The sequence below is a fragment of the Zalophus californianus genome, chromosome 1 (genome assembly GCF_009762305.2).
Source record: "Zalophus californianus isolate mZalCal1 chromosome 1, mZalCal1.pri.v2, whole genome shotgun sequence".
Lineage (NCBI taxonomy): Eukaryota > Metazoa > Chordata > Mammalia > Carnivora > Otariidae > Zalophus > Zalophus californianus.
In genome coordinates, this window is record NC_045595.1 from 3,409,462 (window position 1) to 3,479,481 (window position 70,020).

A 70,020-nucleotide genomic window follows, 5' to 3' on the forward strand; every position below is an offset into this window, starting at 1 on the left:
CCTGTTGGCACCCCACTTCTATTTCCGGGCCTCATTGTCGGGTAGGAATGTGACTGACTGAAGTTAGGCCAATGGATGCTGTTTCATGATAATCTGAGTACTGACTGAGTGAGACAGGAGTAGAAGGTTCTGAGGAAGAGTTCCTGCTTTGAGACAAATGCAGGTTTCCAGCTGCCAAGACTCCTGGAGCAAGCCCAGTGCCCTTTGCCATCAGTTTCTGTCCTTCTGTGACTTGTGACCAGTCCCCTCCTCCAATTTATTTTACAGAGGTTTAAGTGAAAGACATCTTATTCTTAAGACTGGGATTTCAAACATTCATTGACTGAGCTTTGTACCCGTAGAACACATTGAGATTGACAACATCGTTCAGTTTGCAAGATGGATGACAAGGGACTGATTTCCTTCATATGTAAAGAGAGCCCACAAATCAATGAGGCCCATAGATCAAAAGAAAGGTGGGCCAATGATTACTAGTGAACAAGTGTCTTCAAACATGAAAATATTCCCACACCTAAAAGAAATGTGAGTTCAACTTACAGTGAGATGCCATATTTCACCCCTAAGATTGGCAAAGATAAAAATATTTGATAGCAGGTAGTATTGGTGAAGGAATGGAGAAACAGGCACACTTCACCCTTCTTGGAGCAGTTTACATGGAGGTGGTTCTCTTTGGAAGGCAATCTGGCAATACTCCGTGAAACTAAAAACGAGTATGCCTTTTGATAATTCTAGGAACTTACCCTATAAACTCAAACATATGCCCAAAATATGTGCAAGACTATTTGTTGCAGTATCACTTATACTGGCGGTTGGTCAATTACAGCCTGTGGGTTAAATCTGGCGGGCTGCTTGGTTTTGTAAATAAAGTTTTATTGGCACCCAGCCAAACACTCCTTTACATATCATCTATGGCTGCTTTTGAACTAGGAGGGCAGAGTGGAGTAGTTGCACCCAAGGCTGTCTGGCCCACAAGGCCTAAAATATTTACTCTCTGGCCTTTTACAGAGTAAGTCCACTGACCCCTGATTTATACTGATTTAAACAAAAAAGCCCAGAAAAACTGGTTATCCCTTGATAGGTGCCTGGCAAAATAAATTCTGGCACATTCAGAGGGAGCAATAGAATTCAGGTGCTAAAGATAGAGACTGGCCACAGAATGGGAGAAGATATTTGCAAATGACACTACAGATAAAGGGCTGGTATCCAAGATCTATAAAGAACTTCTCAAATTCAACACCCAAAAAAACCCAAATAATCAAGTCAAAAAATGGGCAGAAGATATGAAAAGACACTTCTCTGAAGCAGACATACAAATGGCTAACAGACACATGAAAAAATGTTCATCATCATTAGCCATCAGGGAAATTCAAATCAAAACCACATTGAGATACCACCTTACACCAGTTAAAATGGCAAAACTGGACAGGAAAAGAAACAACAAATGTTGGAGAGGTTATGGAGAAGGGGGAACCCTCTTACACTGTTGGTGGGAATGCAAGTCGGTACGGCCACTTTGGAAAACAGTGTGGAGGTTCCTCAAAAAATTAAAAATAGAGCTACCCTATGACCCAGCAATTGCACTCCTGGGTATTTACCCCAAAGACACAGATGTAGTGAAAAGAAGGGCCATATGCACCCAATGTACCTAGCAGCAATGTCCGCAATAGCCAAACTGTGGAAAGAGCCTAGATGCCCTTCAACAGACGAATGGATAAAGAAGATGCGGTCCATATATACAATGGAATATTACTCAGCCATCAGAAAGGATGAATACCCAACTTTTACATCAACATGGACGGGACTGGAGGAGATTATGCTAAGTGAAATAAGTCAAGCAGAGAAAGTCAATTATCATATGGTTTCACTTATTTGTGGAACATAAGGAATAGCAGGGAGGACATTAGGAGAAGGAAGGGAAAAATGAAGGGGGGGACATCAGAGGGGGAGATGAACCATGAGAGACTATGGACTCTGAGAAACAGGGTTTTAGAGAGGAGGGGGGAGGGGGGATGGGTTAGCCCGGTGATGGGTATTAAGGAGGGCACGTACTGCATGGAGCACTGGGTGTTGTTTTTTTTTTTTTAAAGATTTTATTTATTTATTTGAGAGAGAGAATGAGAGACAGAGAGCATGAGAGAGAGGAGGGTGAGAAGGAGAAGCAGACTCTCTGCCGAGCAGGGAGCCCGATGTGGGACTCGATCCCGGGACTCCAGGATCATGACCTGAGCCGAAGGCAGTCGCTTAACCAACTGAGCCACCCAGGCGCCTGGAGCACTGGGTGTTATACAAAAAGAATGGATCATGGATCACTATATCAAAAACTAATGATGTAGGGGGCGCCTGGGTGGCTCAGTCGTTAAGCATCTGCCTTCAGCTCAGGTCATGATCCCAGGGTCCTGGGATGGAACCCCACAGTGGGCTCCCTGCTCAGCGGGGAGACTGCTTCTCCCTCTCCTGCTCCGCCTGCTTGTGTTCCCTCTCTCGCTGTGTCTCTGTCAAATAAATAAATAAAATCTTAAAAAAAAAAAACTAACGATGTATTGTATAGTGACTAACATAACATAATAAAATTTAAAAAAAAGAGACTGGGAGGTGATCACCTCTCTGGAGGGAAGGCGTCTTTTCTCTTTGTATCCTTTTGCACTACCGTTTTACTTGTTAAGCCCTTAAAAATAAAAGTGGGACTTCCCCAAGTATGGGGAGGGTGAAGGTGCCAGGAGAGGCCATCCTGCTGTTAGGGACTTAAGTTACCAGAGAGCCATCTGCTCAGGCAGCCTCTGGTCTCCCTAGGTCTCGGCTGCTGGGACAACGGGAAAAGGGGAATGGCCTGCCCTCCTTTGATTCCTGAACCACGGAGTCAAGCCTCTGGCCAAGCACAGATACCAATAATAAGTGAAGGCATCCGGGGCAGAGTAACGGGCCAGAAGGACGTGCACCCTGGCAGCTACTGCTGCCCTGAGGAAGCCTGCGGGCGGACGGGGCCGTCCGGGACACCCTGGGCTGGGTCCCTGGGGTACAAACAGGGGCTGCATCAGGACCCCGGGGCGGTCCTCCCTGGGACCCGTCTGATGAGGAGCGGGGCACCGCCCAGCAGCACCCCCCCCCCCGCCCCCGTCGGAGGAGCCCCCAGCCCCGGCCCCAGGCTTGGAAGGAACCTCAGGCAGGCGGCTGCGCTTCCAATCTGGAATCGTTTACTGAGTCCACTTCTTACACACATAATTATAAAAGAATAAGAATCGACAAAAATATTTTCTTTCCATAATATGTAGAGGTGGTTCGTTTCTGGTGGGGTGTTTTTTGTTTGTTTTTGCTTCTTTTTTCTTCTTGCCCGCCCCTGGCAGAACACTTGGCAGGGAGGAAAAGGAAGAAGTAAGGATAACCCTGAGGCGGGGAAGGGTCCGCTCCCAAGGCTGGAGCCCCGGGTGTGCGCGGGCGGAGAGCGGGGCCGCGCGCTTGCTTCAGAGCCGGCCTGAGAGCTCCGGGGAGGGCGGGAGGCTCCCCGCCCGCTGCGCACCACCCCCGTGCCCGGGCTTGGAAGAAGCCCCGTCTACCCACCCCCGCGCGGGTGCTGACTGGGTAGAACTCCGCGGCCCGGCGGCGGACCCCATTCTAGGTTTAGGCACCCTTTGCTTTGTCTTTTAAATAATCATCAAAAACGGCCCCCCAAACAAAACACACTATGAAGTGGGCGGGTCTGGAAGGAAAGGCAAACGCATGCTTCTGTGCGGCCGGTGTGCGGCAGGGCGGGGAGGAGGCCGGGCCCCGCCCGGTTTGGGTTCCCGGTGGAGTTGAGGCTCCAGCTCCCGGGCAACGTTGAGGGGTGGGGATGGCTTGAGGAAGTGCTTCTTGGATGTGGGCCTCATCTCTCCGTCCTGGCAACCGAGAAGCAGCGGCAAAAAACCCAGGAGCATTACAAAAAGGAGAAAGTCGTGGGGGCAGCGAAGGCTGAGGCTCCAGGCGGAGGGGGGCTGTCCAGCGGGGGCGGTGGGAGGAGGCGCCGCGCGGGGTCTGCGGGGGCCACTCGGGCCCTCCCGCCTGCTCCCTCCAGTGGCGGCGGCGGCGGCGGCGGCGGTGAAGCCACTTGTGCTCTGAATGTGCAGGCCCCGGGCGGCGGGGGCTCAGAGGTATTCCTGTAGAAAGTGCAGCAGCGTGACTTCATAGTGCTCGCCGGACTCCGGGCAGCGGATACTGTGTCTCTCGTTAGGGTAGATCTGGGTGGACAGAGAAGACAGGGCTGGTGACACAGAGGGACCCTGCCCCAGGCGGTCGCCAGCCAGGCATCCTGTCCCCACCCCCACCCCCCGCCCCCCGCCCCCCAGCTCAGGGCGGCTCCTGGGTGGTGGACCTGGGTTCCAAATCCTCTCTGCCCCCGACTGGCTTGCTGTGCACTCTGGGCAAGTGACAACCTCCCTGACCGCAGCCACCCGCCTCCAAAACCGGAGGAAGAATCTGGACCTCTCCAGGCCTTTTCGAAGGTTGGCCAAGTTCGTCTCTCAAACACAGAGCACGTGCACATTCAGAATGGCACATTCGAGGGACTGCCTCTCTGCCCGCAAGCTAGGAGCTGTCCCTCACACCTGCAGAGGTGCAATGAACCCACGTCAGTGGAGGGGGCAGTGCATCAAACCTTTGGGACCTTTGGTACTGTTCACTGGAGCCACTTGCTTTCGACTAAAAGGCCACATGAGGACTGCACATGCCATGGCTCCCACGACAGGCCTCCCACCCTGGGTTCTGTCAAGTGTTTTCTGGGTTCTCTCCCACCACCTGAGGGGGGCATTATCCCCAGAGAGGAGCGGTGCCAAGGGCCAGTCCCTGAGACCTGGCTGAGCTGACGACCAGGCCCTTGGGTGACGGTGACAGCTTAGGTCTTCCCTCTGACCATGAAAGGAGGGCTCTGGCACCCTAGCAGGTCTCAGATAGACCCTGGGGGCTGGGGGGACAGGCTTGAAATCTGCTGCACACTCTCCCAAAGTACCCAACTCTGGTCTCAAGCTGGGTGGAGCTGGCTTGTACCAGGGCCAGGGGGCCCATTCCTCACCTCTCCCTGCCAGCAAGATGGGTTTGTGAACTAAACCATTCCTTCCTCTCCAGGCCCACAGCCACTGCCCCAGTTCACTACTCTGGAATACATCCAAGTGCCCACAGGTCTCTCCTCCTTCTCCCTTGCCTTCTTTAATCCATCCCTGGATGAAGCACAAGTCTAATCATACAGTCCCCAGTGCAGAACCCTGCAAGGACCTGCCAGTCTGGCATCAAGACCCTGTCTCCTGCTGCAGGACCTCACTTCTCCCCACTTTGGGCACCAGCACTGCCAGGGACAGACCTCTCACACCACCCTGGGTCTGGCTGCCTGGTTACTTCTTCCTCCTTTTGGCTGTGAGGGCAGGGAGAGAGTCTGTGAGGTTCCCTGCTGTGCTCTCAGCCCTCAGGCCAGGGCCTGGTCTACAAGGGTGCCATGTGAACAAGGAGGACCGGAGACCACCAGCCTCCCAGTCCATCTGCTCCAGGGGACCTGAAACAAAAGACGGGGTCCGCCCCCACCTTCCTCACACGCATTCCTGCTCCCACCCCCAACAGAGGATCTCACCTCGCCCACAACTTCTCATGGGGAGGCAGGGCCACAGGACGCCAGGCCCACCCTGTGTGCCAAACGCTCTCCCAAGACGAGCCATTTGGCCCTTGAAATCTCACTGGCAGGCAGGAGTTATCCTGCCCATGTCACAGACGAGGAGAGGAGGAAAGGCCCGGGGTTAATGGACCTACAGCCTATGGCCACCTGCGGAGCAGGATTTCGCACTCGTCAGGGCTGTGTGAGGTTCCATGCCGCCCTGCCTCACCCTGATCTGCAGCTGCCTCTGGCCTGTCTGTGAGGATCATGTCCTCCCTCCTGCCCTGTCCGGAAAGGCATGCTCAGCCACAGGTCCCTGAGGCCTGTCCCTCCTCCCCTGCGACCCTCAGTTTCTCGATCTGTCGAATGGCAACATGGCGCTCCCCTGAGGACCGAGCGTGTGGAGGCTTCTGGGAGGCAGAAACACCGGGGGTGGCAGCACGTGATTAAACCCGCCCCTCTTACCTCTCTCGCTTGGCCGGCCCCTTTCCTGCTAGGACGACTGACTATGGCTCACATCCCACTGGCTCCCGTGGGCCCCCGTAGGGAGGGGGTCCCAAGGGAGGCGGGCCCACGCACGTCACCCTTTGAAGGAAATCCAGCCGAGCCCCGCCCCTCACCCAAGCCCCGCCCCTGCCGCTGAAGCCCTGCCCTTCGCCACTAACGCCCCACCCCTCACCTCCAACCCCTGCCCTCTCAGAAGCCTGGCTCATCACCAAGGCCCCACTTCTCACTGACAAGACCCGCCCCCTTACATGGAAGCCACGCCCCTTGCCCAACACCCCACCCCTCGCCCGAGCTGGTGGCACCCTGCCCATCGCCCCGCCTTTGCCCCCAACTCCTCAACCGCTTACTCCAACCACCCTGGTCTCCAGGCCCAGGAGAGGCCCCAGACACTTCCCCGTGCCTGGTGTCTAACCCCGCATTCTCCCACACCTCCACTCTCCAGCATCCTTCAATGTCACCTCCTCCAGGGAACTCTTCTCTGAACCCAGTCACCCTGAGATGCTTTCAGCGTCCTGTACCTTCCTTCCAGGCAAATTTCTTGGTTTAAGGTAAAATGGCGTGGGCGCGATAAATTCCTTAACCCTGACCTGCCTCCACCAGGCAGAGCTGCGGGGGTGTGCTGGCCTGTCCCCTCAGGGTGCAGATCAGTCCATGACTGCTGACTGGATGTGGGGCCATGGGGGGCCCGGGGAGGGGTGGAGGCAGCTGGTGGGGGGAGCCCTGCCTTGGGGGCCAGCGCAGCAGCAAGTGACTCTGCCCTGCCCACCCTGCGGGCTCCTGGGGAGGCGCCACCCACCTGGAGCTGGTAAGGTTTTCCGGCTCGGATCAGCTGGGAGACGAGGAAGTTTGTGTGGAAAAAGTGCACGTTCTCATCCAGGAAGCCATGCAGGATGAGCAGGCGGTTGGGCCTGGAAGACAAGGTTGGGTGAGGGTCTGAGGAGGGACCCTCTGCTCCCGCCCAGCGCCAGCTCAGCAGCCCTCGGTGGCAGAACCGAAAGCCCGAAAGCCGGGGGTGCGACAAGCAGGTCTGGGGACTCCCCACTTCCAGGCAAGGAGGGGAGCGGCGGGTGGGCGCACTGTGTGTAGTATGCCCTGAACCACAGGGAAGCTTCTAGAGAGCAGTGCTGCCCCCCGGCACTGTGGGATGATGGAATGTTCTAGACCTGCCCCACCCAATGCAGTCATCACAATCATCACCACATGTGGCTACTGAGCACTTAAAATGTGGGAAGAGTGGCCGAGGAACTGTAGTTTTTAAAAATTAGATTTTTTTTTTTTTTTAAGAGAGAGTGCAATGCAGGCAAGGATGGGGAGGGCAGAGGGAGAGGGAGAGAGCCTTGAGTAGGCTCTATGCCCAGTGTGGAGCCCCACGCAGGGCTCGATCTCACGACCCCGAGGATCACGACTTGAGCCGAAATCAAGAGTCAGACACTTAACCGACCGAGCCACCCAGGCGCCCCTAAAAGTTTGATTTTTAAAAATAATTTATTGAGGTGAAATTCACATAACCTAAAAACCCCTCATTTCAAACTGAACGATTCAGGGGCATTTGGTGGATTCACAGTGTTGTGGACCACCGCGTCTATCCGGTTCCAGCAGAGCCCCCCGACATTAGCAGTCTCCTGCGGCCCCCTGACAACCACCACACAGTCTGTGTCTGTCTCGATGGAAATGTTCTGTCAGTGGCTGTGAACCAACATGAACTGAAATTCAGGGGCCACATAGGGCTCCTGGCTCCCGGACCGGACGGCACAGCCCAGAGCCCTGGGTTTCGAGTTTGGCTGTCCCCAGGGAGCCCGGCCCACACTCCAGACCACGGAGAGCAGCCTCAGCAGGAGAGGGGCCCAGGCGGGGTCAGCCTGCATCGGGAGCCTAGCACGAAAGGCGTGGGCCCTGGGAAGTCATTCAGCAGATGGAGCCACACCAGAGGGCGGCAACACCATTCCCCCCCACAGAGAAAAAGGCCGATACCGAAGCATGACACGGTATGCCTAAGCTGGTCCCACGGCCCCGGATGTTACAACCACGTGGACCTGTGTCCCGAACCACCGCATGTCAAATCCCACAAAACTGAGGCTGATCGGATTCAAGACCAACCGACAGCCCCACAGCTGGACACATGCTTGGGGAGTGAGGGAAGCCTGCATGTGCCAAGCAGTGTGACTCTAGAGCCTTCTTTCCATCATTCTGAGGGCAGGGCCGAGGCCTCCTCCCTCACAGGGCAGCCTGGTGTTGGCCTGCTTCTGTGAGGAGCAGTGAGAAGGGAAGGCCTCGGGGTGTGAGGCGGCCGCAGAGAGGGAGGTGCGGAGGCCACAGGAGTACAGCGCTGATGCGGGGGGCCGCCGCGGACGCCCAGCCTCGCCGACAGCCGGCGCCGGGGCGGGGCGGGGGGAGCATCCCGGACAGAAATGGCAGGGGCCCGGGAGGGGTGGCGGGAGAGAAATGGGGGCCGCGGTGACCCAGAAGGCTGGGGCGGGTGAGGGCCTTACTCATTGGGCAGCTTCTCCACGTGCAGAGCTACAGAACCCGCCTCGTAGCCAAGCTGGTTGTTCTCTGGGACATCCATGTAGCGCTCGGTGTACCCTGTGTCATAAGCCATCCAGACGGTGACCGGGGCGCCCGCGATGGCCACCTGAGGGCCACAGTGGACAGAGCGGGGTCAGGGAGACAGAGACAGAGAGAGAGAGAGAGAGAGAGAGAGAGAGAGAGGAGAGGAGAGAGAGACACACATACATGGGTCAGGTCTCAGGAGCCCTCGCTTGCCTGCCGGCTGTCCCGGGGCCTCCCCCGGAAGGATGTGAGGAGCGGGCATGCACACGGGGGGGCTGGCAGGGGAGGGGCCCTCAGACCGTGTGTCCCCCGTGGATCGTGCGTTGTCGAGGGAGGGCGGGTGAGCTGAACGAGGGCGTTCAGGCCGGGATCGGCCCCTCCCTGGCCCCACTGCCTTCCTGCCTCCTCCTCCTCATCGCCGCCCCGCGGTGCCCTGACAGTGCCGCCGGCCTGGGGGCCCCTCCCCCGACGCTCTTCACACCATGCCCCACCTCTGCCCATCCGAGGCCGGGGTCCCGGGCTCAGCCTCCCACAGAGAGCTGCTGGCGGGGTTTTGTGCAGCCGGATGCCATCCTGGGGTCAGCAGTGGCGGGCAATGAGGAGGGGGGCTCGGCCCCACGGGGCTGCTGCGGGGAGAAACAGCCACGTGGCAAGGCCCCTGCCGAGATGCCTCTCCAGGGGGGGCGGGCTCCGAGGGGCACAGGCGGGTGCCCGCAACCAGGAGGGGGGACGGGGCGGGACCCACCTTGAACACTTGGGGCTTATGGATCAGCCCCATGAGCGAGAGGAAGCCTCCGTACGACCACCCATGGATGGCAACTCGGCTCAGGTCGATGAAACTGTACTTCTCGGCCACAAACTGCAAGCCCTCCACCTGGTCCTCGATCTCCACCTGGCCCTGAGGGACGAGGCCGGGCACCTCTCAGAGTTTTCCTTCCATGTGCGTGCCCTGCTGTCCCACCTCTGTCCCTCGCGGACCAGAAGCAGCTCTCGGGAAGCTCCCCCTCTCTCCAGACCCTGTTCCAACCTGCTCCCGGGGGGCGGTGGCCAGACGAGCAGGGCACCGACCCCACCTGCCACCTCCTGGCTGACCCGGAGAAAGCCCCATCTCCCCTTCTGGGCCTCAGTTTCCTCATCCCTAAAACAGGACGTCCACTTGAACAGGGCCACTTTACAGTGGGCGAGGTGGCGACTGTCCCGCACTCAGAGGCTGGGCACAGGCTGAGGCTCGATGAACAGCAGGTGTCATTACCGTCTTCATCCTCACCGCCACCACCACCATCACCTCCATCTTCATCACCACCACCATGCCCACCACGAGCACCATCAGCTCCATCCTCATCACCTCTGCCACCATCACCACCACTGTCTCCATCCTCACCACCACCATCACCACCATTAGCACCACTTCTACAGCCACCAGTCCCTGTCTGTTCCAGCCATTGGGACTTCCTGCTGACAGGGCCCATACTGACACGTTTGGCTCATCTGGGCCTTAGGCACCAGGTGGGATGTGTGGATACCTGTCTCCCCATGGGGTGTGGCTCAGAGCACAGCATCAGAGTGGACATTCTCCTTGGCTCCAAAAGGCTACCCTACTTTTATGCCTGGCATCCTGGCCGGGACTGGCCCTGAGGAGGTGTTCCAGAGCTGCCCCCGAGCCCCAGGGCTGCCCTCACCACACAGGAAAGGCTCAGAGAAACTGTGGAGAGATGTTACCATTTGGTTTTTCAGGGCCCCTTCGAACCGAAGCCCTCGCTGACACGAGCCCCTGCCATCGATCACGACCACGGCGTAGCCCAGGGATGCCAGTGTGTTGAGCCGCAAATACTTGATTCCTTTGAAGGAGTTATTCACCAGCTGCACCTGTGACGGGAGAGCAAGGAGGGGACGTGGAGCTTTAGGACGAGTGGCAAGGAGTCCAGTGTGAGATACCAGGCAGGAGGGGCTGGATGGGCCAGGGGCCAGATGGATGGGGCCGGGGGTCTTACAGCCTCACCAAAGCTCCTGCACTTTACTGTGGAGGCTGCAGATGGCTCTGAAAGGGTTCTAGCCACGGGGAAGTAGAAGGTCAGGCAGGGGCCCACTCTGCACCAGGCTTGTGCTTAGGATGGGCTCCCTCCTCAGCCAGGGCCTCTGCCGAAGCCCTACCCTGGAATCACTCCCTGATATTTTCAGCCACATTCTGCCCCCTTTCTACCTGCAGTTTTCTCTAAAAACAGACAAAAACTGGTGGTGTTCTCGGAGTAACTTGACTCAACCCAGTTCCTCACTTTGGCTCTACTGACGTTTGCAGCTTTATCAGTCTCTGCCATGGGAGGGCCATGTCAGGTACTGCAGGGCGTTGACTGTCCCAGGCCCCCACCATAGCTGTGATGGCTACAAATGTCCCTGGACATGACCAAGTGTTCCCTGGGGGACAGAATACCCCCAGGTGAGAAACTGCCATCTTGGATGGACCCCAATGCCCATCTGCCTGCCTGGACCTGTCTTGTCCCCTTCTCAGAGAACTGGGCCCAGGGCCCATGGCTACCTCTGTCCCCAAGCAGGTGACTAGGGGTGACAGCGGGTCACTGCTGGGCAGGTGGACCAGACAGACACCTGGGGGTCAGGGGGGTTTCCCAGAGGGACAAGGGAGCATCAGCAGGGGAAGGGGGCAGGGAGTTGTATGAGAGGGTGGGGTGTACAGAGACCCAGAGGCAGGGGGGCAAGGGCCCCCAAGAACCCTGTGTGGTCAGTGGGGCTGCGGCCCCCTTGCATGAACCCTCCTTCTGGCCTAGCTGGCACCCAAATCCTGGTGTGAAGGAAGGGGGTGTGGGGAGCAGGGCTGACACCCACCTGGGGGCCTCCATACACAAAGAGGACAGTGGGGTGCTTCTTCCCTGGCTGCACAGCGTGGGGCTTGTAGATCATGCCGTAGAGCCGCACGTCTGACCGCGTGTGGAAATGGAAGATTTCCGGGGGCACGTAATCCGGGGGGCAGCCTGCAGAGACAGAGCAGCTGTGGCTTTTCGGGCCAGAGGGCGCCAGGGAAGCACATCTGGCTGAATGAAGCCCAGGCGCCACTGCCTGGCCCTCGGCTGTGGAGGGAGGGTGGGAGGCACCCTGTCTTCTGTGCTTCCTGATGGTTTACATCAGAATCCAAGGGCCACAAAGGACGCTTGGTCCCATGAGTGTGCGCGTGGCAGGCTGCGGTCCCCCAGAGCCCCCGACACTTGCTGATCTGATCTCCAACGGGGATGGCCATGCCTCTGCTATTGTCTGCCCCTGATTTTCACCTTTGCCAAGCACCACTGGTTTGCCAATCATGACAGTGAGGCAAACATCTTTCTTTATGATTACCTTGAAAGTTTTAGGTAAATAGAGGAAGTCAATTTAAAAAGGAAATAAGTCAATTGTCACGTAGGTTCTGTAAAGGGTCAGACGGTGAGTACTTCTGTCTCTGTGTCTTAACTACACGGCTTGGCTGTCTCGGCCCCGGTGTGGCCATGGACAGTCCCTAAATGACCGGGCGTGGCCGGGCTGGGTGCACAGACCGTGTTTGCCCGCTTCTCATGGAGGTGGGCTGCAAACATGGCAAGTCTGGGCATTTCTGGACGCGGTGCCTCAGTCCACCTGCCTGCAAGCCCAGGGCTGGGCACCAGGACCCAGGACTTCCCACTGCTGTCCCCCTTGCTGTGCTGGGTGTCTCGGTAGGACCCACCCTTCCCTTGGTTTCATCTGTAACACCAGGCCCAGGGTTCCTGCTCTATCAGGTCCTGCGGTGATGTGGGGAGAGTCATAGACTGAGTGAGCTACTGGCTGGAGACTTCTACTGGGTCTCAGAGGGTGACAATGTAACAAGATGCTTTCCAGCCCACAAGACACCCCACAAACGCCAGGCATTATTTCCTAGAGTGTTCTGGAAATTCAGCAAGTGGCAAATCTGGGGTCAGGGAAGGGCGTCCTTTTTAGTGTGTGATTCCCATGGGCTAGGCGCTGTCCAGAGTGTTCGGTTTCCATCCTATGGACTGCCTGCCATGAGACCGTTTCATAGAGGACACATTTGAGAGAGACTGACTGACTTGCCTATGGTTCTGCAGCCAGCAATGAATCTGGGGCCACCTGAGCAGAGTTCTGGCCACCCTTCAGGCTCTTGGGCAAACTGGAAAGTTGCCTCTGTTCCCCGAGGCTGCACTCCTGCCTGATGCCCCAGCTCCTTCCACAAACAAAGGCATCGGGATGTGTGCCCTGCGCAGATGCCCCTCGAGACAGCCACCCAAGGATGAGAACGCCCCCGCAGGGACTCCCCATGTCTGACAGCTGGTCGCTCTGTGCCGTGCTGTCCCTAACCACAGCGCAGAAATTAGAGACAGGCCCAGGGGGCAGGGCCCACAGGAGAGGTGGGGCCGCTGGTGATGCCCAGTGATGAGCTCTTCGGGCCCCCGGGGCCACTTGCTGCCTCGAAGCTGCCAGAACAGCCCCCTCTCGCCAGTGTTATTTAACAGGGCCGCATCTCATTTTACAGATAGGCAAGCCAAGGCTGCCGGGGATGCGGGGGGAGACTTGGTCAAGGTCCCCAGGGATGTGGGGCTACTCACTGGCCGCCTCCATCATGCTGGCCCAGAAGTGGGGCTGCTTGTGCAGAGGGTCATCATCGGGGCCGCTCAGCTTATAGACGTGCACGCAGGGTGGGGTGCCCACGCTGCTGTAGTGGCTGATGAACATGTCGAAGTTCTGTAGGCAGGATGGGGCGCTGAACACTGCATGATGTGTGTCCTTCCCGACCTCCCAGTCCGCTTTGGCTCCCTCTGCCCCCGTCACAACCCATCTACTGTCTCTGCCCTGTGTGCTCACTTGTTTAAACTTTAAAACTCTTCCACTCACATGAGGTGGGTGCTATTACCATCACCCCCATTTCACAGATAAGCAAACTGAAGCCAAGAGGAATCTGTCCCCTGGCCAGGGACCCCCCTACCCCCGCCACTTCCCCGGTGGTAACTGACCGACCTAGGGTCATACCCAGATCCTTCTGATGCTAGAGCCTGCTCACGTTGCTGGTTCTACAGCCCACGGACTGCTACCAAATGCTTGCCCTGGACTGGAAGTAGCCCTGGGCACATTCACTGCCTGACATTCTAGATCGTTCTGACAGGCTAAGGCTGGGTGCCCTAATGGTGCCATCCGGCACATCTAGGGAGTGCCCACCTGGCTCATGGAGCAGCTGTGGGAGAAGCCGGGTGTGGTAAGGCGCACGATCTCGCCCGCCGACTCATAGCTGACCACATAGAGGTGGTGCTCCAGGGGCGTGTCCTTTGTACCTTGGAAGTACACCAGCTTCGTCTCCTCGTTGACCCAGATCTGTGGGGGCACAGGGGCGCCTTGTGAAGCAGCCCCAGGCCGGGCCTTGGACTTCCCGTGCCTTTGCTCCCACGGTGGCTGAGGGAGGGGGCTGATGCGTAGCAGAGAGATCCAGGCCCTTCTCCCTGCCCCCACAGGGAGGGCCCAGAGTTATGTGCCCGGGATGTTTGTTCTCTCCCTAGCTGGCTTTAGCCCACCGGCCGGAAAAGAGCTAGCTGGGAGAGAAGTGCCTCGCAGACCTGGTGGGGCAGGAGAGGACAGCAATCTGAGCTCACTGCATGTCCTCTGGTAGGACTTGAAATCGGAACGCCAACCCCAGACGGCCCCTTCTGGGCATGCCCAGAGCTGCGAGTGCAGAGCTGAGGGCACAGTGCCCAGGACAGAGGCTGAGGGAGGGGCTGGCCTGTGCCCGAGGGCCCATCAGCCCCCAGCCCTGGTCCCCAAGAGGTCAGCCCACCCTTCTGACCCAGGTGCTCAAGGCTAAGAAGCGGCACCTGCTTCCTGGGTGAAGCCCCGTCAGACCCCAGTGTGATGTTTAGTGACGAGGCCTCAGGAAGAACAGGAAGGAACCCTGCTCTGGGGACTGACTGGAAGAGCCACTCTGCCTTTCCGGGGCCAACCTGGCAACATGGAGGTAAAACACTTAAAGAAGGAGTGTTCTCTGATGCAGCATTATGCTCCAGGGAACTGTTCCTGAGGGCTCTGCTCAAGGGGTGACTTTAAGTAGAAGGACAAACACGCTGTGTTCTCAATATTAAAAAAAGGCGATGACTTGAATGTCCAAAAAGACAAACTGGTTTCAAAATTATGGCACACTTCTCTGCAGCCACATAAAACCGTATTTTCTAAAAAAACCCAACCCCTTCAAATCCCCTAAAACAGTGTCCTGTGGAGAGGCGCCCAGCTGGCTCAGTCAGAGCATGCAACTCCTGATCTTGGGGTCATGGATTAGAGCTCAATGCTGGGCGCAAAGATGACTTAAGTAAATAAATCTTTGAAGAACAAAACAAAACCCCCCAATGTCCTGTGGAGATGTGTGCATACAAAAACGCTCTGCCGGGGTTTTCGCTGCGGTCGGCCACCTCCGAGGGGATGAGGCTTTGGGAGCCTGAGTGGGGTGAGGAGTGAGGGGGGATCCCCAGTGTAGGGTTACTTAGAACAGTTCAGTTTGTACAACAAACACTGATGTATCCTTTGCTGCCGTCCTTTTAAAATAAATGCAGGTTTCCTAGAAACAGAATGTCGCTGGAAAACCCCCACCACACGCAGTCACTTGCCAGCGTTGTCACCAGGACCACGTGAGAAGGTGCACACCCCGAAGGAGGCGCTCCCGGGGCACCTGGACCCCCCGCCCCGAGGCCCCCAAATAGTGCAGGCGGCTCAGAGCTGCACCCTGCCAGCACACACGGCCTCCGGAGGGGACGTGAGAAGCCAGTCTTTCCCTTTGTAACCTTTAACATGCTGCTGTGTTGTCAACGAGACTTCAGTTAAGGATAAAAATAAAAATTAAATTAAATGCTGCTGTGGCTTTTTAAATGTCTGGGTAAAAACCCAGGCGTGCAAGCGCCGCAAGGCCCACAGCGATGGAGAAGGGGGAGAACTTGGGCTGGCAGGTAGGCCAGACGCTATGCTGGGGGCTTTGGGTTCCTTTAAAGCAGGTCCTCATCAGGGCAGTCCCCCCCCCTCCTGCCGGGGACATTTAGCAACATCTGGGGACATCTGTGGTTGTCACACCTGGGATGGATGGGCTGGGGAGGTTGCTGATGTCCCATAGTGCCCTGGACGCCCTGATGTGGGCAGTGCTGAGGGGGAGAGACTCTGCCATAAAGATGAACAGATCAGAGCTCCCTGAGGGTCCCATCTTACAGATGGGGAACGGAGCATAAGCACCCAGCACTGAGGGGCAGGGCTAGGCTGGGAGCCCAGGGGTGCCTCTTAGCAAGAATCAACCACAGCAAAGGAGGAGGCAACCTTTAACCTTTTGGTACCCGACCCTCCGACTCGCCTTACAAATAGGCGGTGAAATGTGAAATCTTACACCTTGCTTCTGTTCCAACAATTTATAGGGACGTCTTTCCAAGTCAGTGACCGGCTATCCGTCAGTGTGGTTATGCTATCATCAACGCCCGTATCTGTGCCACCTGTACGTACCGGTATCACTCCTCTCGGGCTCACTCAAGTGTGTACTGACCACTACTTCCCACTGTGTGAACAGCTCTATAATGCACGCATGCGTGCTAACATCTCTAATGTCTGTCTTTGGTCCAGGAGGCATTTATGCTGGTGTGAGGTAGGGATCCAGGAAGTCTGATTAAGAGCTCTCTCCATAAAATTTGGAATTTTGTAGAACTGGACCCTGGTGAAGAAGCTTTGGTCAGAGGCAAGTCTTGCCACGTTTTTATGATGGTGCATCTGGGTGAGTGGAAGGTACACCACTTGTCTCTGCAGCTGCATCTTTGTCCCCAAACCTCCCGGGGACAGACGTTGGGGCAGGCCCCGGTTGGAAGCTGCAGGAAAATCCCACCGTAGGCAAAGTGTCCCGTAAACTGCTCTCCCAGGGAGAGGTGGTTTCATAAGCGGGAGAAGGCTAACAGAATGCAACAGGTGCACAGAGCAGCGCCCACATCCCGGACTGGGCTTGTCTCCAGCTGGCCAGAACCAGAGCCCTGTGGCCCTGGGCATGCTGGAGCAGTGGATGGAGCTGAGTGGAGCAGAGCAGGAGGCAGGCGCAGCCAGGAGGGAAGAGAGAAGCCACAGGCACATGGGGTCTGCAAAGAAGCTGGAGCGAGCGTACGCACGTGTCTGGGCACGTGTGTGCATACAGGCGTGCGTGCAGGGCGGGTGGGGAGGGTTGCAAAGAGATTCTGGTACCTTGGAGCCGTGCCTTGCCAAAACCTCCCATTCACCGCTAGTCAGCGCGATCTCCTCCTTGATGGGGCATTTAAATTCATCTGGAAGTAAGGAAAGGAAGAGGTGAAGGGGGCCCCAGGCAGCTGTGAAGGGGACTCAAAGGCCCTGAGGCCAAATTCCACCTGAGCGAACTTGTCACAGAGCCCTGCACGAGCAGGGCCAGGTGGGAGACGAGAGTGAGCTGGCTGAGCCTCAGACACGGGATGGAGTGGGGACCCCCCACACGGGCCACGGGGCCTGTGCACAGGTTCCGGCATCTCCCAGGGAGAACCAGACAGCTGCGTCTGTGTTGGACGCACTGATCTTAGAACCCTGCAGAGGCCAAACCATCAACTTCCGGGCTCGCGACCTGTGACCTCTTAGCACATGTTCGTATTCTGGAGAACCAGATCTGGGTTAAAACGCTTTGGCTGAGGCAAAGGCTCGGCTGAGTTTTTATGACAGATTTTTTGGATTTTGGGGGGCAGATCTCACTTTTGAATTTCCGCTAGGTAAATAACTACGGGATGCCCGCTGGCGTGTGTTACAAATTTATTGAGACAGTTTACGAGTGATGGCTGTTTTGTTCTGGGCACAGCTGAATCTGGGATCCTCCTGTGTCCCTCACTCACATGGAGGCAGAACACGGCCGATCGGTCGCTCATTTGGATCTTTTTTTTTTTTTTTTAACATGGAATGCCTCGTAAATTTGCATGTCGACACAGAGGCCCAGCTAATCTTCTCTGTATCCTTCCAGTTCTAATGTGTGTGCTGCTGAGGACAGCACTCATTCAAATCTTTATGGTGCCGTTCTCGGTCACGCCTACAGAAAGTGCTGGGTCGGGGGCACAACTGCACGTGGCCACCATTAACAGCCCTGCTTCTGCTCCATTCTCCTGCCCCTCCAGGAGGACCCGGTGCGCCCAGCGGCCGGCCGGCCATGCACTCCCCCCCTCCCTTGCAGCCACGTTCCCACAGCCTTCCTGGTGCAAGTCCGCACCTCTCATGGGAGGGGCTGCCAACCACACCCACTCGGCCCTCTCTGGAGCGGCCCTCCACTGTGAAGGACACCTCACGTGGCCTGGACACACTGCCCCTGCCAGTGCTGTCCCCACTTCTCGCTGGTCCTCCAGGCTCCTGACCCTCCTCCCTCTCCCCCAGGCCCGCTGATGGCGCCTTTAAAGAACTCATGCCTTTTGGTCCAAAGTGACCAAGGTCTCGCCTTCTCGGCCGTCCAACTGTCGCCTAGCAAGCCTGAGCCACATGACAGGAAGGGCAAGCTGGAGGGCAGGTGGGCCCACGCAGCGTGGATGGGAAACCTGGTGCACCCACCACGTAGGCTGGAGGGCCCCCGGGGCACCTGCCGTGAGCTCCACCCAGTGACCACCAGAGCCTGGAACGAAGATGTGCCAAGTGAGGTCTCCTGAGGTGAGATTAGGTGGTGGTGGCTAAGTCAGACAGACAGACAAACGGGAGAGCACAACACCAAGACAGCCACAGAAAACCCACCTCAGAGATGGCCTAGCCAGCCCATGCTGACTGCGTTACACCCCAGGTGACAGCGGTTGACAACACCCCGAGACAGCAATCGCTCCTCTGTCCCCATCTTACTTGACCCCCATCAGCTCGTGGCTTTGCCTGTTCCTGACCCCCGGCTTGGCTCCCCTGGACACTTTGCGCTCTCCGGTCTCCATGCCCTGTGTAGCACTGCCTCAGGCTTGTTTGTGGGCTGCCTCTGAACTGTGAGGCTCCCCTGGGGTGATCTGGCCCTGGGGGACACTGGGCGATGTCTGAGGACATCTAGGGCTGTCACGATCGCGGGTGCTCCTGGCACTGAGTGGGTGGGGGTCAGGGGCACACTGCTCAGCCCTGCAGAGCCCGGGACGCCCCCACTGAGGACAAGCCGGCTCGGGGTCCGCAGAGTTGCGGGGAGAGCCCGAGGGGCCCTGGGGTGGCTCTCAGCCCACACTGCTTCCCCGCCCAGACCCAGCCTGTGCTGCTCCCTCCTGTCCTGAGGCTGAGAGGCCATCTGTGAGGACACCCACACGCCCACTGCAGATGTGTTCTGCTCCCTGGCACTCTGGGCACGCAGACCTGCCCACACAGCACAGCCACTCAGGGGCACTGCAATGTGAATACATCCAAACCCCAAATGGACGTTTCTCTCCTAAAACTGCCCCTCCCAGAGTCTTTCTTTCTCACACTGACCATCCAAAAACCCTCCATGCACCTGTGCCTTTCCTCTTTCTCTCTCCGACCCTACGTCCAATCCACCAGGACACCATGGTGACTCGGATGTCAAAGTTCATCCAGAATCAAATCCACCTGCGTTAGCCCAGCCTACTGCCGTGACCCATCCCTGTCACCTCTCCTTGCCCCTCAGGTTGTACTCCACACAGCAACCCTAGGAATGGCTTTAAAATGATACAAGATCAATGGTAAAAGCCCAAGCCCTTCCTGAGGCCCCAACACCCCACACGACCTGCCTCATCCCCTCTGTCCACCCCTCCCCCATGTCTCCCCCTCACTCACTCTGCTCCAGCCACAAGGGCTTCCTCACTGCTCTTCCAACACACCAGGCAGCTACTGCCCCAAGACCTTTGCACAAGCTGTGCCCTCAACCTGGAATCTGTGGGGCTGCCTCTGCCACCTGTTCCAGATCTCTGCTTCATAACACGTTATCCAGAGATGATCCCTGACCTCCCATGCTAGAAAGAAGGCCCCTCACTCTCTAGCCTCTTATCCTGCTGCATCTGCCACCATGAACATTACTCTCGATTGTTTTTGTATTACTGTCCATCTCTTCCACTAGAGAGTTCCATAAGAGCAGGGATTTTCCTTTCTCTTTTTATAATTATACTCCTGGCACCTAGAGCAGGGGTTGGCCACTTTTTCTATAAAGGACCAGATAGCCAATATTCTCAGCTTTGCAAGATATATGTCACACCACCGTCACACTACTCAACTCTGTCATTGTGGCATGAAATCAGCCACAGACACTCCATAAATGAATGAGAGTGACCATGTGCCAATAAAACTTTATTTATAAAAACAGGTGGTGGGCCAGATTTGATCCGTGGCCGTGGTGTGCCAACCCCTGGGGTGAGACAGGCCTGGCGCATAGTAAGCGTTATACATAGATACCACTGACTGAATGAACAGTTGGCTCTAATAACCCCTGCCAGGCCATGAAGGATGTTCGGGAAAGGCTGGCTTTTTCTTGATCCTGCCCCTCCCTCATGGGACTGGTCACAGGGCGGGGCCGGTGAGTAAGTAACGCACTGAACCACAGATGGCTGACTGGGTGAGCAGTGGTGTTAGTCAGGCTTTGCTCACCTTCCCCAGGGCTGAGAGGCTCACTCCAGTCGTAGCCACTGGGCTTTAAGATGGCGGTGACTTTGTACAAGTGGCAGAAGCCAGTCTTGCACTCGTTGGCACGGATGAAGCAGAGCTCATCCTCTCCCTCTGACTGGGGGAACGGATAGAAGATATCATGAACCTGTCCGGGAAGAAGAGAGAAGAGGCGTCAGAAGGTGGGGCTCCGACAGTTGCCTGGACTCAAGTGGAGGACAAACCCAGCCCCCCGGGGCTTCCCGCCCTCCCTGGCCCCGCTCTGCTGGGGATCTGGGTACCCAGGCGGCGCACACCCGGCAGCTCCCCACTCTTACGTTGATCCACACATCGGTGACTTCCTCATACACGACATGTGGCTGGACATTCCTGGGCACTGCTCTGGCGAAGGCCATCCGCTCCTCCTCATTCTCGGTAGTGGGGATGAACAGGGCTGGGGGTAGCAGGACGAGCTGGAGCCGCTGCTGGGGCCGATCCAGAAACATAGCCCAGGCGCTGAGAAAGCAAGAGGAGAGAGAAGCTGAGGGCCTCAGGGCCCAGTGGGGGGAAGCTGGGTGACAACACGTCTCTTCCCAAACTTACGTGGGACCAGAACCATTCTTCCTTTGACAACATTGTCTACACTTGACCAAGTAAGCCCATAGCACACAAAGGTTTCCTGGCCAGCACATGCCCTCAGGAGAGCCCAGAGGGGTGACAGACATCTGTAACCCAACTATTTTGGAAACATCTTGTGTCATTAGACCTTAGAGCGGCATTTCAAAAACGTTTGCGATTTCTGCCACATACACGATTCTTCACTTCCTGTTTTGCTCTGTATGAACAATGTTCTTTCTTTATCTTTGGGGGAAATAAATTGTTTATTCTGTTGAACAACATGAGTCCTTAAGGATTTGGGATGGAAGCATAGAGCAACTTAAAAAAAAAAAAAAATCCTGTTGGTGGTGGAGGCGGGGTGCCCGGCAGGCTCAGTCGGGGAGAGTGCAACTCTTCATCTCAGGGTCACGAGTGTGAGACCCACACTAGTGTAGAGATTACTTAAAAAAAAAAAAAAAATCCTGTTTGGGCGCTCTTTTGTCATTATGTTCTGTCCTCAAAACAACTGCTTTGAAACAGAACTTTTAAAAACTGAAAAAAAACTGTCTGTAGCTTTTCTAACTGTAAACGGACAACGTGTTTGAGGCCTGTTAGGACTGTAGGTGGTTAAACCGGGTGTCCACATGGAGACCAAGCCAGGGAGTGACACCACAGGGACGTGCGCGTCCGCCGGAGCCTGTGACCCACCAAAGGCACGGTGCCTCCGTCCAGGTTCTGGGATGAGCGTGTGGAGCCGGAAGAGCAAACTCTGTGTAGCCAAGAGCCAGCAGGTAGACAGCTCCGCTTTGTGGGCCACACAGTTTCTCTGCGCTGGCCCTGCCGACCTAGCGTGAAAGCCGCTACAGACGATCCATACACGAAGAGTGTTACCATGTGCCCATAAAACCTGATTTATGGACACTGGAACGTGGCGTTCAGCTCACTTTCACGTGTGATGAAATACTCTCCCCCTTTAGAATTTTTTTTTTTTTTTTTTACCCCTGATCATTCAGAAGCATGAAAGCTGTTCTCGGCTCATGGGCTGAAAGAAAACAGGCGTCAGGCCAGATCTGGCTGTGGGCAGCAGACTGGGGCCCCGTTTAGAGAGGTTTGTCCTCACCGTGGCAGGAGGGTTACCACGTGAGTGACAAGGAGTGACAAGGAGAGCCCTCCGTGTCCTGCTGACACTCACTACTTGCCGTCCCGGGTCCACCCGGCCCTGGCGATGTACTCCACCTTGGGGAAGAGCGCGCTGAAGGGCTGCACCAGCTCCTTCTCTTGTGTCGCCACGATCTAAAGGGAAAGCAGACTCGGGTCACACTCTGGCCTGACCACATGCTGCCCAGGAGGAGACAGGCGCTTCTGCAGCGGACACAGTGTCCCCCGAACCCCTATGTCGGAGTCCTGACTCCTGGTGCCTCCAAATGGGGCCGGATTTGGGAACAGGGTGGTTGCCGGTGTCATCAGTTAAGGTGGTACTGGAATAGGGTGGTCCCAATCCAAAAAAAGGGGTGGTCGCCTTATGAAGCGTGGACTCCAGGGCCACAGGGGCAGAGATGCCTTGTGGCAAAGTGCAGGGAGAAGGCAGCCATCTACAAAGCAAGGAGAGGGGCCAGGAACAGATTCTCCTTCATTGGCCTCGGAAGAAGCCAGCCCTGCCCACACCTTCCTATCACGCTTCCAGCCTCCCGAGCTGGGAGACGATACACTTCTGTTGTTTAAGCCCCCAGGACGTGGTACTTGGTTACGACAGCTTGTGGGCTGGAACCCGAGGGCTCTGGTCTGGACTGTCACTGCAGAGCCGGGTGGCCCTGGGCAACACGACTTGTGGTCGCTGCAGCTTCCTGGGGGGCTCAGGGTGGCATGGCCTCCAGAGGGCCGACGGGAGAAAGGCAGGCAGGGCCTCAGCATGGCCCCCACCCCCACATTCCCCTGCTGCCTGGTCCCCAGCTGGCGCCACCCATGGCCACCTCAGGACCCTGCTTGTCTGACGGGCCAGGCACCACTTGAAACAGCTGGGAGGGGCTCAGCAAAGCCACCTCATGTCAGCTGTGTGTACAATCTGCCAGAACATTAGGGTAAAGAGTGGAGGAGGAGTTTAGTTAGGCCCTCATCATTCCAACACCAAGACCTAAGCCCTCAAATCCTGAAAATAAGGATATCTAATGCTTTTTGTTGAAACCTCACACAAAAAGTCATTCTGACAGAAATGTTCAAGAGCGTCCTCAGCTTTTCTGAGTGCTCTAACCTCTGGTGCGTGGGTGTTTCCCTTCTTGAGGCCCAGCACCTTTCTCGGTCATAGCCTCTTTTGCCCTCCTGGCTGTGGGGTCCTGAGCAAGCGCTCCCTGAGTGATGAGGACACTTGTCCTGACCCCAGGTGACACAGAGAAGTGTCTGGAGCACTGACCATTCCAATGAAGTTATATGTGAGGATCTGCCCAAATGCTGGGGAGGGGGAATGGCCAGGTCAGAGGTCGAATCCCCTGGACGACTACCCAATGGGGCTCTCTGTTCTGGAAACCCTTATGGGACCTTCTGCTCAAAGGTGCTCACCAGCATCGCCTCCTCATGCGGAGGCAGGGGAGGCTGGGCTCACCGCTCAGTTTTGAGATGGAGGCTGAGGGATGACAGTGCCTTTTCGGGTTCAGTTGGCCAAGGAGAGCACGTGCCCTTGGAAAGGGGGCAAGTGGCCTGCTGATGCTGCCCAACTGTCCACCTGTCTCCTGCACCTCCCCCAACCCCTCCTCTCCTCCATCCAGAAGCTTCTCCTGGGCACCCTGGCCATTCTCACCTTGCCCTGACTATCAGTCTGAAACTCGGCCAGCTTCAAGGCGATCTTGGGATTCTTGCTGCCTGCAGAAATGAGAGGGAGGTGAATCCAGCAGGCGTCGCCCACGAGGGATCAGAGCAGGTGTCTGGGATGGAGGTATGGGGCAATGCCCCAGCAAGGTGACAAAGCCAGTGTGGGAGGGAGGGGGAGGAAGGGACCGGATGTCCAAAGGTCTCTCCGTGGGTGCGCTGTCACCCCTCTGGTCCAGGCACAAAGTCCCTCAGGCAGGCCTTTCTGACTTTGGACCTGGACCTTGTTCCCGGCAGTGCTGTGACAACCCTCTTTACCATTTAAGAACATGACCCTGTGCCGGGGGGGGACGGTGGGTCGAGGAGGGACACAAACATTAAGGAACATGCCTCCTTGCCTCGGAGAGCTTGAAACAAGTTGGTGGCAAAAACGGGACACATCCACAATAGAACCATCAATGACGCAGAAAGGTGGCCACATGACTCAGCCTGGTCCTGAGCTGTCGGGAGGCAGGTGGCTGATTGGTTGGGATGACCAAATGGCACTTTCAAGAGGTGGGTTGGGGTCAAGGCTCCAGCTATTTCTGTGACCAATCCCAACTCTGGCCTGCATGGCTCTAGCACCTGGGCGGGTAGCATCTGAGTGTCAGCTCTCCCGCTGGTCCCATGGGGGGAGAGGGGCGGGGGGAAAGCAGACATTTCCCACTTACACCAGGGGCTGGAGACATCCCTGGAAAGCTCTATCAGGCGCAGACATAATAGGTGCTTACCACATGCTTCCAAGGAGGTCAAAAACAAGCTGAATGTGACCCGCATGTGTACTGTGTGCAAATCACTAAGTATTTTTAAGTAATTCAAAGAATGTTTAAGAAGTAGGCTGTTTCCTGAAGAAATTTGGATTTCTGGCCTCTTGAGAAATGGGGCAAACTTGAATCTGTATTTTCACAACATGACAAGTGTCTGACATGCCCTTGGATAGGGCCTGCACCCCCTCACCCCTGCCCGTCCCCCACCATTTCCTGTGCCCCAAGGCAGAGAGTGGGTACCATCCATCGTGGCCCCGGTCTTGCTATTGTTCTTGAGCCCAGCCTGCTTCTCTGGGTCCTGTGGGGAATCCTGGTTGGGACATGCCTCTTCTGTGAGGCCCAGACCGCTGCCCTGTGCCCTTACCTGTCCTGGGGTATCGATAGGAGTCTGTCTTCCTTTCTTCTAGTGCGGGAGAGGGCACATGGATGATTTCCACCTCGGATTCATCAACTTCCTCGTACAGGATCCGTAGTGTCTTGTAGCCTTCTGAACCTGGGAAGGGGCAGGGGAAGCTGCTGGGGGTGCTGTGCATCCCTGCTGCCACCCCACCCTTCTCCTGCACACTTGGGGCACTCAGCTCTACCACGACATGGCCCAGACGAGAGCATGAGCCTTAGGGCTAGAACCCCAGCTCCACTGCTTACTAGACCATAACCCTGTCACATCTCATCCTAGGGCCCGTTTCCTTACCCTGGCAATGGAAATGAGAACTGAGCTGGTCCCAGCACAGAATGGCATGGGAGGTGGCCCTACAGGGTGTTACGGGCTGAACTACATCCTCACTGAATTCCTGCGTTGGGAGCCCCCAGAACCTCAGAATGGGGCTGGAGTTGGGGAGAGGGCTTTAGAGAGACAACCAAGTTAAGATGAGGTCATTAGAGTGGCCCTGATCCAATGTGACTGGTGACCTTATAACAAGAGATGAAGACACAAATACGCAGGGGGACGACCACGTGAGGACGCGAGCAGAAGACAGCCGTGTGCCCGCCAAGGAGAGCGGCCTTGGGAGGAACCGGCCCTGCGGACACCGACCTCAGACTCCCTGCCTCCAGAACGGGGACAGAAAATGCCTGCTGTTGAGTCACCCCATCTGTGGGGCTTTGTTCTGGCGGCCCACACACAGGAAGACTTGGGACATGGCTCAAGAAGGCTGAGGATAAAAACCATTATGAAAAGTGCATGAATCACCGGGTGGTGACACTTTAGACTGGAATGCGGGGCTGGCGGGGCTGACATCATGGGGAGGGAGCCCATGGCCATTCCTTCCAAGGCTGCTGAAAAGAATCCCTGTCTCTGCAGTTTCCTGTACCCTCACCTATGACGCCCCACGGATGGACCAGGGATGCCTGCAGAACCAGCGGCCCGGCCCCACCCAGCAGAGCACTGGAGGGCCTAAGGGGCTGGCCTGAGGCCCCGCGGTTCGGGACTGGCTGCTCAAAACCAGTGCCTAGGACTTCTGTGTTCGTCCGCTCCACAGGGAGGGTTCCTGGGCCTCCACCTCTGACACTCCTGGGCTGCCGCGGTCTAAGAAAAGCGCTGTTCTTCCACGTAAGACAGCACAGGAGGCAAACGTGGCTGTGGGGTCTGGGAGAGGGCCACACTGCGGGCCTGATGGCTGTTAGCATTCGGGGGGCTTCCTCAAAGGGCTTTCTGAACCACACCAGCATAGCAGAGAAAGGACCTGTGAGACCATCTAGGCCAGTGGAGCTCAACCAGGGGCCATCCCGTGTGGTTGTCAGAACTTGAGTAACACCTCAAGTAGAGGTCAGGGACGCTGCTCACCAGCCCACAGTGCCCTGGATGGCCCCCAGCAGAGAAGGATCAGACCCTGATGCCCAGAGCGCCGAGGGAGAGACATCCTGCTCTTGGCCAATGACCTCGTTCTATTGACCAGGATAAAGTGGTCCCACGCTTCAGGCCCGCAGGGAGCCACGGGCTGAATGACCTGACCCAGGGCCCTCTTTCCAGAGGCATGGGCCACAGGGGCGCAGGCAGCACACTGAAGCCTCCGGAGCCAGGCAGAAGGACAGGGCACAGCGCCCAGCACCATTAGCGGCAAGCCCGCCCGGCTCCCAGCAGCATCCGCACGCCTCAGGGGCTGCTCTGATGCTAGCGACCCCTCCTTCTCGTGGGAACCGACTTCAGTTTGTGTGGCGCTGGCTGCGTTCCAGCACCGGATTTACTGTCTCGCTTCTACTGATGGTTAGGACCGTAAAGTCTTCCCTTTCAGTCAAGTTAAGAACGAGGTGAGCCAAACTCAAGGCAGCAGTGCGCAGCAGACAGGGCTCTGACACAGCCGTATGCCCCACTGAAGCTCCCCGAGGCTCCAAGGCCATGAAGAAATCAATGAGCAGCACATAGGCCAGAAACAGGTCCTCCACCCTTAGAAGACAGATCTGGCTTGACTGAATAGCAGCCCCACAGTATGTGGGCAGAGAAAGAGATACAAAAGGACCTGCGATCTGGCTTCCTCCATAAGCTGCTGGCAAAACCCATGGAGACTGAAGCTGTATGCAGCTTCGGCTCTACTCTCTTACACTAGAACTTTCTCAATGGCAGGATTTGTGATCCTTGGCACTGGGGACTGTTTGGGGCTAGACCATTCCCTGTGGGCAGGACCAACCTGGCCACTCCAGGATGCTGAGCAGCAGCCCCGGCTCCTCTCCACTCGATACATGTAGCCCCCAGTCGTGACAATGACAAATGTCCCCAGATGTCACCCAGCGTCTCCTGGGGACAGAACTGTCCCTGGTTAAGAACCACTGAGAACCTCCCAGAAAGTCAGGATATATATACAAAGATGTTCGTTGTGGCATTGTTTACGACACAAAGCAAAAACAAAACCAAAATCTGGAAACAACCAAGAACTAATTTAAACCAACTGTGGTCCCCAGGGACAGTTACTCTCATCCAAGTTCCCTGTGTGTGGACTGCAATGCACTGAAGTTTCCTGCCCCCCAAATTCAAAATGTCAAATCCTAGCCCAAGGTGATCAGCCACTCGGGGCTGTGGGGCCCTGTCACAGAAGCCTGAATGGCTTGGGACACTAACACTGATAAAAAGGTGGCTGAGGTTTGTTTTAGGTGAAAAGAGTAAAGAGCAGAAAAGCAAGCAGACTGTGGCTCTGGTAATAAAAGGGACACTTGGGGAAGCGCTTTTACAAATGCAAAGGTGCCTACCCTCCCAGGAGGCCGCGGGGCACCACCAGTAGCCAGTGAAGCGGTCGAACTCTTCCTGGATGACGAAGGTGGCCACGCCTGCAGACCTGGGGTCATCGAGGACACTGGGTGAACCTGGATGGGAAGGGAGACAGATGGGGTGAGGAACACAGTGCAGAACAGGCCTTTGCCCCCAAGCACTGCAGACATTCGAGGCCGGAGCATCCTACGGGTGAGGGCGTCAGGTGCACCCCCGCACCTGCCACCACACACCCCCCCGCCCACTTGATGCCAGAAGCGTCCTCAACCAGCATGACAGCCAACAATGTCTCTGGACACGGCCAGCGTCCAAGCTGCCTGGGCTGAGCAGCTTCAGTTTAGAGAGGGTGCTGGGGCTGTGGGGTGGTATGGCCAGGTGACTGGAGACCATGGCCAGTGCAGAGCTCCACACACATATGCCAGAGAATGAAGTCACTTCTGAGGAGCAGGGGGTGAGGGAAAACCCAGGGAGCACGTGAGGTCTGAGCCTGACCGGGCGGAGTCAAACAGGAGGGCAGAGGTGGAGGGCCCGCGAGAGCAGAGAGGCAGAACAAGCGTCTGGTAGGGGAGACAGGCCACCGTGGCCGACTCCTGTAGAGGAGGCCAAAAGCCAGGCAGCTGGGCCATGGTAGGACCACATGGGAGGGTCCAGGAAGCTGCTTGGGGCCTGGGAGTAATGGAGCGGGAACGGGGGCCTCTCCAGGAGTGGTGCCGGTGGCCACGATAACCATCCACACGAGTGCTGCAGGTCCCCATCCCCCCGGGGTCAGAAGCGCGCCCCCCTCCCACCGGCCTCACCTCTGTGGCAGAAGGTCAGCCGCCGCTCCTCGCCTGTCTCGATGTTGGCCACCCACAGGTCATTGCTGTTGATGAAGGAGAAGAAGGCGGGGTCGGCAGGGCAGATCTTGGGGTCCATCCGGGGCCCGGTGCACTGGGTCTTGATTTCCAGGGGCTTCATGGGAGACACCTGGAGACACAGAGGCCTGGCTCAGGGGGACAGGAGGCTGCCCAGCCCCCGACCCCACCCGCGGCCAGTGACCAGGGCTCACCATGAAGCCATTCTTGCCCCCGTCCCGACAGTGGAAAAGGCTATTGCTGGCCTGGAAGAGGAAGAGGCCGCTCTCACTGTGGAAGTCGTAGGAGGTGATGCCGAAGACCCCCAAGCGCTTCCGCTCCCGAAGGAGCTCCTCCTCCCGAGAGTAGACGCCATGGTGGGGAGTGGCCTGAGGACACATAGGGACGGTGCCATGTCAGCAGTGCATCCAGGGACCCCAGCACCGTGGCCGTGGATCCTCTGGTCTGAGCATTCCTGAGAGGCATCTGCCGATCTGCCCGCGGTCCAGGCCAGAGAGAACTCTCTGCCAAGCGGAGCTGTTCAGGGCAGCTCCCAGGGGGCCAGAGCGGGCCCGAGCCTGGAGGCTGCGATGGTCCTCAGCAGGCTTGGGGTAACGGGGCAGGCTGACCGGTTCTGGGCTCAATGGAGACTTTCTCCTCTCCTGGCCCATCTCTGGGCTTTCTCGACCCACGTTTGTCCACAGAGCCTCTTCAAGACAGACAGAGCTCTCCCCTACCCACCGGCATGGAGGGCCACCCAAGGGGTGCTGTCTCCTGGTCCCCAGCGCCAATCCCTCCTGCCTGGATCACCATCCCGTCCAGCCAGAACTTTCGGTGAAACCACCCACCGGCACCCATTCCCGCTCTCTGCATAGGGTTAACGGGGCAAATTCAGGACCACCTGACCACCCACACACCTAACCCTGGGGGGGTCTAAGCAGGTAGACTACCGTGGACACCACACAGCATCCCTAAGGAGAATTCTGAATAAGATGTGGAGATGCAAGGAATGTTAACAGCCAGAAACGCATTTTTGAAAAGCAGAACCCGAAGCACAACGAACCCCATGCTTGGTCGGCCTGGGGCGTACCGGGGACGGCAGAAGTGAGAGCTGTCCTATCAGCGCAGAGAAATCCAGAATGCGCCCCCACCCCGTGCTGTCACACTGCTTTTACAACCAGAAAGAAGTCAACCTCAGTGGACGCCAGGGCAGCCTCGCCCCTCCCCAGCCCTCTTCTCCAGAGGGGAGGGGAGCTGACTGTGGATGATGTTAATTATTAGCCCAGTCCCCATCAAAGGGCCTCAGCGGGATTGGTTCCAAGTCTTCGGTGAGGCAAGGAAAAGAAAGAGATGCTTCTGATAAGAGTTCTTATCAGAGCGCACACTCTGGGGCTTGAGGAGAGTGGGGAGGAGGGGAGGGAGGCCCACACGCCTCTCCACAGGCTCTGCACGAGCTGCCAGGCTGGGGCTGCTTGGGGGCTGAGGGCCTACGGAAATGCGTGGGGCCTCCCTTGCCCATGGGTGAGGCCCACGGCGGCTCCTGCCGGAGCCCTGCACCGTGCGGCTCACCTGGAAGTGATCCAGCATCTGCTTCCAGGACAGGAGCAGCAGGGCCTCCTTCCGGACCTTCCTGGGAATCTCCGAGTAGAGGAGGGAGTTCTCGCGGCTGCCATAGGGCATCCCTTGGGGACAAGAGAGAAAAACCAGAATGGGGGCCTTGCTCAGGATAGGGAGAGGGTCTTGGACCAGGACCCTGGGGCCCCAGCTGGTTCTCCTTCAACCTCCTCCTCCCAGTGTGTTCTGGCGGCACACCCCTCCCCACAGACGCTCCGACCCTGGGTGCAAGTACGTTAGCAACAGTAATGGGGTCTTCCACCTCTGAGACGTCTGCACGAGTACCTTGTCCAAAGTTACTGAAGGAGTAGCACGCAAGAGCACCAAAGGGGGGCCAGGGAAACCTGTCCCTCAACAGGCTATAGGCTCTGGTCTGTTAGAGGCTTTTGCTGGGGCCAAGAACTAACACAGGGTTAGAGTAAGAGCAAACGTACGTGAGGGAGCTGGGAAACATGCATCTGATCAGCACTCTCCCCTCGGCACTACGGACGTGGGGCTGGGGCGCTCTCTGGGGGGGAGGTTAATTGGCCCCTCCAGCCCCCTTGCACTCGATGTCACCCCAGTGGTGACAAACACAAATGTCCCCAGACATCACCAACTGACCTAACCTAACCTCGTATAGGAGGACAAGAGCGGCCTAGCGAGGATTCTGTGTGAATGCAGCAGCCGGAAACAGAATGCCCGTCACACGGTGCCTGGGATGTGTCACTCGGAGAGATGTGGGCCTATTTTGGCAGTAAGTCACCGTGTCTCACGTTCTTCCCTCTCTCAGGTGTGTCTTATTGTCAAAGGTGCTATCATATTCTTAGTGGCAAATAAAAAGACGTCTATTTCCCCACTGGTAGTATCTTTGACTCGACAGATGACGGCAGGGCTGTGGTTCACGGGCGAACAACGGACTGCAGGAAGCCCAAGCCCCCTCAGTCCTGAGTTTCTCCAGGAGGAAGACTCCATGTGATGCCGGCCTCTCTTCAGGCACGCCTCCCCCACGCTCTCGCGCTTACGAGGGGGATATGGGGAGGCCCCAAGCTTGGCACCTCCAGGGCTAGAGCCTGACAGCTAATGTCTGCTCCCTTTACAGTTAGCTCGACAGGCAGCTTCTCCACAAGGCAACTCACATGGTGTTTCCACTTATGATACAACTGGCATGTGAAGTATAATTAGTAAAAGAATGTATTTGAGGGAAAACATGAGGTCAATAAGATTTCCTTTGGAAACTGATTTAGGGAAAACGCAGAGGTCACATAGATGTGCGGGTGGGCAACGCTCACGATCCCACATCGAGGGACCCTGGATGCTGTGCAGTCTCACTCCCTCATCCCCAGCTAGAGGCACAGGCGCGTGATGCTACCCGCGCAGCCCGCCCACGGGGCATCCTTCCTTCTTGAGGTCACATGACTACTGGGGACAAGAATCATGCGGTGCATGATCCCATCTGCGTGCACTGTCCAGAACAGGCAACTCCAGGGAGACAGGATGTGGACTCATGATTGCCAGGAGCTGGGGGCGCGGGGAGGGGAGCAATGCCTAATGGGCCTCGAGTTTCTTTCGGGGCTGATGGAATGTTCTGGAATTAGATAGTGGTGATGGTACGAGAAGCCACTGAGTAGCGAGCTTCAGGCGCTGGGAATTAGACCTCGTGAAAGAGAATGGTCATGGAGCAGCGTGCAGGGCTGGGAGGCAGCAGCCGGCAGCCTGAAACCCAGCAGCTGGAGCTCTGGACGGCCCCTGTCCTTGGGGCTCTTGGGGAGAGCCAGAGCTTTCCAAACAGGAAGTCAACAGTGCGGCCTTGCCAAGGACATTGGAGCCACCTCCTCTGCCCAGCGGCTTAATAAGCGATGCCACCAAATGGCACAAGCCAGCACATTCCCTGTGTTGTCACGGTGACACTGGGTGTCCAGGCCTAGGGTCTGACTTCTGTTGCCTTCCCTGCCTAGCTCCACCCCAGCCCCCAACATCCACCAGGGTGGCAGGTGGCCCAGGTCTGCACAAGCACCATTTCCGTCACCGCGCACTGTGGCCTCGGCAGCCAGCCTGATGGACACATGACTCCCGCTGGGCCCAGGCTCTCCTCTAGGTAACAAGGACACAAGAGGTCTCTCTTCCTTCTCAGGGACTCCCCGAGTTGTCCCACAGTCTTCTGTCCTACACGAGACACCCATTTGCAGGGGGACCAGCTGACCCCGTGGAGCAGGGGAGCTGCCACCATCCCATCTTCCTGGCAACGGAAGTCCTTCGCTGTTCACCTGCCCTTTGCACTGGACTTCATCACGCACATCTGAAAGAGCCTTCCCTGAGCCTGGGGTGATTGGCTCCACATGCACAAAGTGGCAAGCCTGGTGCGCACCGAGAAGGCAGGGGCTCCCAGCGGAAGCAGAGGGGGCAGGCTGCATGCTGGGCCTGGCCCGTGGAGGCCCTTCCTGTTCCAACCATAAACACCTGCTGGCTGCTAGCATTCCCCTGGGGGCTGTGCCAGCGTAACGACCACCGTAGATACACGGGGGCTTCAGGGAGGCTGGCCCCAAGAACTCAGACGTGAGGTGGAGGCCAAGGGTACCCTGAAGGTACTGAGGGACACGGAAGGATCAGCTCAAGCGTGAGCAATGTCACCCCAAAAGAGGCAGGATGGCTCTGAGATGTCCTAGGAAGGTTCTGGGGTCTCTGCCAAGTCCACAGCCCTTGTCTAGAGCTGCCCCCTACCCACTGTGGTAGGAGTCCTGCAGCCCGCAGGGACCCACTCACCCCAACCCCAGACACGTGCACAGGCTGCAGACAGACATCTGATCTACACTGAACCTGTCTGGTTCCCTCTCCCAGAAGTTTGGAGATAGCTCATCCATTTCTGCTGGTGGCCAGAACCCGAGATGGGCAACCCTGGGAGTGTGGCAGCGGGAGGCAGGGGGGCAGTGAGGGGGGAATGTACGGAGAGGAGCACGTGCCGAGCAGACACCCGGGCCTCACGCAGCTCCTGGTTCTCAGGGCCATGACGTGAGGCCCGGGCTCGGGGGACTCCCTGACACAACTCTGTGTCCTTCCTGTAAGGTGCCCCTGGTGGCTCGAACTAGCTCAGAGGGTTTCTGTCCCTTTCAGCAGCTCTGTGGTTGGCTAAACAACGGCCCCCAAATGCTCAGGTCCTAATCTCAGAGCTTGTGACTACGATACCTTCTGCAGCAAGAGGGACTTTGCAGATGGGATGAAGTTCAGGATCCGGAGCTGGGGAGAGTAGCCTGGATTACCCAGGTGGGCCTAATGGAATCACGTGTCCCTCTAAGGGAGGTGGGAGAGTTTTCAGACACCCGGCGGCCAAGACGGCAGCAATAAGCCACAAGCCAAGGAGCACTGGGAGCCTCCGGAACTCAGAAGAGGCAAGGAACCAATTCTCCCCTAGAGCCTCTGCAGGGAGCACGGTGTGGCCTTGCTGACACCTTGACTTTGGCCCAGAGACATGGATTTTGGACTCCAGGTCTCCAGAACTGTGAGAGGCTACATTTCTGTTGTTTTAAGCCACCGAAGTCGGTGATGATTTGTGACAGCAGGAGCCCCAGGAAACTCTTCCAAGTACCCTGCCCGGGACGCCAGCCTGAGCTTGAGTTGGTGAGGGGTGGAAAACTGTGCTGGGGGGGGGGTCCCAGGATCGTGGGGAAGACAGAAGCAGCAGCCACCACAGCCCACGAGTCCCGGCCGCGTGTGACCCCGGGAGCCATGCCCCCTCAGGTGAATGACACGTGAAGCACCCCCCCCCCCCCGGCCAGAGTCAGCAAACCCTCTCCCAGAACGTGCATATTTTTGGCTTTGGGGGCCATATGGCCTCTGGTGCCACGGCGCCCGGAAGCAGCCCTAGATGGTACGATGGTGAGGAAATGAACGGGAGTGGCTGGGCGCCAGTGAAACTGCATGTACAAAGGAGACGGCCACCGCTCACTGAGCCCTGATGTAGACCCCTCCTCTTCTAACTCCGTGCCCACCAGACCACCTTGTGGCCTCCACGTGCCTCTCTACGAAGACAGGCTGTGTCAACTCCGGGAAGGGGAGAGCCATGCGGCACCCACGGCAGTCACTGCCGGCACCCTCGGCTGGGGTCAGCCCTGTGCAGAGGACAACCCGCATTCACGGGTGTTACCACCCGTCACCACCCCTCACCCCAACCCTGACAGAGGGCCCGGCCGGTGCTGGCATTGTCCCCGGAGCTGTGGGTCCACAGAGGCCGGTCGGGCCCTCGATGTCAAGTGGAGAGCCAAGGCTGCAAACCTGCCCCTGGTCACCAGTCGTGTGTCGTGCTGCTTCCAAAGGAACGTGCTCAGCACGGTTCCTGCGGGCCCTGGCAGACCTTCAGGCGAAGCAAGGCAACGTTCACTTGCTCCATAGATATTCGCTGTCCACCTACTGGGAGCAAGGCCTGCATGAGGCCTCACCGGTGCCATGAAGCTCTCACCTGGCCAGTGGGGAACATACACCTGCCAACGATTGCAGGTGGTATACAAAGTGCTGCTGACAGGGCACATGCCCAAGAAGGAAGTCACTAGCAATTCACGTGCTTATCCGGGTATTTAAGGCGGGGATGGCAAGCCCATGGCCAACCACCCTCTGTTGTAGCTCACAGCACACACGGTACGCAATCGTGGCACCTTCCTTTGAGCCTCGGGGTCCTTCTTGCGTGTTTGCCGGTGACTCCCACTGCTAGGAGTCATTCACTGGCACGGCCCAGGTGGCTGGGAAATGACTCAGGGGGGCAGGTCCAGCCACCCGGGACTGGAGACAACCTCAGGGGCTCAGAGCCACATTCAAGGCCCAACCACAGCACTGCTGCAGCAGTGGACCACCCTCTGTCCCGCTCACCTGCACACCTGACCCCGTGGGCACCTTGTGCCAGCCCTAAACAGATGTCACCGTGGGTGGCGTGGCCTCGTGGGACATTTTGCCCAGGGCCGGGCCCATCTTTTTGGACCTTCTAATAGGACCAGCTGGCCTTTGGAGACAAGAGAACTTAGTAACAGTGTACCAGAAACCCTGCCACGGTCAAGGGGGTCTGTGGGGTCTGAGGGCAGCTGGAGGGCTTACCTAGGTAGTAGAGGCGGTGGGAGTGGGGGCTCGACTCGTCCGTCTTCTGCACGAACTGGAAGTCGTGTGGAGCCTTGTTGACAATCAGGCCCGAGTTCTTGCGGCTGCCGTGGATGATGTTCCGGAGCCCGTCCCACGAGTGCTTCTGCACCTGGAAGCGGGATGCCGGGTCCTCCATCTCGACCGCGTCACCCCGGTCAGACACCGGTGCCCCGGTGGCCATCCTCTCTGTCCCCTCAGAATTCAGCGAGAAGCTATGAGCAGGAGGGGACACGGTGGGAAGACGATGATACCCAAGGTCCACTTACAAGTTGCCCCCTTGTCAGACACTCCCGACCCCCCTGACAAGCCCCAACCCCGTGCCATCTTCCCAGTCCCCCTAAATATGTCCCAAATTATTCTCTTTCCAACAACCACAAACAGTTCTGGATCCAAGCCGCTGCCACCTCTGATCGCAACAGACCCATCCATTGCAAATCTGTTCCCATTGCTTAAAGCTCTTTCTTGGTTTCCCACAGCCCCTGGGGTAAAAACCAGTCCTTGTCACAGCCTTCAAGGCTCTCTGTCCTCTGACCCCTGCCAGCCTCTCGAACCTCAACCCCACTTTATCAGTCCTCCAGCCAAAATGGCCTTCTCTCCACTCCCCAAACAGGCCAGACTCCTTTCTACCCCAGGGCCTTTGCATGTGCTTCTTCTGCCTGAAACTTTTCCCCTCTCTTTGCTTGGCTAACTTCATATCAGATCTCAGTGTAAGTATCTGTCGGGTCCTCAGAAACCTTCGATGACCATCTATACCAAAGCCCGTCTCTCCAATAGTCTTCTACACGCCCCCGCCCTTGCCCCTGCCCTCACAGCATTTGTCACAATGGTTGGTTGTTGATCTCCTATCCCCTTCACAGCAGTGTCTCCAAAACCTCATGAGGTCCCTGGCTCCCAGCAGGCATTCCACAGAGGGCCGTGGAATGATTATCTTGCATTAAGCCCGCTGGGAGACACTCACTCACGTGCAAAGAACTGAGCATAAAGAACCGGTAAAGCCCGTCACCCGTGCCATCCAGCTAGCTGAGGGTCTGGCATGGCAAACTCTCGTGCCTCATCAGAGGGGCTCAGAGAAACAGGCAGCTATGTGCAGGCAATGTGAGAACCCCAGATGAGGGGATGGATGCCCCTCAAGACAGCCCCTCTCCTCTCTCCTCTACTTCCCCGAGCAGCTGTGGCCAAGGCACCCTCCCTTCTCCCACCCTTGCTGTTGAGCACATTTCTTGACCGGACTGGACTGGCCAGGCAAATATTTGTCTTAGGGAAATCTAAACACAGCCACAGTGACCTGGTTCTGGAAGAGCTGGGGTCTCTAGTGAGGCCAGCCAAAGTGAGCAGGGCAGCCTCCCTTTCCTCCGTGGGCATCGAATGGACTAAGGCCTTGCTGGATGCTGGGACTCCTCGTGCTCCGGGATTAGCGGCTTTGCTCCGGGATTAGCAGCTTTGCTTTGCAGGAGGAGTTTGGGGTTCACTGGTTGGAAGTGGGAGTTGCTACTGCTAGACCCAGGGGGAACAGCACAGGCCAAGGGCTTTAGAGAAGCAGCAGGCAGAGCTGTGCCTGCCCTTCACACAGGTGCCCTCCAATTCCCAGAAGGCCTTGCCCCCTGCCAGTAAGAGAGTCTGCCCCCCGCCCCCCCCCCCCACCGGCCCAGAGTCTCCATCACAGGAGAAAGACACCTGCAGGCTGCTTTGAGAGGCAACGGGAGAGAAACACTTCTGAGCACGGCCTCTGTGGGCCGATTTTCAGAGTCCCCTTTCCAACACGACCCTGGATCAGACGAGAGGCAGAAATGCCTCCCTTGCTCAGTCCTACGTGACCCAGCCAGGGCTGGGGGGGGAGGTGGGGGGAGCACAGCAAGCCAGGGCTTCTTGCCCCCCAGCCACAAAAAGAACACTCAGTCCAGTACTTCCTACGGTGGCTTTGAAGAGGCAGATCACAGGCCAACAGAGCATTCAGGGCCCTAGGGTCAAATAAGCCGAGCCAGACAAGACAGGAGACAGCCCGAGGGTCACACGCAGTGCATCCTGGCCCGCGGCAGAGCTGTGGTTTACCTCAGGGCGGTGCAGGGAATAGGCAATGCTAGGCAGGGGCCGGGGCCGTGGCCAGGACGCGCTGAGTGCTCCAGAACCCACATGGTCCCGAGCACTACTGGCAACAAGCCCAGAAAACCAGGCCAGGGGACTCCTCTAACAGGCCCAGACCCCCCCCCCCACCCCCCGAAACTGCTGCCACAATTCAAGCCTTGCTCACAGCAGAAAAACAGATCACGACCTCCAGGGGTCCCAAAGGGGACCCCATAAGCTAAGAGCCTGGCAGAAGCACTCACAAAATCACGTGGTTAATTTCCAAAGCAAAGAACAATAAAAAAGATCTTGCCTCCGATCCCTGCAGAGAGCCCAAGGAGCAAAAATATGGTCCAGGAGATGAGAAATGAAATGAAACATCGGGAAAAACTTCTAGGAATCTTCTAGATGAGGCCAGGTGGCCTGAGCTCCCGGGCAGGCCAAGGCTTGGTGCTACGCCCTGGTCCTCCACTCACCTCTCTCCTCCCCAGAAGCGGAGAGAGACCTCAGAGGAGGTGGGGGATGAGAAAGAGGTTACGTAAATGCCGCCCTTCCCATCCTCTGCCAGCTGTGCTGGGCCTCTCCACTCAACAGTTTACACAGCTGGGGAAATGAAAGTGGATTCCAAGCCACGTAGGCCAGGTCCACCTCCAGTTTCCTTCTGCCAGTCAGCAGGACACCTCGCAGACCATGAGGCCACCAGCACACAGCTCAGGAGCTCCGGTGCAGTCACGGTCAAGGCCCCAGGCGAGTTCTGTGATCTGCACGCCGGTGCTCCAAGAGCCAGGACCGCTGCCCACGCAGCCCCCCCACCAACCCTCTGCCCCGGCCGGGCCATCCACCAGAGACCCAAGCAGGGCCTGTGATGAGGAAAGCAGACAGAAAGCAAGAAGGAACTGCAGATTCTTAGTGCTGGCTGCACGTCTCGGAGTGTTTGGCCAACCGCAGAGTGATGAGGCAGGAAGGAAGGCAGGCGCTAAGGAGGTGAGGGGCGGGGGCCTACCAAGCTCCAGGGAGGAAATGCGTGAGTAGCCCTGGGGACACACGCTGAGTCCCCACAGGTGGGGGTTCCCCGGAAACAGCAGGCCGTCCTCCGCCCTACAAGGGCTGCCCCTGGCACCACGTCGGCCTTCCGCAGTCACAACCAGCCTTACACAGACTCAGCATGCAGCCCAGCCTGTGCCCACCAGGGACCCGATGCACTTGAGAAGGGGGACTCGGGTCTCCATCACTGACCTCCTAACATGTCTACCCACCGAAAATGGAGCCTGAGTCTGGGCAATGATTCACTGTGCTCAGCATCACACCTGTCTTCCAGAACCTCCTGAATTCCCTTCCTGCCTGATGGCTTATACTTGCTAAAAGCAAATGAACCCAGGAGGGGTAGAAACTGACAGTGAGGCAGGTCTGCTCAGCGGAGGACTTGCTATGGTCTTCATCTCATGCAAGGCCCCAGACATGGGATTCACTGAGTGCCCAGGCCTCATGTGTATAATTATGATTACGTTTCACTGCAACCTTAACCGCTGGACTCAGGGGTCAGCCGCATCTGGAAGGCTGGAAAGTAGGCTCAGGTCAAATGACCTACCCAACACCACCCCCACAAGGAAGCACAGGGGAGCCCACGTCTGTTGGACCCAAAACCCACATCCTCACCACCAGGCCAGTGGTTCTCAGCTGGGGTTCATCCTGCCCGAGGGGGCACCGGGCAATGTCTGGGGTGCTGCTAACATTGAGGGGTTGGGGGCCGGGGTGCCACTCAACCCCCTACAGAGCCCAGGAGGGCCCCCACAGAGAATGACTTGGCCCCATGTCAGTAGCGACCAGGCTGAGAAAGCCTGCACTAGCCCACACAGCCCCGTCATACAAAATAGCCAGAGTCTTGGGGAAGCGCAGAAAGGTAGTGGGTGGCAGGTGGTGGCAGGTATCTTCCCAGACCTATGACATCATCAGCAATTGGGGAACCTCTGCCCCGTCCCCACAGATCAGGGCTCCCGAGGCCACACCCCTTACCTTCTCCAGCCTTCTGTGTTCTCGTGGTCCAGGCGGAGCTTCTTAACCTTCCGCATTAACCACTCGGCTGACCTCAGGAGGGTGGGGGGGCCTGTGAGCAGAGAGGACCCAGGCTGCACCTCCCAGCAGTCTGGGGGCGCCCGCGCTCAGCCGTCCTCCAGGGACACCCAATGCCAACGGCGTTCCGATGAGGCCCTGCCCAGAAATTTGAGAGGGTGCCTGGCATTTGCCAGAAACCAGCATCTTTTTTGAGGTGCAGTCCTCCCAAGGCGAGAAGTCCCCGAGAAGAGAACAGTTTCAAATGATGCCAAGGACGCCATCCTTGGTGCTCACCAGAAACAGAATAATCCCTAGTTCCCCGCTATGGCCACTCTCTGATGGCCTTCCTGACCTCACCTTCTCCCCTTGCCCTTGACCATGATCTCCAGCCACGCTGGCCTTACTCTCCCCTGCAGACACTGACTCTTTCTCACCTCAGAGCCTTTGCTCTCGCCAGTGCTGCTGCCTAGGACGCCCTCCCCTGCTTTCCGTGTGACCCGCCCCCTCTCCTACTCCACCCTAGTCTCACCTCTTCAGAGGGCTTTCCTGGCACCCAATCCAAAGTCACCGCTCTGTCACCCCCACACAACACCTGGTCCTTCTGTAAAGCACTGAGTCTGGGATAGTGGTTCTCAAGGGGGATGACTCTGCCCTCCCACCCCGGCAATGTCTGGGGACATCTGTGGTTGTCTCAACTGCAGGTGCTCCTGGCCTTGAGGGTGCCGAGGAGGAGAAACTCTGCATTCTTTATTTGGGGGAAAAACTGAGGAAGATCCTTAGGCCGTCACTAGGCACTAGAATAAATCTCTGATGGGTCAGATGGTATAACCCCAGCATCTGTGAGTCACCTCCTCTCTCTCTCCCACTTAGGTCACATATTTAAATGGTGCAACATCCTAGGACCTCAGTAGGTCAAATGATTATGGAATACAGAGTCTATTGGGGGTCAACTGATTCCCCTAAACCAGTGGGTCTCAACGAGGGTCAATTCTGCTCCCAGGAGCCATTTCTGGCTGTCACGACTGAGAGGTACGGTACTGGCTTGCAGACCAGGGAGGGAGCTGCTAAGCATCCCACAGTGCACAGGATGCTCACCTCCACTCCCCACCGCAAAGAATGATCTGGGAGCTGAGGCTGAGCACCCCAGCTCCAGGTGAGCGAGCACTCTTCACTGGGATGTCAGCTCCAGGGGGGCAGGCCTACATCTGTTCTGTTCCTTCTGTACTTCCAGAGCCCAGAGACATGCCTGCCACACATGAAGCATTTTTGGTCAAATTAACGAGTCCCAATCCTCCCGTGAGTGCTGTCTAAAGTCAAAGGGAGCCCTGGTTTGGTCAGCAACCAAACCCCTTCTTGAGGAGGAACCAGGCCCCTGGTGGGCAGGTGCCCAGGTGTTTCAAGAAGAAGAAAGCAGCGCGTGGCCCTAGGACTGAGATTGTAGGAGAGAGATGAAGCCAAATGTCACCATAAGCAGCACTGGTCTCACTCTCAGTCCTGTGGTGAAAAGAGGGGTCGCCGTTGTCAGAGAGATATGGGTTCAAAGCCCAGCTCTACAACTTCCGGTCTCTGTGACCTTGAGAAACACTTAACCTCTCAGTTAAGTTAAATTAGGTTAAGTTTAACCTCTCGGTTAAATTGTGCCTTAGTTTCCCCAGCTACTTAAGACAGTACCTATATCAAGGGCTGCTGTCAGAATTAAGTGCTCAAGTAAAATCCTGCATGTGGCAGAACCTACATGACAGCTAATACTGTCAACTAAACAAGTCATTGAAAATCCCGCCACAGGGAGAATTAGACCAAAGCTCCTTTTAGAGCCAGGATCCCCACCAAATGCTGACTGAGCGCCAGGCACTGTGTTAGGTTGAAGGGGGGATGCAGCCACACCTCTGCCAGATCCGGCTACAGTCAGCGTTCCCCTCCACAATCTTCCAGGGGGTTCTTACTGGGGCTGCTGGAGGGCAATGCTGGATGGAAATAAAAGTCTCCAGCTAGGGCACACAAAGCCACAGCCACTGGCCTGGGTCCCAGCCAACCGCCCAGGGAGGGCAATGACCTCAGGGTTGTAGAAAACCACTTCCTGCAGACTTCTGAATCCTGGAGCATGCAAATGAATCCCACCAGCCCACACACCAGCCATCAGGGTCACCCCACCCTGGCACAACTGACCTTCTAGAGGGTCCAGAAAGCCTCCATTCCAGCTGCAGGCGGCGTAGGACACAGACCTGGACAAAACAAACATGTCATTAATGCAGCAGGTTAATGGAGAGACTGGCTAACAACTCGCTCTCCTTCCACGCGGGAGTCCTGACTGTCCAGCCTGATTCAGGTTCTAGAGATACCTCACAGCCCTCCAGGGCTGTCTGCATGCCCCGAGCTGCAGCCGGGAGAAAAGACCTCCCATGTGGCCCAATTCTCTCAGGAACCAGCCAGGGACTACACCACAGTGCACACCTCCAGGGCTTCGGTCCCAGCTCCTGGAAAGCACGTTGGTTCTTGCCACTGAGACAAGTGACTTCCTCGCGGTGGGGGGCGGGAGAACGGCCGTGGTTGGTGTAGGGAAAGGGAACGGGGCACTTCTGATGGCTCAGCTGCAGCATGGATGGGGAAGTGTCAAGGCTGGCCTAAAGCTGCGTGGGAAGGAGGTGGGCGGCTGGACCCGGCGGGGAGGGAGGCTGAGAGAAAGGGCTGGTCCCTGTGGGGGTGAGGGCTAGGAGAGGTCAAGCGCTGGGGCGGGGTTTGGAGGTAGGGGCAGGAAGCAGATCCAGGAGGTGGCCTCCGCTCTCATACAGGGAGCATGTGTTTGCATGGGAGGGGACCTCCAGAGCCTGCGGCGAAGGGGAGCGCCGTGGGTGCGGCCACTCCCGGAAGGGACCACAGCCAGGTGGCGTGGGCAGCGACGGGACGAGCGGGGAGGCTGGGCCGGGGAGACGGGAGGTGGCCCGCCACCGCAGGAGGCGGGAGAGAAGGAAGGGCTGACGAGGGCCCGGGGCTGAGGGGAAACCGAGCCAGGGGCTGTTGGAACCGGGAGTCCGGTCCGCGGCAGGGCCGGGGTGCGGAGAGGGTGGGGCGGAGGGCACCTGAGAGGCCGGTCAATGGCGGGTCCAGGGTCAGGGCTGAGGTGGGGCCGGTCAATGGCGGGTTCAGGGTCGCGGCCGAGGCGGGACGGGGCGCGCGGGCGCTGCTCACCGGGCTCGGGGCCGGCGCGGAGTGGCGGCCGGGCTGGGCAAGGCGTCCCGGGGCCGGAGGGGCCTCACACTAGAGGCTCCCTGCCCGGGACTGCGGCCCCGGAAGTGGCGGGCGCGGGGGACAGCAGCGGCGGCGGACACGGGAGAGCCGGCGGCTCCGTCCCCTTTGACCCGGAAGTTGAGCGGCCCAGGTAGCGGCCTACGATTGGCCACCGCCCGGGCGGTACCAAGGGGCCCGCGGCGCTTGGGGGGAAAGCCGCCGGTTCGGCTCTGGCAGCCAGAGGCTTGGAATTTCCCTGGGGCGGCATCTTCCGGTGCAGGGAAGAACGCGGGAGAGAGACACCCCTAAACAATTTGGTATCACCCAACCGGACTCACTCTACTTCTACTAATAGTGTCTAGAAAAAGCCGCTGTCAGCGGAGCGTTGGTGGTATAGTGGTTAGCATAGCTGCCTTCCAAGCAGTTGACCCGGGTTCGATTCCCGGCCAACGCAAGCAAAAGTACTCTTTTTGTACTTTCTTACCAGAGCCTATTTAAATTTTCCTACTAAGATCGCCCAACTGGAATTTGTTATTACCTTGAAATAACTTTTAAAAACGACAGGCGAAATCTAAAAGCCAAAACACAGGAATCAATATCGCATTTACTCTGGAGTAAGCTTTACAATGCTATGGCGAGGGAAAAACGCAAGCGTGTTTCCGCCCGGGATCGAACCGGGGACCTTTCGCGTGTGAGGCGAACGTGATAACCGCTACACTACGGAAACCGGTAGAGGGCGCGGCTCCGGGGGCCGCTATAGAGCGCGCGATTTCGGGGCTTCTTGCCCTTCCGGAGCCTGCGGCCCTCCTCTGGGGGCGGTGCGTGCTGGGGATCTCCTAGAAGCGGGGCACACACACGTCCTTATTACCCAACCGTCAACGCAGAGCTAGGTTGTCAGCATTTTAGATCAACTTTTTTTTTTTTAAGACCTAGGAGGACAGGAGGGTAATGGCAAGAATTTAGGGTCACATTGCTGTAAAATCTGCCCCCTCCCCTCCACCCCACAACCAGGATTAGAGTGAGGGGAGCGAGGCAGTGGCCTCAGCTTCAGACATTAAGGGGGTGGGCAAAAAACCGCAATAATCAAGGTAAATGATATTTTGAGGCACTATACCAAGAGACCCTATTAGTGGCAAAATAACTCCATAATGAACAATATATCAAAACTACAAATCGAGACGGGTTTTGGCAGTGCCTCGCCAAGTCGTAGTGGGGTCCGAGGCAAGAGCAAGAACGTGTGCCCCTCTATGCCTGTTTTAGTGTATTTTCGAAAGGCGATTGCCCCCCAGAGCATCTTCTAGAAAATACTGAAACTTAAAAATAGGCGTGTTATGATTCAAAACCTTAAGAACTTATCATAATGTCATTTTTCTGCGTTTACTGGAAACAAACACCATCAGTCACATTTTCAACATTTACTTCTGGGGAAAAATTAACCATTGGACATTGCGTAGAACCCCTGTTGAGAAGACACACATTTTTCCTCATGCCTCAGAGCCCAATAGGGCTCAGCCCAGCACTGTCACGGCCACAAAGCATGAAGACCCTTCTGTATTCGTTTCCTACTGCCCCTCTGACAGAGGACCACAGATAGTGGCTGTAAGAAACCACAAGCTTACTACTATACACAGTTCTGGAGACAGGAGTCTAAACATGGATCTGGAGTGGCTAAAACCCAGGTGTGGGCAGGGCTGGCTGCGGGAAGCTCCAGAGAGAATCACTTAGACTGCCTTTCCCAGCCTCTGGTTCTGTTGGTGCCTCTCCTTCTTTGATGTGGACATTCTTGCCTCTCTCTTGTATGTGACTACATGAAGCCCACCCAGATATGCAAAATAAGCTCCGCATATTGAGATCCGTATTGTGTTTGCAAGGTCTCTTTTGCCGTGTGGGGGAGCATATTCACAGGTTCTGGGGGTTAGGATGTGGACTTTGGAGGAGGGCAGTATTCCTCTCTCCTTATTGGACATCATTCCTTAACATCCTTTTTTGACAGCAGCCTAGTATTTCATTCATTCATTCATTCATTCATTCATTCATTGAACAATGATTTACTGACCACCTACTATTCGAAGGGGGCAGGGCAGCAGTCCCAGCTGTCCTGGGGGTGGTGATGAGTGGACTAATTTGAGGGAAACTTAGAACCTCCTCATGCTGCTCTGGCCACAGCTTCCAACTCACCTCTCCATACACCTCCTCTGCCACCCCTTCCCTCCCTCGTGGCCCAGGCTGGGCCCCTGGCCCTCTTTCCTCCACACCTGCACCCCTCCCAGGCGGCCTCCTCCTCTTTCTGAGTTCAAACCCCATCTACGCCTGGTGGACACCCACAGTCCTGACTCCACCCAGGCCTCCCCTGAGCTCTAGACTGGGGGTCCAGCTGACCCTCAGTGTCTCCACGCAGGGTGTGGATGGTGTCACGGGCATCCCAAACTTATCATGGTCCAAACTGAGCTCCCTACCTTTCCAGAACCTGCTTGCTATGGACTGAGCATTTGTGTGCCCCCCAAATCCATATGTTGAAACCTAACCCCCAAGGTGATGATATGGGGAGGTGGGGTCTTGGGGAAGGGCTTAGGTCATGAGGGTAGAGTCCCCATGAATGGGATGAGTGCCCTAATGAGAGAGGCCCCAGAGGGCTCCCTGCCCCTTCTGCTCTGTGAGCACGTGGGGAGAGGACAGTGGTCAGTGACCCAGGAAGAGGCCCTCGCCAGACACGGAACCTGCCAGCACCTTGGACTCCCAGCCTCCAGAACTGTGAGAAATAAATGTTTGCTGTTTATAAAAAACAGTCTGTGGCAGTTTGTAGTAGGAACCTAGCCAGACTAAGACATTGCTCCTTCCTCCATCCCCCCTGACTGAGCTGAGGATGGCTCCTTCCTTCCAGATGCTCCGCAGAATCGGGGAGCTGCCCTGGGCTCCTTGCTCCCCTACCCACATCCAATCACTCAACAAGTCCAATTAGCTCTGCTTTCAAAACACACCCAAAATCTGATCACTTCTTCCCCACTGGATGGCCATCTCCCTGGTCCACCCCATCACCACCACCATCCGGTGCCTGTCCCCTCTGCCCCCAGCCCTGGCTCATGCCCTCGCCCTCAGAGTCCAACCTCCACCAGAGGGCGCCTGTGAGCACCCGAGTCAGGTCCTGTCCTCCTCTGCCCACAGCCCTCAAGGGCTCCCACCTTCCTGGGGTAAAAGGCGAAGTCATCCCCGAGGCCCATACAACCCTGCACGAGGACCTCCGCTGGTCCCTCGCTGCCCTCACTTCTCTCCCCTTCACCCAGCCTGCTCCAGCCACACAGGCCTCCTCACTGTTCTCCAACTGCCAGGCAGAGCCCTGCCCCAGGACCTTTGCACGGGCTGTGCCCTCTGGCACAGGCATTTTCAGGGCTCATTACCTGTCCTCCTCCAACTCTTGATTTCAATGTTACCTTCCCAGAGGAAACTTCCCTGAGTTTCCCCCACCTTGGCATCCACAAATTCAGTGTCTATCACTTCACCATGTTCTTTCAGTGGCTTATTAGTCTCTGAAACAATCCCATTTGTAGATTTGTTTGCTTGTCCCTCTTCTGTCTCCTCCACTGGAGTAAGGACTCCACCAGTGCAGGGTTTGCTTGCTTGTTTGAATCTGTTTTGTTACCTATGTGTCACTATGGGGTCAGTAAACATTTCTTGAAATTATGAACAAATGAGAGTTGGCCAGAGTAGAAAAGGCCCGGGAGTGGGAATGGAGTAATACAGGTGGGCTTCCTGGTGGAGGGGAAGTAGCTCAGGAAATATGTCATCTCCCCTGTGAACCCCATCAAGGCCCGAGAGCTCATTCATCTGCCAAAACAATCAAAACACAAACAAAAACTCCTTTAAAATGATTTCTTGGGTCATTCAAGCCCACATGGGGCAGCCAGTGTCCTGGGTGACATCCCGTTGCTCCCCCTCTCAGCCTTGGTTTGCCAGCGAGGTCCTGCTGGTGATCTGGGGGAGCTGACCATCTCAGAGAGGTGCCCTGGCTGAAAAGGACGACACTTCCTTTTTTCCACCAGGTGTCAGCAGGAACATGACCGCCAGGCGTCATGCAGTGTCCCAGGCCTCCCAACACTGCCCCTCTGGCTGCCCTAATCACCCTCCCTTCCAGCCCCATTCTGAGCCCCAGACCTCAACATCTCAAAGTCAGATGCTCCACTCCCCCAACACACACCCCAGCATTTGCAGGAGTGTCCCTGTCCCCAAGCCGACCACCACGGCAGGCGGGATTGCTGGCCTGTCCTGCCAGACGTCTACCCATTCCAGGAGTTGGAGGGTGGGAGTGGAAAGAGAAAAGAAAGAAGGGAAGCAGAGAGGGATTCAGTATTTCCAGTCTGGGAAATGTCTGTTGCAAAGGCTGGCTGCCTCAGATCCTTTTGGACATCTGAGAATAACATGCACGAAATAATGGAAATATGTGCTGGGAAACATTCTAAGGAAATGTCACACTTTAAACTCATTTACTCTGCCCATCAACCCCATGATACGGGCACTGTCAGCAGCAGCATCCCCCTTTTAATGGTGAGGAAACAGAGACACAGAGAGGTTAAGTAACTTGCCCGAGGTCACACAGCTTATAATAATGACAGTCAAGATCCAAAGGCCATGGTGTGAGACTAGGCCACCTTCTACACAGATGAAGTTCAAGGTAATCAGATACCTGAAAAGAAAAGAAAAACCTGTTGAATCCGAACCAGCCATTAGAAGATCTGCCCTGAGCCTTATCAGGGTCATGAGTAAATTAAGACATAGTAGTCTGATGGGTTTCCAGGCAAAAGAACAGAGACAGCCCAAATGTGCCCCCACAGTTTGGGGGAGCCATGAAATGAATGAGGAGGCCCTCTGTCTTCGGAGCTGGAGCAATTTGGGTAGTTGTATGTCCTACCCTGGTGATTTATAGAGATCACCATCCAAAAAAGGAGAGATATAAATATGTCTGGGCATACGCACAGAATGTCCCTGGAAGGAATCGGTGAAATGGGTCACAAGAATGGCTGGCTATGGCCTTTGGATGAGCATGGGGGTGGGGGGTGGGGGGCGGGGGGGCAGGACCGACTTTCTACTCACACACTTCTATTCAAGTTGAGTTTCTATTCCAAATGTACAGAAAAGCACGTAGGGCAATAAAATAATGGCTTTCATACAATACCCTCTTTTTTTTCACAACACATTTAGATAAAGAATGCCCCCCCCCAATTTGGCAGCTCTAGGGAGAGATCCAGGGGCGTGTGTTCGTGGAAAGAGCCCCGCTCTGAGACATTACAGTTAAAAAGGGCTAACGACACATGGGTCTGGTTGTTCTCCCTTGCATGGGCAGACACGGGGAAGTACTCACTCTTAGAAAGGGGCTGGAATCCAATAGGAGACATCCCTGCGGTAGCTTCTGGTCATCCCTGGACCAGACTGCCTGGCACAGAAGTGAAGTTCAAGACAACTTAAAATAGAGGCCACTGGACCTTTCCAAAGGGGTGGGAGAAAAGCTTCTCTTGCACCCTTTTGTCCTGGCGAATTTCTGATGAACCAAGTGCTAATTTCATAATGAAAACCCATTAAAAATGCTAAGAATATAGAATATTTGCTTCAAGTTGTTTAAAAGACATATTTAGACATTTGTGATAGAATCAGTATCCTCTGTGAGCTGGCACTTTTTCGATGAAAGATTAGTAAAGAAATAATGATAGTTAACATATTAAATAGTGACGGTTAAGGGGCCGGGTCCCGAACTAGGTGTTTTAATCACTTCTTTATCATAGCTGACCGGATAGGAGTCGAGATTCTCATTATGACCATTTTATGGATGGGGAGAGTAAGGCTCAGAGGTCCAAGTGACTTAAGGAGCGGCTCATAAGCAGTCTCACTCGCTTCACTCCCACAGCCGACCCTATAACAGTGTTATTTCAATAAGAGGAATTTTTGCTATTGACAAACACTTTAAAATTAAATTATTTGTTTCTTCAGTGTCAGAAGGGCAATAATCCTGTTTATTCTCAACACTATGCCGGTACTACTTTGACTCCCCAAGGAGGTTTCAGTAGCTGAGAATTTCCACTCTACTTTACAGTTGCCATTTTCATTGATTTATGGAATGATGCCTTTTGTCTGCAACCCCTCACAATTCCTGCTGCCTGGAGGGGGGGGTCCTTTAATTCTGTCTCACACACCATCACAATAGGTAATAACCTACTGAAGACCCTCTGGGCACTGGGCACTCTTCCAGTGGTTATGGTCCCCACAACAGCGCTAGGAGATGGGATTACTGATCCCATTTTACAGGTGGAGAAACTGAGGCCCAAAAAGATGACTAACATGGTTGGCCAGCGGGGGAGTGGGGATTTTAACCCTGGCGTTCTGATTCCAGAACTCACATTTCTAAGCCTCTCCACAGGTAACCCAGTGCCCGTAAATATAGAAATCAGTCAAGAAATGACGAAGTCGGCCTGTTATTTTTGCCATGGGGATACAGGGATGGTAGGTCAAGAGGCAGAAGCTCTGCGTGGTGGGCAGAGGCTGCAGAAGGGAGAGACTGGCCGACTTGCGTGGATGAGACTTTCCTCCCTGCCTCCTTCCTTCCATCGCTGCCCCTCACCTCCGTGCCTCTCCAGGCCACTGCATTGTTCGGGGATATTAGCTCTGCACAATCAAACCAGAGCAGTCTGAAGGCTAAATGTAGGGAGAGATGATAAGTCAGAGCGGGAGTGATGGAGAGACTTGAGAGAGCTTCCCTTAGTCCCCACGTCTGTCTCTCCACATCCCCACCCCCGCAAATCTGCTGGAATTTCCCCAAGACTGGGTTTCTTGCGCATTCTCTCGTGGGGAGCCTGGTAAACTCAAACTCCCTGAGCCTCAACTTCCTCATCTGTGAAATGGGGATAATAGTGCTATCTCCTGGAGTGAAATGGGGGGCAGGGGGGTACATGACATAAACGAAGGGCAAACTGTGGGGCTTGGCACATAGTAGGTGCTCTGTCCAGAGCATCCGTGGCTATTTTTATGTGGCCCCAGGCCCCTCCAGGTGGATTCTGCCATTGATGGGAAGCGTCATCACGCAGACCCTTCTCAGTGCCTCAGAGGCAACATGAGGATTCTCCCCCGACACTCACCCTGGAGTCCACCATGAAGAAGAATCTGCTACCCCACCATCGACAGGGCCCAATCGTCAGGAGACAACTTCCACTATACATCTTCCACCAAATTATCCAGTTCCTCCACTGCATGCTCTCCATGCACCAGATCTACTCCTCGCCCGGCTCACTCCTGGAGGGTCCGTAACAAATAAAGAGCACTGACGTGCCAACAAGCAGAGCTCGTCTGCAGCCACCTGCGGTAATAGGCAAGACAGGTCCTGTCCTGACCTCTGTTGTCTCATCTGAATAACGGGGGTCACAGCAGCACCTGCCTCCTGGGCACTAATTGGGTAGTGATGCTGGGAAGGGCTTCCCGCGTCCGGCAGCTGGTACTGAGCAAGTCAGTGGGGCTGACGCCTTGCCCTTTCCCTGTTGTTCAGCCGGCCCCCTCCCCAACTGCCCCTTAGGCCATGTCCCCTCTCCCTGAAGGGGTCTTCTTGCCATTTCAGCGTTTCCCCAGCATGGCCGATGTATCTCACCTGTTGCTCTGTCCACAATGCACAGCCTGTGGTGTTCAGGAAAGACATTAATTCTATGAATGAACAGACTCCCTTCTAGAAATTTCTCTCCTTTGAGGAAGTAAGGCTGACTTGCCCAAGAGACCACTGCCTTCACTCCTCTCTGCTCCCTCCGCTCACCCCAATGACAACCCTCTTGTTGGTCCCTTGACCACCCCCCAAATGCACAGCTCTGTAAAACAAGGAGCCCTGTGTGTTATTCCCTTCGGGTCCCCCTTTCAGAGCAGGCCAGCTCTGTCAGCAGGACCCTGACCCACCTGGAACACACCCCCAAACCCCACGACAAAACTTGACCTTGAATTTGGGAAGGAGTAAAGAGACAGAGTGGGAGAGGAAAGCAGGGCTACCAGAGGGACCGGTTGGTGTCTTGGGGCACTGGGGAGGAGTCGGCTTGAGCAAGGGACACAGGCGGACGCCGGTTCCTGCAGTCCAATGCTATATAACATTTTCCTAGATGGCAAAACTGAGTGAGGTTCACCGGCCTTTCTGCTCTTTCGTGCCCTCTGCTGGCGGGGGGAAGGGAGGCCTCTGGAGCCGAGACAAGGGCTGGACAGAGGGAGAGGGTGGAAGCAGGGGTGGGGGCTGCTGAGACAAAGCAGGGTAGGAGTCTGTTTATCAGCTCTAGCCCCTATCTTCGGGTTGAATTAGACCAAATGACAGCAGCCCACCCTTAAGGACAGTAGGCTCTGGGCATTTTGTCTCCAGAGTGAGCTGGCAGCGGCAGGGAGGGGGCTGAGGGCTGGCGGGCCCTCTCGACAAAGGAGCCCCCCCAGCTAGCCAGGCAGGGAGACGGGGGAGCTGCGGGCCGGGCTGAGCACAGCTCCAGTGAATTCAGCTCCACAAAAGCCAATTAAAGCTGGCAGGGGGCCCAATGGGAGACCCAGAAGGAAGAGGGGGAGGAGACCCCCACTGATCCTGGTTGGGGGGCACATGGAGAGAGACCTGTGTGCAGAGACACACGATGGGGGCATCTGGACCCCCAAAACGCAGAAGGGGCAAAGTTCTGTCCTTCCCTCCCTCCTAGCTGCTCCCACCAACTCCTGATTGGGAAGACAGGGAAGCCAAGGAGACCCAGAAGGTGACCGGGCCCATTGGGGCTAAAAAGTATGAGGGACAGCCTGGCAAGCATCCCCTCACCCCATGCCCCTTGGCCACCCAGGAGAATGCTGAACAGGTGGCTGGATCTCCTTGATCAACAAGGGTCAGCTGGTCTGTCCCTTGGTCAGCCAGTCCTCATGGGGTCCACTCCTCCAGGCAGGCAGGGAGGTGGGGATTGGGAAGGACTCTCCCAGGGGAAAGCAGGCCATGCCTCCTGGAAGCCTTCCAGGAATGCTGCAGGCTTCGCTGGGGATTCCCCAATGCCCAAGTGTGATTCCCCTCCTTCTCCCCTCTCTGACTCCCCCAGCCCCTTTTGGAACTTCCTCCCCTCCCTGAGCCCCACCTCTGAGACCTCCTTTCCTTTGGCCTCTTCTCTGAGCCACACTCAGACTCCCCCTCTTTCTGAGCCCCTTCTCACCTGCTGAGTCCCCTCCCCTCCTCCTCCTCTTGAGACCTCTTAGTACCCCCTCCCTGGGGCTTAGGGCTGGAAGTCCTCAACGGGGCCTCCACGATTCTTACCCAGCCAGGTTTCTGGGATTTGGGGGTGGGGGGGAGGGCTCCCATCCATTCCCCCTTCTCAGCAGCAGAGTAGGGGTTTGGGGGTCTACAGTCAACATTTTGTGGGTGACATGGGAAGGAGGGCCACAATTTGGGACTACTCTGTGGCTGTCAGCTGTGGGTGAGTACACCTGGGAATTTGGTGCATGGAGAGGGGAGCACAGCTTGTGAATGAGTGTGTGTGAGCCTACTCACAGGAGCTGCTAGCTGAGTGCACGCGCGCGCACGCACACACACACACACACGTGCTTTTGCCCACAGCATTGGTGGCTAGGGGGACCCAGAGACTCAATGATAAGAGACAGACAGATTTGGGGAAAAGTTGGGAGCAGACACCTGTGTAACAAGAACATCCTGGAGGAGCGAGAAGCAGGTGCAAAGGCCCTGGAGCAGAAACAAGCTGGCTGGTGGGACATGAGCCAAGGGATGGGAATGCTGAGCGGGGAGGTTGGAGAGATGAGTAGCACCTGAGCCATGGGGTGCCCGCAGGGCTTAAGAGAGCACACTCTGGAGCCACACTACGGGGCTTCAAGGTCAGCTGGCTAAATTTGGCTTCAAGTGACTTTTATGCTCCACGCTTTATTTTCCCCACCTATAAAATGGGTATAAAAGTATCTGCTTTCAAAGATGTCAGGAGGTAAAAGGGGTCAATACAGACAAACCCCTTGGACCAGATCAGGTACCTGGCGTATACTGAGTGCTCACCGCACATGGGTCGCTGGCGCTGTCATCATTATTATTATAGGTTTGATTTTCACTGTGATGGGGCTCATGAAAAGATTTTAGGTGAGGGAGGACAGGACCAGATTTACTATTTGAAAGACTTCCTTGGAGCCCTCTGGGGAGCCCAGAATGTTCCATGCAAGCAGCTGGATTGTGTTATTACACCATCTACACATATGTATAAAACTCACTGAACTGAACACAGAAGACTAGTCTACTTCACCATGTGCAAACAATGTCTCAATCAAAAATAAAGAAACACCAGAAAAGCCCCCCTCTGGGGACTGAGTGAAAGAGGGCTGGGGTGGGGAATAGGGTCTTTGCTGATGTCATTAGTTAAGATGAGGTATTCCTCGATGTAGCGTCGTCGGTCCTAGATGGATCCCAAGCAGAGGACAAGGAAAGAGACACACAGAAGGGGAGGATAAGACAGAAGCAGGGCCTGGGGGATGCACCTACAAACCGAGGAACACACTGGATTTCAGGCAACCACAGGCAGCATGGAGAAAGGCCTGGGTCAATTTCTCCCCCAAGCTTCCAGAAAGAACCCACCCTGCCGACACCTTGATTTAGGATCTCTGGTCGCTAAGACTGTGAGAGTAGAAATTTCTATGACTTTAACCCCCAGAGTTTGGGGTACTTTGTTTCAGCGTACAGGAAACAAATGCACCCCATGTTATTGTAGCCCCAAAGTCGAGCTATCTGTAGACGCTTTCGAAGGTATAGAAAGCCATGCTTGTGCTGTGTTCCAGACTCGGTAAGACAAACCGCATATTGGCGCTGAGGACACAACAGCAGCTCAGCTGGTGAAGCAGCTGTACATCATCTGACTTCTTTTTTTTTTTTTAAAGATTTTATTTACTTATTTGTCAGAGAGAGTGCACAAGCAGGGCGGGGGGGGGGGGTGGCAGACAGAGGGAAAAGCAGGCTCCCCACTGAGCAACGAGCCCAACATGGGACTGGATCTCAGGACCCCGGGATCGTGACCCGAGCCAAAAGCAGATGCTTAACCGACTGAGCCATGCAGGCATCCTGTCATTTGACATCTTAAACATACATTTTAGCTATCATCATTATCATCAATAATCAGAAGAAAATAGCAGCCACTCATCATTCCACTCCCCACTGGTAACTTTTTGGGGAACATCCTTTTAGATTAAAAAAAGAAAAAAGAAAGAAAAGAAAAATGTATTCAGGCACCATGTTTGGGTTACTTGAACAAACCAGTTGTGTAAAGACATTGATGAGTCTTGAGGGGTTATTCATGCTATTAAGTGATTAATGCTAGTTATTTTTTTTAAGAGTAGTGATGATGTTGGCAGTATACTTTTTAAGAAGAGTCCTTATCTTTGGAGACTATTAAAATATTTGTGAATGAGATGCCATGTCTGGGACAGGCCACAAAACAGGGCCTTGGGGATGGGCAGATGGTGACTCACTGTTCTCCTTTTTTCCCTTTGTGTATGTTTGAAAGTTCCCATAATCCATTGGTTATAAAACCCTATGATCCAGCCATTCTGCTCCTAGGTACTTGCCTCAGAGAAAAGGGAATTTATATTCATGTAAAGGCTTGTTTTGCATGAATGTTCATAGCAGCTTTTTTTAAAAAAGATTTTATTTATTTATTTGACAGAGAGAGAGCACAAGCAGGGGGAGTGGCAGGCAGAGGGAGATGGAGAAGCAGGCTCCCCGCAGAGCAGGGAGCCCGAAGTGGGACTCGATCCTAGGACCCTGGGATCATGACCTGAAGCCAAAGGCAGACGCTTAACGACTAAGCCACCCAGGCACCCCCTTGCAGCTTTGTTTGGCATCAACTGCTATATAATAAAGAATGTATCTGGTCTTTGTCCCAGGTTCCTGAGACATAACCTCTAAATCCCTGATGTCTCCCCAAGGATAGGAGTGTTTGGTTTTCACCCCAGGGCTGGGCTCCACACACAAAGGAGACAACTCAGGTTGGGGGCTGTTCATGCAGGAAGCACCAACCATTTGGTTAGATGTCAGCCTGACCTGGAGAGGTTGGGGGTGCTGCAGACTGAGCTCAATCTCGTGGCCAACAACTGGATCAGTCAGACATATGACATGAAACACCAATAAAAACTCTGGATGCCGGGGTGCCTGAGTAGCTCAGTTGGTGAAGCATCTGCCTTCAGCTCAGGTCATGATCCCAGGATCCTGGGATCGAGCCCTATGTTGGGCTCTCTGCTCAACAGGGAGTCGGCTCCTCCCTCTCCCTCTGCCACCCCCCCCGCTCATTCTCTCTCTCTCAAATAAAATCTTTAAAAACCACAACAACAACAACAAACCACTGTATGCAAAAGCTCAGACGTGTCTGAATTGAGGACAGTCTAGTTGGAGACTGTGCCCTTTGCTTATGGGGTCTGCAATAATTCCAGGTGGTTAGTGTCAAAATTTGTAGTATATTACATTGTAGAATATCATGCACACGTGCGCGCACACACACACACACCCACACCCACACACACACACACAAACTGGAAATGACCCAGATGTCATTTCAGGCGATCGCATAAACTGTGGTATGTCCATACAATGGAATACTACTAACCAATAAAAAAGAACTGACTATGCATCCACACAACAGCATGGATGAATCTCACAGAGTTATGCTGAGCGATGTAAGACAGACCCAAAAAGTACATACAATAAAATTCCATTTATAGAAAATCCTGCATGACCCCACTCCCAGGAGGTCCCCAGAGAAGTCCTGTCCACACAGACAGAGAGGAGATGGTGGGAGCCAGGGCTGGGGGGGGGGGGGTGGGGAGTCTGTGCTTCATGGGGACAGAGTCTCTGTGTGGGGAGATGGAAAGTTCTGGAGATGGATGATAGGGGTGGTTGCACAACAGTGTGAGTGTGGTTGATGCCACTGAGCTGTGCACTTAAAAATGATTAAAATGGTTAATTTTATGCTATATGAATTTTGCCACAAGCTTTTAAAATGGAAAAGAAAAGCCAAAATTTTAAATAGATAGTCCAGAAAAACCCCCATGGCAAAGACTGGCTTGGCTGTATGGTGTCACCTGAAATATTGCACCCAAAGCAGTTGGCCTTTTTCTTCATGGTTGAGTTTCAGGTCCTGGATGGATGATAAAATGGCGTTTGTTGGTCTCATCTCAGCAAAACTCCTGACTCCCCTTAGAGGACCCTGAACTTGGGCAGTCACACTAGTGGCTGGTTTTAAATTCTGCCCAGAAACAGTTAGTTCTTAAAAGGTGTTCCCCAGGCCTGACATGCAACCTCCAGGGACTTGATTAGCGCTTGAGAGAGGCTTCAGAGTGGCCAAAGAGAACAGTGGCTGGGGGATTAGAAGGCCACTGTCCCCAGGACACAGATGTCCCCTTCCAGGAACACTGTATTAATCATGCCTTTTAACTTCTGATGCTCCAACATCTGGGGCCTTGCCGACCCTGGAGATCGGCCCCTCCCAGAGCCAGCTGGTTCCCAGAGATAGTAAACAACCTGCCCTGAGTAGACTTTTCAGACAAACCGGCCAATCCAGAGCCCATGCCCTCTCCTCGGGGCTCTCACACCCAGGGTTACTATCTCCTGCCCTGATCCCCTCAGACCAGCTGCTAGACAACTAGGAACAGCTCCTCAGTCCCAGAGCCCACTGAAGTAATTCCAACTGGTCCATCCTAAACCTGCTAACCCTGCCTTACCCTTTTCTTCCTGTGGAACCACAATCAAGCCTCTTGCCCAGTCTCACCCCCACGGCCTCCTGACTGCCCTGCTGCTTCCCTAAGTGGCCCTGCAGTGTGGCGAGCCCCTGCCTTTCGGAAACCTTAACAAACTCTCTTTTCAGGGGTAATCCTCTCCTAATCTGTTGGCCTCAAGATGCCTCAAATTTTCTTTTTTTTTTTAAGATTTTATTTATTTATTTATTTATTTATTTGACAGAGAGAGACACAGCGAGAGAGGGAACACAAGCAGAGGGAGCGGGAGAGGGAGAAGCAGGCTCCCCACTGAGCAGGGAGCCCGATGCGGGGTTTGATCCCAGGACCCCGGGATCATGACCTGAGCTGAAGGCAGACGCCTAACGACTGAGCCACTCAGGCGCCCCTCAAATTTTCTTTTAATACACTATATTTAAAAACCCATTTACTTTTTATAAAATTTTGGTAAAACACATGTAAAATTTATTTCTCGCCATAACCATTAAGTACATTTGTGCTGTTGGTAACCATACCCACCACCCATCGCCAGATCTTCCCAAACAGAAACTCTGTCCCCATGAAACATGAACTCTCCATTCCCACCCTCCCTCCAACCAATACAGCGTGCTTTAAAACACACACATTGCAGAATTCTCCCACACATGTATGCAGCTGTGGTACACAGGATGTTCTTATGGCATCATTGAAAAGCCACCAAAATGTTCCCTAATGGGGAATTGGCTAAATCAGTGATACATCTGTATTCTGGAATGCTGAAAAAAAAAAAGTAGAATCTGTGAAATAGGGAGCTGGAGGTTCTCATTGAATGGGTCTAGAAAAATCTCCAAGATGGATTGCTACGTAAAAAAAGAAAAAGAAAAAGAAAAAAGCAGGGGACCTAGGTGGCTCAGTTGGTTAGGCATCTGCCTTCTGCTCAGGTCATGATCCCAGGGTCTGGGATCAAGCCCCACGTCGGGCTCCCTGCTCAGTGGGGAGCTTGCTTCTCCCTCTCCCTCTGCCTGCAGCTCCCACTCGTGCCCTCTCTCTCTCTCTTTCTCTGTCAAATAAATAAACAAAATCTTAAAAAAGAAAAAAGCAGAGGGGCGCCTGGGTGGCTCAGTCGTTAAGTGTCTGCCTTCGGCTCATGTCATGATCCCAGAGTCCTGGGATCGAGCCCCACATGGGGCTCTCTGCTCCGCGGGAGGTCTGCCTCTCCCTCTCCCACTCTCCCTGCTTGTGTTCCCTCTCTCGCTGTGTCTCTCTCTGACAAATAAATAAATAAAATCTTAAAAAAGAAAAAGAAAAAAGCAGAGCACAGATCTCACAGAGGCATAGAGCAAGCACAGAGCATGTTACTTTTTCTGTAAAAGGATAGCAATACTGTATCATATGCTTGAAACTTGCTAAGAGAGTAGATCTTAAAAGTTCTCATCACGGGGGGGGAAACTTGGTAACTATGTGAGGTGAGGGGTGTTAGCTACAGTTACTGTGGTTATCATGTTGCAATATATACAAATATGGAATCCTTGGATTGTACACTTTATATTAATACAATGTTATATGTTAATTATATCTTAATAAAAGGGCGGAAGCAAAGGGTATTACACGTACACACACCCCAAAAAAAGATATGAGGAGTAAGAATATGTTTTCCTAGGGGTGCCTGGCTGGCTCTGTCAGCAGAGCATGTGACTCTTGGTCTTGGGGTGGTGAGTTCAAGTTCCATGTTGGACATAGAGCTTAGCAGAGTCTGCTTCTCTCCCTCTGTCCCTCCCCACGCTGTCTCTCTCTCTCTCTCTTTCAAATAAATGAATAAATCTTAAAAAAAATGTTTTTCTAAAAGAAAAAAAAGTGCTTGTCTGTGGACCTGGGCAAACAGGGGACGGAGCTGCAAGGCTTGTCACACATGGTACATCTCCTTACATTTTTCTATGTGTAGGTGAATTATCCATTTTATATAAAATTCTTTGTTACAGATTATATAATATATACATATTCTATATATATATTATATAATCTATATAAATAGTATAATGCGTAGTAAGTTGCATCTATATGTATCACATAATACACACACACACACACCAAAAGTATATATTTGCATATGTATATTTGCCCCAATAAGACTAAAATCTCAGAAGACAAAAGAAACCAGTAGCAGTGGCCACAGTGGGAGAGGCATCTGGGTGACCAGGGAGAGACTTTTCAACATAAACTCCTTTGTGCCTTTGGAATTTGGTTCCAAATGCATGGCGGACTTATGCAAAAATGATCCTATTTTTAAGAAGAAAGAGTGGTAGATTTATACACCCTGATTTGGAGTGATGTGGGAAATGGGTTCAATGAAAAATCAATGAAATGATTTTTAGAAAATCTTTGGAAGCTTAGTAAAGCAAATCTGGAAGAGGGAAGGGCGGGGAGGAGGGAGAGACAGAGAGGGAGATCCAGCCCGAGTTCTCAGAAAGTGTCCACCACATTGTTCACTGAGGCCAGGATGTCTAGAAAGTCACTGGTAGGGATGGAGGGGACTCTGGCTCCTTAATTCGTGTTTTAAACAAGTAAGAGAATATGATGACCTTATGGCTAATCTCTCCCCTGTGTGTTCCAAATATTTGTTAATGAACATGCATTGCTTCTGTAAACTATGTTTACAGGGCTTCTAGGGTCCCCTGCAAGTGTCCCCAGGTAACACGGATCATGCTGCCGTGAGCACGCGCGTGTGGGTTTCCATTCTTCTGAGTAGGTACCTACCATTTATTGGCAGTTTGTGCGTCTTCCTTGGAGATACGTCTATTCAAATCATTGGCTTTTTAAACTCTTTCTTCTTTTAATTGTTCCTTTGTTTCATTCTTTTAGAGTTCCCAATCACCCTGCCTGGCAAGGAACCCTTCTCCCCACTTTACAGATGAGGAAGCAGGCTCAGCATCTTGGCCAGAGTCACAGAACAAGAACAAGTCACAGCCAGGTAGGCATGACCCCGGTGATGGGACAGGGGTGGAGGGGCTCCTGGGTGGGTGCCCCAACCACGGAGGAGGGATGGAGGGGCTTCTATTCCAGCTCAGTGCAAAATGAAGCCCCCGGGGCCTTGGAGAGAAATGGAGAGGGAAATGGGGAACCCATCTCTCTGGGGAGGCAGAGGCTTGTCTGGAGCCAGACACGCTGACACGTGGGCAAGGGTATGCATGCAAATGCAGGCACACTCAGGCACCCACATGCACACGCAAACACACCCAGCCACACACAAGCATACCCACTCTGCTTCTGAGTCTTCTAAATCAGAGCTTCGGTCAGATCCCAGCTCAGGCAAGTGGGCTCCCTGCCTCCTCCTGGCTGGGCCTCCTGAGCACTAGTGTTGAGTGTGTGTGTGTGTGTGAGAGAGAGAGAGAGACAGACAGACAGAAACGTGGAGATGGTGTAAGACCACAGCAGAGGACAGAGAAATCCAGGGACAGAGACAGACAGCAGGTGAACAGGGGGAGATGGAGAGAACAGGAGGCCCTCCCTTTGTTCTCTGGCTGAGCTGGCCTCCTACTGCAGTCCTCAAAATAGGCCCTTGAGATGAGGACTGTTTTGACTGAATTTTCCAGAAGAGGAGGTGGAGGCTTGGAGAGGCCAAGCCCAACTATTAGTGGTGTGACTGGGGTCCCTTTGCAAATCAGAGGCTGGGGTCTAGACCATTAGCTCTTGCTGGGTTGGGCCACACACCTTCGTTTTGCTTTCTTTAAAGTGGTTTCACATAAAAATCCAAATCACTGTCTTCGCCAGAAAAAAATTGGCAGATCAGGCGAGGTTGGGCTTGCTTTCGTTCCAGTGACCCGCTATGTGGCCAGCCGTTGTTTCGTGTGTTGTGTGTGATTGTCACATCTGTTTCTGCCCATGCCTGCATGTTTGCGACTCTGAGTCTGTGTGTTTTCATGACAGGTTGCACCTGACTGTGGGTGTGAGTGTGTGTGTGAAGGTGAATTCACAGCCCACACGTGTTGGTACGTGGTAGCCACATCCTGTGGGGGGGCATTTTTGCAGCCTGTGAGTGTGTGCGGGATGGTTTATTCACTTTGGGAGTGCTTGCCCTCCTAGTTCCCCGTGTGTCCCTGTGTCATAGGGGGAAGGACAATGTGCTTGCACCCTGGGGTGTCGGGATCGCTTGTGCCCGTGCGGTGTGTGGGAGTGGGAGTGTACGTGTGTCCTCCGATCTGTGTGTCCTGGTGTTTGGCTGTGTTGGAGAGATCTGTGATTATGTGTCTACGTGCACGTGACTATGTGTGTCCACGTGTGTGTGAGTGTGGACCCATGGATCTGTGAGCATGTCCGCAGACATGCACCCCCATAAGTATCTGCGATGTGTCTGCGAGCACATGCGTGGACACGTGTGCAGATGCTGTCATCGGTGTGTGCGTGTCATGTGGGTGTGCATGGGGACGGAAGTACATGAGCCTGTGTCTGTGTAAGTACGTGTGCTCATGTGTATGCGTGCCTGTGACCAAGTGAGTGTGCGTGCAAACATATGCCCGCACACGTGTCTCCATCTGGGCTTCGGTGTGAGCACATGTGCGCACGCGTCTGTGACCCCATGTGACACTGTGGACGTGTGTTTGTGGCTGTAGGCGTGAATGCGCGTGTCCCTGTTTGTGACTGCAGGCGTGAGATTGGCTGAGCTTGTGTCTGCTCTGTGTTGCGTCACTGTGCCAATGACCTTTGCTTGTGGCCTCGGGCCCTCCTCCTCTGCTATGCCTGTGTCCGTGGCCCTCTGCCTGCGTGTCTGTGGCTCTGGGGGCACACCTGTGTCCCAGGGACCTGGTGGGATGTCCCAGGAACCCCCTGAGCAGCAGAAGGGTGCCTGTGCAGCTCTGGGGTGACTCTGAGTGGGGGTGTGGGGGCGGTGCTCTCTGAGGTGTGCAAGCGTGTGTGCAAGGAGGCCCCACTCCGGGGGTCCAGTCCAGCTTCCTGACCCCTCCCAAGCAGCCGGTGCATTTTCCCAGGACACCGGGCCTGCAAGGGAGATGGATCCCCCTCCCACCTTACTCCCTCCCTCCTCCTCCTCCTCCTCCTCCTCCTCCTCCTCCTCCTCCTCCTCGGCCTGCTCACTCCCTCCCCTTTCTCCCACCCTCCTCCACTTCCCTCTCTCCTTCTCCCTCCTCTCTTCCCACTCCCAGCTCTGCAAGGAAAGCAGTGGGGAGAAGTGGCCGCAGGCTGCCATCAGCTCCAATAGGCTTAAGTGGCCCATTTCCTGGGCTGGCTGGCACCCTCCGAAGACACCATTAGGGTAATGAGCTCTCAGCCCCTCCCAGCCCCAGTGCCTGGCAACCAAGGAGGGGGTGTCCCAGGCCCTCTGGGCTGCTTCCCTTCAGTCTACACTTAAAGTGGGGGGGGGGAGCAGGGAGCCAGGACAAGAGCCCCAGAGATGCACACAGGGCCAGGTGGGGGCAGAGGGACTGAGGGACACAGAGAGACAGAGACATAGAAGGACAAAGAGAGAGAATGAGAGACAGAGACAGACCAAAAGTCCAGCGAGGAGGGGAAGGGGAATGAGACAAAAAGGAAGGTATGATAGACCAAGAAGAGACCATGAGTGGAACAGGCACAGAGCCAGGGAGGACCGAGAGAGATAAAGAGATTAGACAGAGAAAGGGAGAAAAGGGGAGAGAGACGTGGAGACAGTCTCACACACACACACACACACACACACACACACACACACCCCAAAGTGGAAGACATTGTCTTTCATATATTTTTCCAAGATTTTATTTTTAAGTCATCTCTATACCCAACGTGGGACTCAAACCTACAACCCTAAGATCAAGAGTCACACGCTCCACCAACTGAGCCAGCCAGGTGCCCCAAGACACTGTCTTTTATAACCTAATCTCAGAAGTGGACAATCATCATCTCTGTGTGACCACATCTATGGATCCCACAGACAGACCCCGACACAGGGAGGGAGAAGCCTAGCCAAGGTGTAAATACCAAGAGGTGGGGGTCCTTGGGGTCCACGTTGGAGGTTGGCTACCACATCTACTGAATTGGATTTGAGTTCCCTCCTCTGAAGCATGGGCTCACCAGCATCAATGACATAGTAAAGATATGCTTATTTTCCAGGGCACCAGGGTTTCCTCATCTTTTAAAAAAGATTTATTTATTTATTTGAAAGAGAGAGAGCTGGGAGAGGAGCAGAGAGGGAGGGAGAAATAATCTCAAGCCTACTCCCCATTGAGCATGGAGCCCAATGCCGGGCTCTAATAACTTAGCACCCTAAGATCATGATCTGAGCCGAAACCAAGAGTTGGGTGTTTAATCAACTGTGCCCCAGGGGCCCCTAGGGTCTCTTCATCTTGAGCCAGCTCTCTGGGGGTCTGCCATTGGACACTTGCACTCTTTAGGGATCTTTTGGTTACAAGTGAAAGGAACTCAGTTCAAGCTGCCTTGAAAAATATATATAATAAAGGGGCTTTGCTGGTTTGTGGAAGTGGGAAGTATAGGATTAATCTCACGAGCTTCAGACACGGCTGGATCCAGGGGCTCAAACACGATCATCTCTATTCTAAGATTTGATGTGATTTAATTAATTTAATCCTCACAACAATGCCATTTGATATATGACAAAACTGAGCATAGAAACTTAGGTATATTTTCCAAGAACCCACAGCTCTGAAGCCTCAGAGGGAAAGATTTGACCCTAGACAATGTGGCTCTAAATCGGGTGCATTTAAACACTATAGTATAATGCCTCAAACCCAGAGAAACTTCCAGAAAAAAAAAAAGGCCAAGAAATGTCTGCGGCTGCTGGACCATGTAGGAGCCCCTAAGGACTCTCCAAGTGAAAAACCACTTCAGTGTCAAAGGAAGCACACTTGATAATGTTAGAACAAGCTCTGGGACTACTGAAAATTTTCTGAGCCTTGCAGCCACAGAAAAGCTGTAAAAAGATGCCTGTGTTCTGAGACGTGGAAGACATTAGTGTAGAGGCCATGGGCCAAGAGAACTTTGATCACGGGGCTGACACAGGGGCTCCAGACGGCACTGTCTAGGTTCAAATCTTGGCTCATCTGCCTCCTGGCTGTGTGACTCTAGGAGAGCAACTTACCCTTTTGTGCCTCAATTTTCTCACCTGTAAAATGGGGAGGATAATACCACATTTTGTTGATTCTAAGTCACGCATTTTTTAAATATTGATGAAAGCAGGGTATGTTTTATAATCAGTAGCATGTCAAGGCTTCACTGGAATGTTATTTTATTATTTTTTTTAGTGGCATCTGATTTGGGATGGGGGTGCTGTCATTTAAGATGCTCCTCCCTCTCAGGACCACAGGGTGGGACATGTGATCCAGTCTGGCCAATCAGAGTATTCCATCCAGTCGGCCACAGGGATTGATTCAGAGACGGGCAGGTGATTTAAGCTGAGCCAATCAGATGCTTCCCTGGGACTTTCTTGCTGGATCTAATGGGAGAGATCCTCTATGTCCACTGGAGAATCTATTAGCATTAGATGTAGTTTGCCTTGATTAATATTCTAGTGTTTTTTTTCCTTTGGCGTGAGTTTCATTTCTAGAGAACATCCCCCTTCCCCCATCCCCCTAAGTTAACCATTGAAGATTCTAGTTCTTCTCCCAGGCTGACTTGCACTTCCCTGCTCCCCATGAAGTCAGACAGGGGCCATGAGATTTTCTCTGACCAATTAAATGTGAGCTGAAGTGACATGTACCCCTTCAGATGGAAACTGTCACAGCCATGATACAACTTGTTCCATTGTCTCTTTCCTTAGCTACGGTGACCAGCAAAGTTTGAGATCGTGGTGTCTCCATCAGCCTGTACATGTAGGAGGAATACATATACAGTCCTCAGCCAAACCCCAAGAGAGGGACCAGCACAAGCGAGAGATACATCTTAGGGTTTTGAGCCACTGAAATTGGGGGATGTTTGTTATTGCATGTAACATTAGCCTTCCCTAACTGATACACCTCTTGGTTTCTGAGATCTCATTGTTTCCACCACAGACACAACCAGAGATTTTGCATGACCTGGTCCAATATGAGGTAGCAAAACTGTTGATATGTCTACACCTAGGACAAAAGAGGTAATTTTTGTGCCCTGTGACCCTGACAACACCAGCCACTGTGTGCTCTTCATTCAGAAATTCAGAGACCGAGTTGAGGGCTGGATAAAAGCATTGTCCATGCCACAATCTCCCCTGATATCTGTACATCTCCCTATCCTTACTCAGAGCTGGCTCTTCCCAGACGAGTGACATTTTAAAGCTTTGCCTCTCAACTCATCTTGCCAGTGACTCATTTTTTATTCCTATTCTAGTAGCAATCCTGCACACAGAGAAAATTCCCTCCCACACCTTTCCCCTCCCCCAGCCACCAGCAGGAAAAGAACTTCATCTGGCATCACTGTGTGGGCAAGCCCTCTGTCCCTGCCTTTTGGTGCCCACAAGAAAAATGGTACCTGGACCCTTAAGCCTCTGTTCTTACCGTATCAGTGTGCTCACCAAGAAATATATTACAGATGTGGCAGAAACACAGCCTCTGCACAGAACATTGCATGACTATATTCCATCAGCAGAACTTGATTGCATCCAGTGCTCAGCTGCAAGGAATTCTGGAAACTGTAGTTTCTAGGTTTCCGGCCCCAGCAGGGCAGCAAGTAGATGGAGAGCCCCTCAGCCTCCACACAAGACCCCAGACAAATGAATGTGACCAGCTTAGACCTTCCAGCCCAGCTCAGTTGCCCTTCGAATGCAGCTGCATGAATGAGCCCAGGCAAGAATCACCCAGCCAAACCACAGAATCATGACAAATAAGTTGTTGTGGTTGTTGTTTTTGTTGTTTAAGCCTTTAAGTTTTGGAGGTGGTTTGTTACACAGCAATAGGTCACTGATACATTACTGCCTTATTGAGAGAATGCTTTTGAATGGAATAACTAATTGACTGGTCCTTTTAAGCAAGCAGACACTGGGTTCATAGAAGCTGAAGATGCTTAAACAGTTTCTCTCTGTCTCTCTCTCCCTCTCTATCTCTCTCCCTCTCTATCTCTCTCTGTCTCTCTTTCTCTCTCCCTCTGTCTCTGTCTCTGCCTCTTTGTCTCTCTCTGTTCTGCCTGGCCTCTGTCTCTCTCCCTCCCTGCCTCTCCCCTCGCCTCTCTGTGTCTCTGCCTCCCTCTCTCTCCCTGCCCCCTGTAAGCTTGGGACCCTGGGGTTTGGAGAGAACCCCCATTGAGGCAGGTGGTTAGACAACCTGATACCCTGGGGGATTAGCTGCTCTGCCCCTCACTCCCCCATGCCCCAAGGGATTTGATGCCCCTACCTTTTTCACTCCACCTTGATTAAATTTCCTCGTCTTCACCTGTGAAGTCCCACGCATTCACCGTTCACCACGGCTGATCCTGTGTTTCACTCTGCACACGTTCCCAGTCCCCTCCAGGTCCTCCTGGGTCACCAGACGGCCACATGCCTGATAACACCGCTGCACCTGCCTGGGTCATAGAATCTGAGCTTCTCACCCCCCAACCCCAACACACACACACACACACACACACACACACACACACACACACACACACACAAGGGAGATGCCTGCATCTCCCTTCTCCACCTGGGAGACTTGGGGCATCAACCATGTTCTCAGTTAAAATCTTACTTTAAAAAAAATCATAGGTTGGCTGCTTACATTTTTTCCCCATTTTCTCTTACTTGTTTTGAGGAGACACAAATGTGTGAAATTCGTGTTTCTCATCCCGATTTTTTTAACCTTTCATTTTTTAAATAATTATAGGTTCCACAGGAAGTTGCAAAAATAGCACAGCCGTCCCTTGTACCCTCCCCCCAGCTTCCCCCATAGTAGCACCATTACGTAACTCTAGCACATTCTCAAAATCAGGAAATGGACATTGCTACAATACTGTTAACTAGACTATGGGCTTTCATCTCCCAATTTTTACTTTAAGCTCCCCTCGTGCACACACACCTAAGTATGTTGTATATACACTTCTGGAGTTGCACATACATGACCCACTCATACACCCCTGAAGATACGCCTGCATCCAAGCCCATGAGTCGATCACACACAGCATTGTGTGCACACATATGTACGAGCAGATTCAAATGCATGCACAAATGTGCACAGTCACATCCTCTGATGCAGGTGCACAGGTGCACACAGCGAATCACACAAGTGCCTTGAAAGGGGCACTCAAAAACACATGGGACTCATTATGTGTCCACACCCAGCTTTGAACATCTCTATAGAAGTCACACCCATGTAATGACGTACATGCACCCCCCCACACACACACACAGGCCTGCAATCCATGCATGCAGTCACTTACACACATTCAGACACCTCCACCTATATGCACACACACAACCATACCATGCATATATACACACACGCACACTGCCTTGTGCATACACTAACCCATGCTGGAGAAATCCACACAGTGAGTTATTATTAATATCATCAGTGCCCCCCACCAAATCCTACTGGTCACCATGGTTTCAGGAGGACATCGCCTGCATTTGCCATTTGCTCTGTCCCTCCCCTGCCCTCTATCTCTCCGTCTCTCTCTTCCCCTGCCTTCTCCTCCCCTCCGCTCCCCTTCGCTCTCTCACTCTGTCTCTCTCTCTCTCAGTGTTTGAAGAAAACATTTGCTGCCTTTCTATAAGTTTTTCTGGCTTTGAATTTAATAAGTATAGAAATATCTTGAAAGTTCTGGAAGGGAAAAGAAATAAAGCTGTACTGGGGCCCACAAGTGTAACCCTCACAGGCTCCTCTCCAGGCTCTGCCCTTATTCTGGTGCTGGAGGAAGGGGTCCCAGTGGTGGAGGTGGTGGGGGGAGAGGGGGACTTGGGGCTGCTCTCCCAGGCCCCAAAGCAGGTGCTCAGACTGTTAGACCCCCTAGCCCCTCACCCTGCCTGTCCCTCTGCGATACTTTTGATACTCCTGAGTTTTTCCTTTAGCCCAGCCTCTCAACCACTTCCCACCTGGCCTCTTGATCCCTCCTCAGCAGCCCCTCCACTAACAGATACCTCAGTGCCTTCAAACCTGAACTCATGCTCCATCCCCTATAAACCTAGCCCTTATGAAAGCTCACCACCATCTGTCCTGCCTCAAAGGCCAGAATCTTGGGAGTCCCCTTGATACTTTCTCTGTTTCCAACCCAAGTCCCACTTCACACCTAGCTTAGTCTCAGCTGGTGTCAAAATCAGAATCTTCTCACTCACTTTGCTCCACATAGGCCTGGTTGCATCCATTTGGGCCACATTCCTTGCATCCCTGGACCTTTGCACATGCTGTGCTCACCTCTAGTACTAATCTCCTCACTGCTTCTCTTAGTTGTGCCAATGCATTCTTCTGTCTCAGCTCCTGTGTCACCCTGTCAGGGATGCCTGCCCTGTTCACCTGTTAAGTGCTCACTCATGTTACCCTATGCTTTTTTCCAACTCCCTGTGTTAAGATGCTTCCTTGTTTAGTGTTTATAGCTCCCGTTCTAGATAATGAACCCCATGAGGACAGGGATGTTTGTCTATCTTGTTCATTGCTCATTTGGAACAATGTCTGGCACACAGCAGGTGCTCAATAAATGTTTGCTGAATGAGCAAATGAATAAAGAGATTTCCAACCATCAGGTCATGCCACCAACAGAAAAATGAGTCAGATGGGGCCCAGGCTTCTGGTGTGATTAGAACAGGAAAAAAGAGGGAGTGGAGATGGTCTTACTCATTTTAAAGGGGGGGTTTATGGTTAAGAACAGAGTAAGCTCATCTTTTGCAGAAGTGAAGTTCATGAACATGGGCTTGTGTCCATACAGAAAAGGTTCTGGCAGGATGTGCTCCAAACTGTCAAGAGAGATTGCACTGGGTAGTGGGACTAACTGAAACATTTACTTTTCCTCTTCATGTCCCTCTTTACCTTTATTCACAAATTGCGTTTGGGCTGAATAATGAGGTTATCAACTGTCTTGCAGTTGGAGGTGGTAGATAAGCTGTCATTTAAGCAATACTTTAAAATGAGCATGTTTGGACACCTGGGTGGCTCAGAAGTTTAAGCATCTGCCTTCAGCTCAGGTCATGATCCCAGGGTCCTGGGATCGAGTCCTACATCGGGCTCCCTGCTCAGTGGAGAGTCTGCTCCTCTGTCTCCCTCTGCCTCTCCCCCAGCTTGTGCTCTCTCTCATTCACTCTATCCCTCAAATAAATAAATAAAATCTTTTAAAAAAATACATTTGATAAAAAAATTAAAAAATAGAAAATACAATGAACATGTTTGCTGATATGACATTTCTACCTCTGACAACTCATCCTTAAAGAAAGAAATGTGAACTTGTACAAAGAGCTCGGTCACAAAATTGCTTCACCCCTAAACGGAACGACCTGGATGTCCAGCAATGGGCAGTCATTACTTAAACCGTAGGAGAGCTGAATCAGGAAATAAAGCATAGGAGAGAATTTAAAGTCATGAGAAGACGTTTTCCATCTACAAAGGACAATAATGTGCTGGATGATTCCCTTTTTGTAAACACAGGAAGGAGAACACATATATTAGGGACAAGTGGGGGAGGATGTCAGAAATTGCTGGCAGCAACTCCCTCTCACGGGGTGGTCGTGGGTGACTTTTATTTTCCTTGTTGTTTTTCCCTAGTTTTTAAATTATCTGAAAAGAACATGCACTCATTGAATAAGGAAAAGACAATCCATAAGATTATTTTTGAAAAGATGAAGAGAATGCTGTGGCCGGTGGTTTGTGTGTGCTTGTGCTTGGCTGAAGGCGGGATGTGTGTGCAGACCTGGTTTTGACCCCTTTCCATTGACACAGACTGAGGTTCCTCTATCTCGGCACTATTGACATTTGAGGCTGGAGGAGTCCTGCTTGTGGGGGCACCATCCCGTGCAGGTAGGATGCTTGGCCGCATCCCTGGCCTCCACCCATTATATGCCAGTAGCACCTCCCACCAAAAATGTCTCCAGAAACACGGAACACAACCTTATGTGACTGCGCACCTATGCAGACTCTCCCTGTTTCTTGGGTCCCTGAGCCGGCTGTCACAGGTGAGCTGGGACACTCTGCAAGAGCCAAGAGTAACCCAGGGATTACCGGACTCCATCCCCATCAGCAGAACCTCACTCCCAAGCCCTTCACCTGCCTGGGGCCTCTCAGCAGCTGCCCGGAACAGAAACCTGAGCCCCTGTTCTCACAGGTGGGGCACCCAGACCGGCAGAGATACAGCAGATGAGCTGGGGGCTGGGGTGGTGCTCTGGGGGCCCAGGCAAGCTGGGGAGCAAGTGGAGTGTCTGACCACTGCTTGGGAAATCTTACCCTGTGCAACCAGAGACCCTAAGCTACAGGATGTTTAGAAAGGGACATTAGACTCATTGGCCCCTCTCAGATCCTAGCTGTGTTTTATCTAATTGTGGATTGTTCCAATCATCGGCATTCTTTAAAATCACATATCGTAGGTCAGTGGTCCTCATCCACAGGTGATTCTCCTCCCCAGGGGACACTTGGTGGTCTGCAGACACTTGTGGCTGTCACAATTTAGGAGAAGGAGCTCCTGGGATCGAGTGGGTGGAGGCAGGAGATGCTGTTCAACACCTTACAATGCACACGACAACCCCATCCTAGAGAATGGTCTGGCCCTGAATATCAGCAGTGCCTAGATAGAGAGACCCTGAACTAGAGTCACAGAATAATAAAAACCCCAAGAGTTAACTTTCTTTAGTGTGCATTCAGTATTTACCAGTCTCGCCATGATGCTAGTCCACTGGCTTCTCAGAACCCCCCCCCTCCATGAATGAAA

General features: G+C 54.4%; 1 protein-coding gene, 1 long non-coding RNA gene and 3 other non-coding genes across 13 annotated transcripts; 2 read left to right on the top strand and 3 right to left on the bottom strand.

Moving 5' to 3' along the window:
- Positions 1-3,169: 3,169 nt before the first annotated feature.
- DPP9 (dipeptidyl peptidase 9) lies at positions 3,170-42,632 on the bottom strand. 9 transcript variants are annotated; one of them, XM_027586234.2, is made up of 23 exons: positions 42,475-42,632; positions 41,455-41,510; positions 40,384-40,534; positions 39,250-39,340; positions 35,134-35,387; positions 30,031-30,143; positions 28,677-28,850; positions 28,426-28,594; positions 27,610-27,723; positions 24,794-24,922; positions 23,616-23,677; positions 22,017-22,117; positions 20,566-20,743; positions 20,234-20,396; positions 16,880-16,959; positions 13,856-14,008; positions 13,249-13,384; positions 11,507-11,652; positions 10,388-10,534; positions 9,414-9,566; positions 8,608-8,750; positions 6,915-7,026; positions 3,170-4,211 (listed from the first exon to the last, which is right to left on the bottom strand). In XM_027586234.2, exons 4-23 carry the CDS (start codon positions 39,303-39,305, stop codon positions 4,119-4,121), a joined length of 2,676 nt encoding a protein of 891 aa, XP_027442035.2. In that variant the 5' UTR covers positions 39,306-39,340; positions 40,384-40,534; positions 41,455-41,510; positions 42,475-42,632; the 3' UTR covers positions 3,170-4,118. The 9 variants fall into 9 exon arrangements, with proteins under 9 accessions (XP_027442035.2, XP_035578323.1, XP_027442034.2 ...); XM_035722430.1 differs by lacking the exon at positions 42,475-42,632 and adding an exon at positions 42,366-42,385; XM_027586233.2 differs by lacking the exon at positions 40,384-40,534.
- Positions 6,313-15,581, top strand: LOC113918062. The gene is made up of 3 exons (XR_003518434.1): positions 6,313-6,666; positions 14,191-14,642; positions 15,232-15,581. It is a non-coding gene; the product is annotated as an uncharacterized LOC113918062 (long non-coding RNA).
- On the bottom strand, positions 17,583-17,684 carry LOC113919076. The gene has a single exon (XR_003518811.1). It is a non-coding gene; the product is annotated as a U6 spliceosomal RNA (small nuclear RNA).
- A 263-nt stretch (positions 42,633-42,895) lies between the features above and the next one.
- TRNAG-UCC lies at positions 42,896-42,967 on the top strand. Its single transcript has one exon. It is a non-coding gene; the product is annotated as a tRNA-Gly (tRNA).
- Positions 42,968-43,167: 200 nt separating this feature from the next.
- On the bottom strand, positions 43,168-43,240 carry TRNAV-CAC. Its single transcript has one exon. It is a non-coding gene; the product is annotated as a tRNA-Val (tRNA).
- Positions 43,241-70,020: the final 26,780 nt, after the last annotated feature.

What these genes read in the sequence shown, in the direction of transcription:
- DPP9 (XM_027586233.2), bottom strand. Translation starts at nt 39,305, where the DNA reads ATGCGGAAGGTTAAGAAGCTCCGCCTGGACCACGAGAACACAGAAGGC. An exon ending in TCACCGATGTGTGGATCAAC is followed by an intron (nt 20,397 to 20,565) that starts GTAAGAGTGGGG and finishes CTTCCCGGACAG; the next exon opens with GTTCATGATATCTTCTATCC. An exon ending in ACAGCTGCTCCATGAGCCAG is followed by an intron (nt 13,385 to 13,855) that starts GTGGGCACTCCC and finishes TCCTGCCTACAG; the next exon opens with AACTTCGACATGTTCATCAG.